Below are 72,089 nucleotides of genomic sequence, written 5' to 3' on the forward strand. Positions count from 1 at the left end.
AAGAGCTAAGTGAGCGAGCAGAGTGGGAAACCGGGTGAGTGAACGAGAGCTTCATGGCCGACTTATCTGAGCCTTATAGTAACAATTTCATGGTTTCATCATGGAACAAGAGCTTTCATGGGGTTCACACAACCACCACTACTTAAACTGAGGCTGGAAGGACCACCGGTGAAGCCCGAGAGCAAGCAAAAGAAACTCCCCTCCCGTGACGATGCTGCAAGCAACCGAAAGGCAAACCCGCAGAGCCCCCCACAGCTGGTGCCGGCGGGGCCTGTTCGTCTCCATGCGCGGGGGATGTCGCACGGGCAGGGTCACTCCGGCCTGGATGCGGGCCTTGGTGTCGGGTGCTGCAACGCAGGGGCGCACAGGAGATGACTGATGACTATGACATGGCGGCGTTAGACGGACGACACGGAGGTGGTGCTGGCTTGAAACTGGTGACGAAGACAGCTGCATGTCTCAGCGTCGAGTCCAGATCCACCTCAAGTGCTGCGGGTCACTGGCGGCCCCCCTATCGTGGCTATGCTAGTGGGGGCATAGCGCGGCAGCGCTAGCATGTGTGCTCTCACTATCCGGTTTGGCCCTTGCGGCTGGACGGCGGCGCGCGGCGCGGGAGGGCCTCCCTTGCGGCCATCCCTGGCTGCGGAGGCCGCTGTTCTGCTCCCCTCCTCTTCCGCGACGGGCGGCTGCCGATGGTCCCCAGGTAGTCCTAGCCAGCGGCTTTGGTGGGGCGAAACATGGGTGGTTTCGGTGGGAAGGCTGGTAACGTAGGAGCGACGGGTGCTCTGATGTGGTCGATACACACACATGAAAGAAAAGCCAAAACATAATAAAAAGCCAAGCCAACATAGATAAAAGTAAAACAAAACAACATACCAAAATAGGCCGTTAGAGAAAAAAGAAGTTAATTCCATGAATGAAGAATGACGCGGCAAAGGGCGAACTGACGAAAAAGGGTTTCCCTGCCTTATATTATATAAAGCAAAGCGTGATTTAGCCTCTAGTTATAACTTGTACTCTAAAGCGAAAGCGAAGTAATGTGCGAGAGGTGGAGTCTATCCACATGGGACTGTGCGGCCGTTATGTGAGCTAGGGGCGCAATGCGATCCAGAAAGGATTTTTATTCGATCCTGAAAAGTAGACGGACAAATCCACCCCCCACCCACAGAGAAAAGGGAGAAAATTGTACGAACAATGCCTTTCTGTTGTTGTTGACTCACTTGCTTAAGGGAGAGGAACTTCTTTGCATTATTGCTAGTGAACATGCTCCCTTTGTGCTACTTCCTCAACGCAGAGGAACTTGCTTAGGTCCTTTTTACTTTCTCTTTTTTGCAACTGGAACTTGTTTAGTTCTCTGCATTGCTAATATAACGTGAAAATAATAATAGAAAATAAAAAGCAGAAGAGGAAAGGATGCCATAAGGTCAGTTTGGCCGATATTTTCTCAATCGTCTACTGCAACAGTCTTTTCCCCATTTATAATATTTTTTTTTCTCTCCATCGAGTTTGATGCACCAATGAACCAGTTTAAAGAAAATCTAAACTGATGAGCAAATGTGGCCGATATATTTTAACACTCGTAAGATGTTTAGGAAAAACGCACAACATATAAAGTCACCAGGGTTTACCAAGAGATAGGCAATAGTAACTTTTTTCGCAAAGGAAGGAGAAACCTTCCGGCCTCTGCATACTTAGATGCACACATCTATATTTTATGGAAAAAGCTTCAATCAACCGGTCAATCTTTCTCGCTGCATCCGTCGCTAGCACGGCCGTCAGATCGCGACCCATTGGTCCACTGGATCGTGAGGGCGCGTGACTCGCGTGAAGACTTGGTGCACGTGCCTGGTCCCTACTACCTAGGACAACCCTATTCATTGCAAATAAATTTCGCAACATCAGTAATGTTGCAAACTTGCTCCCGCAACATCACCTACGTTGCATGAAATGTGAAGGCAAAATAAATTCTGCAGCATTACCTTTGTTGCATAAAAGTGAAGACAATTTTTTTCTGCAACATCACCACCATTGCAAAATTTTCTGCAACAATACCATTGTTGCAAAAGTTACATCATGTCTCCGCACAAAGTCTTTGTTTCAGCAACAACCAACTTGTTGCAATTCGTGAAGTCACACGATAACTCTTCAGAGTGGTTTGCAACAAAGTCGTTGTTGCAGAACAACTAGCTTGTTGCAATTTGTGACGCTCAAGTGGGGAGATCTAACGGCGTGGGAGGTGGTCGAACCTTCCCGAACTTCAACCGACGGACGCGTAGCACGGCCCTTGTTTCTGCAACACCGCACTTGTTGCAGAAGGGAGATGGGGAACATGGGTGGTACATTAGACGGCCAGCAGCGCGTCCATCCAACGGCCAGGCAGGCGGCGGATGTTTTTAACTAATCCACCGGCCGACGTGTAGAGCAGCCCATATTTTATTAAAGTTGAGGCAAGAGCTGCAAGGAGTCTTGGTATAGGGGGCATATCGATTTCCTGTAGACAGACACGGACTACTTCAGCCATCGTCGGCCTTGGCATATAGAGAATGGAAGAGTGAGGTTGAATTCACTGATAGTGAAGGCATTGATATCCATTTGGATCAATTAAATTCAGATTTGGCTGCCACTTGAACTGGTTATCTCCATATACGATGCAAGTTTCAAGGCAGCACTACCATGAGAACTACTCCCTCCGATCCAAAATAAGTGTCGCGATTTTGAACTAATCTTAGTGCAAAACTGCGACATTTATTTTAGATTGGAGGGAGTATGTGCTAGCAGGATCATGCAATGGTATATGAGATCCAAAGCACATGAGGGGGACTTTGAAGAATTGAAGGGGTGGACCATGGGCAAGTCAATCACGAGTCTTCCACCCAGGCTGCCTGCAGGGAAATTGTATTAGATCTTTCAGTACTTCAGTGAGCTTTGGGAAGTGCTCACCGTACCACTCACCGACCCTCCTCACGGAAATCACCTGAATGATCCATGTCTTTCTTCGAAAAGGAGGATGTTTTCACAAGCCCGAGTCGACCACGTCGCACTTTGAAATGCATTTACAGAAAGCTGTTGGTTCTGAAGAAGAAGAAGAGGGGTAAGCATTTCTGTGGTCTCATCCAGGACCAAAGGAGGCCCTGGAGAATCTGACGAAGGTTAGCCTCATATTGCTCTCCTTTTCATTGTCTTCCTCTGATTTCGTGCGACGAACAGACACTCGAGAGCTGTAGCATTTATACCAACACAAATATACTGTCTTATGATGCGATATGAGAGGCAAACCTGTTTTCAGTTGGACATTTTGTCAAACACATGCAGACTGCTTGATTGCAAATATATATATATATATATATATATATATATATATATATATATATATATATATATATATATATATATATATATATATCCCAATAATTGGACAGAAGAGGGTTGAGAGGGAGGGGGAGGGAGACAAACCTGTGTGGGTGCCTGGGTCACAGAGGAGGGAATCGAAGAGGCGAGAATAACATCGCTGGATGCGGTAGTGAGGGATGACGCCTTGGCCGGGGTCATCATGGTGGGGCGGCGGAAGAGATCCGTCTCCTGCAGTATGCCATGGGCAGGCCGCCTTCTCCCACTCGTGGGCTGGATGTGGTTGTGTTTGCATCGTCGACATCACCGTTGCCATTGTCATCCCACCCATCACCGTCGCCATGGTCATCACATCTTAATCGCTGCTATGTGCGAGACTTGCGCACACACCCATGGTGGTATTGATCACCGCATGATCAGAGTGGAATATGGAAGGGGCGACAGCGAAGAGGGGGGGCCATGTTGAGGGATTGGTGTGTTCCATGATTGAGTTGAAAACACGAGTGTAAGATATCTCTTAGAGAAGGAGAGAAATAGTGGTTGTTGCGTTCCATAAAGTGAAGATGAAGGGGAAGGGTCAGAGGTGTATCACGCATTGAAAGCCTCAAGCTAATCGGTTGATTCCCCATCCCTATAAATTGAACGATTTTAAGAAAAAATGCTGATATGGTGTAGTGAAGTGGAAGCCAACATGTCAAGATAATTGGTGGTAGTGGGCTGATGATGTGGATAGGCTGCATGTCAAGAGAAATAAGATAGTGGGGATGAACTATTTAGGTATTATAGATGCGTGAATTTATAGAAATTAGAATTAGATGAAGAGTGAGGAAGCTATGCAGAGCAAAATATACATGATCAGCAGAAAAGTGCCAATTTAAATGGGAATGAGAAAATACACCTTAATGTGGAGAGTGAGGAAGCCTATGGAGAGCAAAAGAGAAATGGTCATCATAAAGATGGCAATTTGAATGAGAATGAGAAAAGACACTTCAATGTTGTTTCCGTATAATAAAAATTCGCCTGGTCGCACATAAAGCACAAACTGTGATCAGAGAGTGAGAAAAACGTAAAGATTGAAACAACAATGCTCTAACCTTGGCTCGAAACCATAGGGGGTTGACTCTGTGCGTGCTGATCCTCTAAATGCAGAGGCGTCGAACCTTCATGGACGTAATCCTAGTGTCATATAAATACAGCGCTGCAGCCCTTTGACTTTGTTCTAAAATCAGCAAACTGAGTAAACTAAGTTCCGCATCTCGCCATTTGCTTTCAACATTCAGATCAATGTTCTATGAAAGATAATCTAAATTTTACTGCCAGCTAACATTCTGAAACTTGTGCTCTAGAAAGAAGTTACAAAGTTCTGAAATATGTTATTGTTGTTCCATAGGTGGAAGCTTGGCAATGATGCCTCCGGCAACAAATTTGTCCGGCAACACACATTTGAAGTACTCAAGTTCTTTTGCGAGCGACTGTATCTCATGAGCCTGCTGTACAACAGGGCGCTCATCAGTCATCTTGTAGTCATAGAATTGCTCCATGACGTACAACTCGCTGCCGGCGTCCGAGGCACCAAACTTGACCTCGAGCGCAGCCCACATGTCCTTGCCATCGTCAAACGACATATACGAATCCACAATGGAGTCAACAAAAACACTCAGAAGAGCGCCTTTAAAGAGAGTATCGATCTTCTCAAAAGCTTCCAGCTGTGCTGGATTAAGATCGCCCTCAGACTTGCTCTTGGTGGCATCATAGCAGCCCATGGTCTGAAACCAGTAGACTGCTCTCATGCGCCACCTCTTATATTGCGCCCCTTAAAGGCAGGCGGCTTCAGATGCGCAGCAAAACCACTCGGAGTAAATTGCCTATAATCAGGTTTTTGGATTGTTGGAAATATGAGCAAATTACTACGAGATTTAATCTAAATAAACAGAAGATAAATCATGACTACAGCAGCAGAAATTAAACTAATCATGTGAACTAGCATAGCAGATGAACAGATCATATCTAGGGAACATACTAGAAACATGAATTCTACCACGATCTCGAACAGGAAGGATAGAATCACATACGGTGCAGCGGGAGCAGCACCGCCGGCGTTGACGTTGTCGCCCATGTCGTCGAGGATGAGGTTGCGAGGTCGGGGAAGAAGTCGTCGTTCGCGAAGTCGTCGTTGCCAGCAGTCGCGCGAGTGCGCTCCCCAAAAACCTGATCGCCCCTCTCCCGTACAGGATCACGAGAGGCGGGGTTCCGGAGGCCTGCTGTCCCTTCTGCCGGTGCACGCCGAAAGGAGGGATGGAGAAGACTTGCTTGGCGGCGCAATGATCTGGAACGGTGGTGAGAAACCATACGAAGCGGCGGCGGCTAGGGTAGACGTCTACCTGACTATATAGTGCGGGCCGGGCAGGTCGTGGGAGTAAACCCCACGTCCGAGTCGTCACGATCCAAAAGAATTGGAAACGGTTCAGTAATTAACGCGTCCGTTAATTATTAATTAATGACTTATTATTTTTTCCCAAGCAGCAAAAATATAGACAACGTGCATAGCTCTGTCCTCGGCTCGGCTCAATCCCGCAACCCGCGGCGCGGCGCGGCGCGGCGCGTCGTGACGAGGCGAGCGAGGAGGAGGAGCGCGCGTGTAGGTCTCCTCTTGTCATGCTCATACAAGTGGTAGAAGAGCTCACCTTATAAAGAGGTGCAACTCTCTCTCAACTTATGAGGTGGGACTAAACTTTAGCCTCACTCACTCCACTCACATGTGTGCATGAATGGGCCAAGAGAATTTCAGAATTTTAGTTAGGCTTTGGGCCAAAGGCCTACTAGCAAAATTCCAACAATCCCCCACAAAGTCTCATTGGCACATCTCATCATTTAGTTCCAAAACATTGCTTATATACCGGTGCTTAGTGAAGACTGTGAAGTTGAACTTCCACTTAGAGATTTATGCTACACTAGATCACAACTTGAATAGTGGACTATGCCTTGAACTATAAGTTTTCTGTGAGACTAGTTTCACACAAATTCTTGACCGATACTGGGCTGCCGCAAGGCTTCCCCGCGGGTGGAGCATATACGACGTACTCCAGGGCCTTTTCATGAATTTATTAGACAACACTCAATTCTCACAGACTGCGACGTTAACAGTCAAATTCATATAGGTGTGTTCCTCAGAAGATGTTCTGCAGGACAACATCTCTGCTTACCCGAATAAGCCACTTGGAACACATTAAGATAAGTATCAACCTGCCATGCAGATCAGGAGAGTATTGCATCTTCACGGAGTGGGATAGTTAATATAGGGATACTCTCCTCCCAGCCGACCAACAGCTTGTCTCCCACTTCTACTTCACGGGATCTCCGATCACATAGAGTGGGTTACCACTATGGACAACTCATGCGGTGGGTCTCAAACCCATCTCCATCGATGCATTATCTATCACATTACGTGATAGACCCTTTGTGAAGGGATCTGCCAAGTTTTTCGACGTTTGGATATAATCCAACGTAATAACTCCGGAGTTCCTCAATTTTCTGACAGATTTTAGTCTCCTCTTCACATGTCTTGAGGACTTCATATTGTCCTTCGAACTGTTTATCTTGACGATCACAGTTTGATTATCACAGTTCATCAGGATAGGGGGTATTGGTTTTTCAACCATAGGTAAGTCCATCAAGAGTTCACGAAGCCACTCTGCTTCAACAGTGGCAGTGTCCAATGCTATGAGTTCTGCTTCCATAGTTGACCTCGTTAAGATGGTCTGCTTGCAAGACTTCCAGGAAACAGCGCCACCACAAAGTGTAAAAACATAACCACTTGTGGCCTTTATCTCATCAGCATCAGAAATCCAGTTTGAGTCACTGTAACCCTCCAGTACCCTTGGATACCCGGTGTAGTGAATCCCATAGCTCGCGGTGCCTTTCAAATAGCGCATAACTCTCTGAAGCGCATGCCAATGATCATCTCCCGGTTTTGACACAAAGCGACTCAGCTTGCTCACATCAAAAGAGATGTCAGGCCTCGTGGCACTCGCCAAATACATAAGCGAGCCAATAATCTAAGAATACCTCGGTTGATCTCTAGCAATCCGTTGATTCTTTCGAAGCAACACACTAGCATCATATGGAGTTGGAGAAGGTGTGCAGTCGCTATACCCAAAACGACTCAAGACCTTTTCCACATACTGAGACTGAAGCAGTGTGATCCCACCATTCTCATCTCTCAACAGCTTGATGTTTAAGATAACATCAGCTACTCTTAGATCCTTCATCTCAAAATAGCGAGATAAGAAATCCTTAACCTTCTTGATTAAATCAAGTTTGGTTCCAAAGATCAATATGTCGTCGACATACAGACAAAGAATAACTCCTTCGCCCCCACCATAGCGATAGTACACACACTTGTCACCATCGTTTACTACAAAGCCGGCAGCAGTTAATGTTCTTTCGAACTTCTCATGCCACTCCTTAGGAGCTTGTTTAAGGCCATATAAAGACTTTAATAACTTGCACACCTTTCCTTCCTGACCAGGTACTACAAAACCATCTGGCTGATTCATGTAAATTTTCTCCTTCAATTCTCCATTGAGGAAAGCCGTGTTAACGTCCATTTGATGAACGAGAAGACCATGTGAGGCAGCCAGTGATAGTAGCACCCGAATTATGGTCAGCCACGGGTGAGTAAGTATCAAAGAAGTCTTCACCTTCTTTCTGGGTATAACCCTTGGCCACAAGCCGTGCCTTGTACTTTTCAATCGTACCATCAGGTCTAAGCTTCTTCTTGAACACCCACTTACATCCTACAGGTTTGCACCCATAAGAACGGTCAGTGATCTCCCAGGAACCGTTAGCTAAGATGGAATCCATCTCGCTACGAATGGCTTCCTTCCAGTAGTCAGCATCAGGAGATGCATAGGCTTCTGAAATAGTCCTGGGTGTGTCATCCACAAGGTACACAATGAAATCATCACCAAAAGACTTTGCAGTCCTCTGTTTCTTACTCCTCACAGGAGTTCCATTGTCACCCTCAACAGGATTCTCAACGTGTTCCATCGCAATGGTGGGTTCAGGAATTACAGCGAATTCCTAACTAGATGGAGTAGGTATCTCCTGATTTGATGAACTCGACATATCCTTCATAGGAAATATGTCCTCAAAGAAAATTGCATCATTCGACTCCATAATCGTACCAACATGCATGTCGGATACCTCATATTTTATTATCAAAAATCTATAGCCGATGCTATGAAAAGCATAGCCCAGAAGAACACAATCCACGGTTTTTGGTCCAAGCTTGCGCTTCTTGGAAATTGGTATATTGACCTTCGCCAAACAACCCCAAGTACGTAGGTAAGAGAGTTTCAATCTTTTCCTTTCCCATTCCTCAAATGGAGTCATGGTCTTATGCTTTGTGGGAACTCGGTTTAGGACATGACACGCAGTCATTAGTGCCTCCCCCCACCATTCCTTGGAAAGACCCGATGTGTCTAACATGGTGTTAACCATATCAGTTAGAGTTCCGTTCTTTCTTTCGGCTACCCCATTTGACTGAGGTGAGTAGGGAGGCGTCCTCTCATGGATTATACCATGTTCCGCACAAAATAGATCAAATTCATTGGAAAAATACTCTCCACCACGATCGGACCTAAGCCGTTTAATTTTTCGATCAAGTTGGTTCTCTGCCTCGGCTTTATAGTTTTTGAAGAAAGTTAAAGCCTCATCTTTTGATTTCAGAAGATACACATAACAATATCTAGTGGAGTCATCAATCAACGTCATGAAGTATCTCTTTCCACCTTTTTTCAACACGCCATTCCTGTCACAAAGATCAGAATGTATAAGCTCTCTAGTAGCGCCAAGTCTCTTGCCTCTGCAGTCTTATGGGACTTGCGAGGTTGCTTAGCTTGCACACATACTTGGCACTTAGAGCCTTTGACAGTAGAGATTTTCGGAATTAAATTCATATTGGCCAGCCGCGTCATGCAACCAAAATTAATGTGACAAAGTCGTGAATGCCAAATATCAGACTCATTATTGTGGCAAACATTATTAATAACTTTAGTGCAAATATCTGACAAAGACAGGTGGAACAAGCCTCCGCTCTCATAGCCTTTTCCAACAAATTGTCCATACTTAGAAATTACAACTTTATTGGATTCGAAAACCAACTTAAAACCATCTCGACATAAACGGGAACCGCTAACGAGATTTTTATTGATGGGTGGCACATGATGAACGTTCTTCAGACGCACAGTCATATACTGAAAGGATGGTAGGAAAAATACCGTACCCTGATTCCTTCATATCAGTATCACCGATGACAACATTAGCGGACTTGCCACTCTTCTCATGTTCGCGCTCCTCAAAGCGGTTAGGACACTTCGGAGCCCGGTGATTAGGATCACCGCAGACATGGCAAAGTCCCTTCCCCTTCTTATGAGAATTCTTCTTGAAGTTGGTAGAATGTGATGGCTTGTTCTTTGTATCAAACTTGCCTTTGCCCTGAGTTTTGTTCTTGTTGTTTTTGAACTTGTTGGGCTGGAAGTTCTTCTTCTGTACCATGTGGGCACTAGAACCTCCCTCAGCAACTCGAGCACGTGTGTCCTTTGCTCTCGCCTTCTCTTCAACATCAAGAGTACCAATGAGATCCGCAACGGAAAACTCCTGTCTCTTGTATTTCAGAGAAGTAGCAAAATTGTTCCACGAAGGTGGAAGCTTGGCAATGATGCCCCCAGCAACAAATTTGTCCGGCAACACACACTTGAAGTACTCAAGTTCTTTTGCGAGCGACTATATCTCATGAGCCTGCTGTACAACAGGGCGCTCATCAGTCATCTTGTAGTCATAGAATTGCTTCATGACGTACAACTCACTGCCGGCGTCCGAGGCACCAAACTTGACCTCGAGCGCAGCCCATATGTCCTTGCCGTCGTCAAACGACATATACGAATCCACAATGGAGTCATCAAGAACACTCAGAAGAGCGCCTTTAAAGAGAGTATCGATCTTCTCAAAAACTTCCAGCTGTGCTGGATTAAGATCGCCCTCAGGCTTGCCCTTGGTGGCGTCATAGCAGCCCATGGTCTGAAACCAGTAGACTGCTCTCGTGCGCCACCTCTTATATTGCGCCCCCTTAAAGGCAGGCGGCTTCAGATGCGCAGCAAAACCACTCGGAGTAAATTGCCTATAATCAGGTTTTTGGATTGTTGGAAATATGAGCAACCGCCAGTCGCGCCAGTGCGCTCCCCAAAAACCTGATTGCCCCTCTCCCGTGCATAGCTCTGTCCTCGGCTCGGCTCAATCCCGCAACCCGCGGCGTGTCGTGGCGCGTCGCGACGAGGCGAGCGAGGAGGAGCACGCGTGTAGGTCTCCTCTTGTCGTGCTCATACAAGTGGTAGAAGAGCTCACCTTATAAAGAGGTGCAAATCTCTCTCAACTTATGAGGTGGGACTAAACTTTAGCCTCACTTACTCCACTCACATGTGTGCATGAATGGGCCAAGAGAATTTCAGAATTTTAGTTGGGCTTTGGGCCAAAGGCCTACTAGCAAAATTCCAACAGAGAGTATCATTTGCGGGTGCAGATGAGGAGCAGCAAGATGTGGGCAAGAGGAGAAGCCCAAGTAACAATATGTAGAGGGGACGCATGGAGAAGATTGTGGATGTGCTCTGCTCTGCTATTCGAAATAGGAAGAAGAGGATGTATATATATATATATATATATAGACTGGAATCTTGTTGAGCTGAACTTTCACTACGATCCATTTGGGACCAATCAAATTCAGATTAGGACAGTAGTGGCCCAATTCTGAGCAGGATTCTGATTGATAGCACTATCTCTCCGTATAATACAAGGCTGGCACTATTTTCATGAAAACTATGTGCTGGTCGGCAGGGATTACAAGCTCTCCAGCACACCAAGGAGGACTTTCAATGATGCTTTCCAAGTCAGTCATGAGGCTTCCACTAACTGGCCATGGACTTTGTTCAAGTCAACCATGAGCTTTCCACAAAAGCTGCCGTGGGCGCCCATGCTCAAGTCAATCATGGGGCTTCCACCAAACTTACCACGAAAGCTGTATTTTTGGAGTCTTCCACTATGTTAGTGAGCTCTGGAAAGTGCTAACCATACCCCTCACGGCATGCTAATAGTCAAAAGGTCAGCCAACAAGTCAATGGCCTGAATGATCATAGTATTGAGGTCTGGAAAGTGCTAACCATACCCCTCACGGCATGCAATCCGGAACCGGCCATGGCGCATAAAGACCAAGCCACGACTAACAATATGAAAACTGTTGACATCTAAGATGCTCGGGTGCTCAAGGTGCCTAAAAATTTTCATGGTGTTTGGACATTGTGGGAGCTCGCGGCAAAAAATAATAAAAAATTTGGCTTGGAAAGAAACTTTGAAAAAGTGCACTATTTTTTGTTATTTTGGCTAGAGCTCCTCTTATGTCATTTGAGCACGAAAATTTGCACGCACCTTGCACACCTAAGCATCTTTGATGCCAAAAAAATTCATAATTTTTTGAATTTGTTTTCTATTTTTTTCGATTTTTACTGTTCACCGATGTGCATATTTAAAGTTTTTTCTTTGTCATGAGCTCCTGGAATGTCCAAACAGTATGAAAATTTGCACGCACCTTACGCCCCCGAGGAACTTTGATCCCACAAATTTTCATATTTTTTTGCTACTTTTTTCGAATTTACTGTTCACATCGGACGAAAACCGCCCGAAGCGGCACGAGGGACGAAAACTATCCGGTTTTGATAGTTGAGGGACGAAAACCCTCCAGATTAGAGTTAAGGGACGATTTTTAAACTATCGGAAGAGTTCGAGGACGAAAAGTATAATTACCGCTTTACAGAAAGCTGTTGGTTCCGAAGATGAAGAGGGGTACGCATTTCTTTGGTCTCATCCAGGACCAAAAGGAGGCCCTGGAGAATCTGCCGAAGGTTAGCCTCATACACCTGAACTGCCATCTCGCACTTGCTCTCCTTTTCGTTGTCTTCCTCTGATTTCGTGCGACGAACAGACACTCGAGAGCTGTAGCTGGAATGTGTTGGCACAGGCCCGGCTCGTACGTCGGCTCGACGAGTACTTTCCGTCAAGGCTATCACGTACGTAGTAGCCGCTAGCTGACACAAGCTAGTCAATTGATTCCAGCAAGACACAAGTGCCCAAAGCTAGCTAGCAGGCTGCTTGATCGATCGGCTGGATACGCAAACGCACGTACACGACAAAAACACAACGCACGATTTGATGGCTAAAACCCTGTTGTTTTGTACTCCCTCCGTTTCTAAATATCTGTCTTTCTAGAGATTTCAACAAATGATTATATACGGAGCAAGATGAGTGAATCTACTCTAAAATATGTCTACATACATCCGTGTGCGCTAGTCCATTTGAAATCTCTAAAAATACAAACGTTTAGGAACGGAGGGAGTATTACTTTTTCAATCTAATGATTACAGGGGGAACCACGCACACGTATATATAGCACTACCAATCTACCTATACACAGCCGACTCGGCCTGGGCTACGAGTCCGTGCCGGACTCAGGTTATCTCTAACAGAATGTTGCCGAGAGCCACGGTGGTATTTAGATGCTGACAAAACTGATGGCATACATCGCCAAATCGTTCAGGGTGGACGGTTTCAAAGGCGAGCTCCATGGCTGTAACATCAGGGAAGCCCTTCTTAGATCCACTGGACTCTGCCGGTTCAGCTTCACGGTCGAGAGCCGCAAATCCAACCAGGGCAATGGACTGCTTAACTCGGTTCAGGGATTGGTTCTGGGAGAAGCAATTCTAGGGGTTTATTTTTGGGTCGTCATCATGGTAAGTACAACCTGAAAAAATGTAGTCACATTTTATCTTGTGTCTGCCTTGTAATTGATTATAGAAAGGAAATGGGTTCCTTTCACAGGCATGGCATTCTGGTGTGGTTTATGGGAATCAAAGATTTTGTGCCCTCGGACTTTGTCCAGTCGAAGGTAGCAGATTCCTCATTCAACTGAATAGATAGGACCTAAATAAACCTGATTATTGAGAGCAAAAAAGTTGACATCATGGTCAGAGTGCACCATATGTGCCTGAAAAAAAATGATACGAGTTAATGAATATGTAAAGCCCCTAATTATACGTACAAAACAAATAACCTTGCAAGTTCATGAAGTAGAGGAGATCTATTGATACTTCCATATTTCAAGTCATCAGTTCCTGGGCGTAAAAAAAGGGATATCCTCTCCCATGTTCTATCTGAATAATGTGGCACACACTATATTCACATATCCTACCGGTGTCATTTCAGTCATGATTCCCACTCGCCACCTGTTATGAAAAAACCCAAGAAACATGCTGCATGAAGATTGTTAACTTGTTCATGATCATGATTATACTAAGGTCACAGGAAAGCATTTGCGTTCTTTCAGAGTCTCCGAAGGTTCTCTCGCTTCAGGCAACATTGAAATCCAAGATGCCATGATTGGCTTACCCAAGATCATATAAACCACACAGAAATTTGTAAATATCCACCTACAACTTTCAGATCTGACATCTTCCTCACTACCGGAATCGCACCCTATGCCGACGGCTAGGGCCGTCGGCATAGCCATGACTAGCCGTCAGGTCAGGCCTATGCCGACGGCCCCCGTCGGCATAGGGCCGTCGGCAAAATATCCATCGGCGTAGCCAGGATGACCGTCGGCATAGAAAAGCCGTCGGCATAGACCCTATCCCGACGATGGCCGTACATCTATGCCGACGGCCCTGGCCGTCGGCAACGTCATCGCCTAACGGCGGCCGCCGTCAAATGCTGCCCAATGGCTTCTCGCCACGTGGCGAGACGCCGTTCAGCATGGGGCATGTCTATGCCGACGGCCTAGCCGTCGGCTTAGTTTGAAACTATGCCGACGGCTAGGCCGTCGGCATAGACATGCCACGTGTCAGAAACTGGGCGCTCCTGGGGCAGGTCTATGCCGACGGCCTAGCCGTCGGCATAGTTTCAAACTAAGCCGACGGCTAGGCCGTCGGCATAGACGTGCCACGTGTCGGCCACTGGGAGCTCACGCCAGGCCTATGCCGACGGCCAGCCGTCGGCATAGTTTCTGTCCAGTTTTTTTTCTTTTTCTGTTTCTTTTCAGCTCAATTCATTTGAATATACACAGCATATATAACAAACAACATATATAAGAAGCAGCATCACGTAACAATAAGGAGCAGCATCACACAACAAATTCATCATCACACATCATAAGAAGCATCGCAAAGCATAAACATATAAGTATCATCACCACCAAGCATATAAGAATCTCACAAACAACAATAAGATAAGAAACATCACAAGCATATAAGTATCATAGCATCGAGAACCGGCACAATGTGCCCGAAAGGCTTAAGCGTCAGGACGTCGAGCACCGCGGAGGTCGTCACCGCCAAGACCGCCGAAGCCCAGGTCGTTACTGCTAGCGGCAGCGCTACCGCCAAGACCGCCTCCACGTCCGCCTCCGCCTCTCCGTGGATCGGAGTGGTCGGGCTCCGTGTCTCGGGAGTGTTGCGAAGACCACCGCCAACGGTAGATGCACCTGTTCCCTGGATGTTGAAAAGATATATTAACGGGATATAAGACTGTGTTGAAAGGCATGACATGCTTTGGGTGAATTGATTGGGGATGAACTAACCGGCGAGGGGCCAGCGTTCTGTGCCACAAACTCCTCAAAGGTCAGCAGCACTGGTTGTGCTGGAGGACCCTCTGCTGATGGCCATTGAGGACACCTGCCGGCCGCCATTTCCTGAAAAGCGTGCTGCATCTCGCGATCCCTCTGCTGATGGTATGCATGAAGGCGGTCGTGCCACGCCATGGTCTCCTGGCGTGTGTACTCCATGTAGGCCTACAGTATGACATGATGAGACTCATAAAACTACTAAATGCGGAAAATAAAGGGAACAATGAAGATAAAAGGGAAAATACTTACAGTTTGCTGCTCCTGAAAGAGGGACAGTGACGGTGCACTGCTCATGCGCGTGCTCGTGCGCTGGCTCAGGGTCGGGTCGATCCGACGGAGCTGTGTGTAGGAGATAGTACGGAGTGATCACAGCATCGAGAACCGCCTCCCGACCGTGCTCCTTCGGCCCCATGCCCACCACCACCCTTTCGTCCAGATCCGCCGCAATGGGGTCAGGTGTGTCAGGATGTAACGCCAGATACCCATCGGAGTAGGCCTTCTTCCTATGCGCGGTCTTCTTGCCGTAGTACTTGGGCTCGCCAGGCTTGGGGTCCTTCCGCGTATGGGCGATCTCCCACGCCTGCATGTGTGAGAGCGGCCGCTTCAGTTTCTCCTCCTGCACCACCAAACAGAGGTTAGTCATACATAAGAAAGTAATGGTAAATAGAAGAAGAAGAATGTTTAATGGGGTTAGTCATACATTAACTGCCTTGTGGAGATAGTGGTTTCGGTTTCCCTGAGCATGTACTCCCTCCTTCCCTCGGTTAGCCTTGTTTTTGACTCTCATAGCCGCCCAGGCTCCAGCCTCATCACACCAAAGATCCACCAATGCCGCCCAGGACTCGTCTTTTCCATAACACCAATTTGGACACACCTACATAATAAAAGCATAATGGCATGTCAACACGAAACGGTGAAATGTACCACAAGGTAATGAAAGCATAATGAAAGCATAATGAAAATCTTTTATACTTACCGCCAAGAACTCGTCCCTCTCCAAGGTAATGCCCATCCTCCGCGCTTCTTCCTTGGTCATCTTCACACCAAGATAGTCGTGGTAGTATGTCGAGATGGCCACATAGCGCACCTCGTACTGCATCTGGCGGGCCTTCTTCTTGCATTGGCGTAGCACGATCTGGTCCGCTCTGGCCCTGTGCTCCGGGAGAACTCGATAGAATTTCTACAATCATGCACGAAACAAGAATGGAAGAAGCCATGAGTTAAATCATTCATGAAACTAGAATGGACTTGTGCTTCTGAAGAGAACTCACCCAGAAAGTGGTGATCACGGCCTTGGCATGGGTCCCATGGTCCGCGTGGAGGGCCGCTTCCCAGTGCTCCCAGCTCGTGGCCAAGACCCGATGGTCCGGGTGCCTGACTGGATCCGGACAGTACAACCCCGGCCAGTGTAACTTCAGCAAGACGGTGATGAGGCCGTTGGGAATACGGACCCCTTTAGAATATATCCAGTTGCTGCAAAAGAATGAACTATTAGCATGTGACAAGCAAAATAAATAACAACCGGAATGAGCATGTGACAAGCAAAATAATGAAATTATTATAAAGTGGCACTTACTCTTTCCCCGTGGGCTCAATGAGCCACTTCTGCTCCTCAGTAGCAGGAACCTGCTTTGGTAGCTTTGCGTTACCACGCAGCCACCCCTTGTTGTCAACCCCCTCCCCGCCAGCACCATCATCCCCGCCACCACCCTCCTCCTCGCCTGCCTCCCCTCCCCAACCTCCTCCTCATCCTCCTCCTCCTCGTCCTCCTCCTCCACCTCCTCCTCGGCCCCATCCCGAACCTCCTCCTCCTCGCCTGCCTCGTCCTCCTCCTCCTCCTCACCAGAGGAGGGTACCTCACTAGAGGAGGGTACCTCACTAGAGGATGGCCTCGAAGACAACACCCCTAAGTCGGTGAGGGTGCGCTCTTTCTGGCCGCGACCCCCTGTAGTGGCTCTCCCCCCACCACCTCGCCCTCTAGGGGCTCTCCCCCCGCCCCCTCCTCCTCTAGGGGCACCTCTCCCTCGACCTCCCTGTGAGGAGTCATCGTCAAGTAGCCGGGGGGAGGATTACGTGCTCGACCACTCCGACTAGGCAGGCCAACGACCTTGCGTAGGAAACCCACGCCGTCGGCCTTCCCCTTGCCCATGTTCCACGAACCTGCATTGAAAAGAGAATAAGCAATTAGTAAATTAATGAAATGAAGGAAAAGGCATGATAATAAACACATTAATAAAAATGCATAAAAGGCATATTCCTAAACTATAGAAAAAAAGACTTGACACGTACATCTGCTAGAAACCATATGAATCATCACTGTTGTAACCTCTTTCTCGGTCCGTCTCATCATCACTATCAATCATATCATCTTCGTTGTCTGACGGAGGTGGAGGCTCTTCCTCGTCGTCAGCGTCTTCGTTTAACTTTTCTAGCATAAGTATGTCATTTTCATTGACAATGGTCTCACCATCATTCCGTGCTTCGTCGTCGTTTGGATCCACATCATCATCACCCAATGGTCTAGCGTCATCGTTTCTAACCACATCATCATCATCAGGTTGCTCTTGATAGAACACTCCCTCGTATGTCATGGGGTTAATGTTGTAGTAATCGTCTTCATTCGGGTTCGGTAGCTTACCATGTGGCGACACCTTGAACACAACTTCCCAACCCTTTAGGTACTCTTTCTGGCATGGGTAAGGCAGATAATATACTTGTGTAGCTTGGGTAGCCGCAATGAAGAGATCGGCTCCGGCATAGACGGTTGATGGTTTAACTTCGACCAAACCAATGGAAGGCGTATGTTTTACCCCCTCCCGCGGATCGAACCATCGACATTTGAACACAGGCAGACTTAGGGTCTCGCGCCCCTGGTGGAATTTAATCTCGTATATATTTTGTACCCTTCCGTAGTAGTCTACTGAATTTTGACCGGGGGTGTACACTCCGGTATTTATAGTTTTGGGATCAGGCCGGCTGTTCTGGTGATCCTCTGTATGGAAGCGATACCCATTCACATCATACTTTTTACATGTCATGACGGCAGGGTCAAAACCCATGGAAACCCATCTCAATTCATCATCCATAGATATGTTCGGATCTTTTCCCTACAAGTATAATTGAAATTGTTGCGTGCATTAGTTAACTAATAAATGTTGAACTAGGTATTTAATAGGGGAGTGTGGACAATTACTTTCTCCATGAACCAAGCAACAAAATTTTACGTCCAGGGTTTCCATGACGGAGAAGAGTAAGTGCCTCCGCCTCAGTAGGAGGATTCATTCCCGTCCATTCCTCTTGAACGAAATCACTAAAAAAAGAAAACCGGTGTTAAACCGGGACTAAGTGAACATAAAACATGATGATGTGGAAGACATAAAGGAATGGTGTAGTGGTATTACCTCATCCACACTTCCTCAACTTCCCTGATGTTGTGCAAGATATAGAACATGAGGTCCTCCCACTCTTGTCGTGGCATGTTATAAGGTTTCGAGGCCCCAGCCCTCCCACCTTGCGCGTTGAATAGATGGAGCTTGGGTTGATAATTCGGCTCTTCTATATTGTATCGAGGCACCTTGTTATGCAGATGGGGAACGTGGTCTGGATAGTATGATGTCCTGAGGTCTGACACCTCCTCTAGGATAACTGCCTCAGCTATGGAAGCTTCAATCTTAGCTTTGTTTCCACATTTCTGTCGGAGATGCTTGTTCTGTCTCTCAGGGCTGTACTGCCAGCAATTCTGCACAGGCCCCCCCCCCACAATACCTCGTTCGCGAGGTGCAGAATGAGATGTGTCATCGGTGTAAAGAAGCCTGGCGGAAAGATCTTCTCTAGCTTGACTATCAACTCTGGTGCCTTCTTATGCAATTTTTCAATCACGTCTTTACTTACTTCTTTAGCACAGAGCGTGCGGAAGAAATGGCTTAGCTCGGCAAGCACTCGCCAGACATGCTCGGGGACATAGCCTCGAACCATCACCGGCATTATCCGCTCAATCCATACATGGTAGTCATGACTCTTCAGGCCGGTCACTTTTCCCGTTGAAAGATTGACTCCCTTACTTATATTCGATGCATAACCATCGGTGAACTTCAAAATGTGTTTCAGCCAGATAAGTACTTCCTTTTTTTTCTGGCGGTTTAAGGACAAAGTCAGCATCTGGCTTGAACCGGTTTTTTCGACCGCCTGTGGGAGGCTTCATGTTCAGACGTGGTCTATCACAAATTCTCTGTTGATCGGCTCTAGCTTTAACGTTATCCTTCGTCTTATCAGGAATATTGAGGATCGTGTGGAAAAGGGACTCTGCCACATTCTTTTCGGTGTGCATCACATCGATATTGTAAGGAAGTTTGAGGTCCTTGAAATAGGGAAGCTGTGAGAAGGGGGTAATGTGAGTCCAGTTGTGCGTCTCACCATATCCCTCGAAGCCTTTGGCTTTGGCTTTGCCTTTGCCTTTGACTTTAGGCTGGAGAGCTTTTAGCTGAGCAAGAACATCTGCCCCCGAAAATGTTGGAATCTCGGTTACTTCATGAACAACCCGGCCTTTCGTGAAGTTCTTCTTGTCTTCCCTGTCTGGATGGTCTGGAGGGAGGAACTGTCGATGCAGGTCAAAGGCTACATACTTGCCACCCTTACTCAGCCAAATCATTCGCAGAGCCTGCATGCACACTGGGCATGGCATCTTCCCACTTGTACACCATCCGCAGAATAGAGCATAGCCGGGAAAGTCATGCATGCAATAGTGCAACCAAACTTTCATCAAGAAATTTCTCTGCAGATCCCGGTCGTATGTCAACGTCGGAAAGTACCAAGAATGGTGCAAAGCATCCACCAGCGGCTGCATAAACACACCCAATTGCTTCCCCGGATAATCAGGCCCCGGAATGATGAGCGACAAGAACATGGTCTTGCGTTGCATTAGGGCACCGGGAGGAAGATTGAGCGGAATTACAAACACGGGCCAGCAGCTGTATGGATTGGACGACATACCATATGGATTCAACCCATCACCTGATATGGCTATTCTGACATTCCCAGCCTCGGCTGCTTCCTCGGGGTATTCTTCATCGAACGACTTCCATGCTTCCCCTTCCGATGGATGTACGATTTTTTTGGATTGTACCTTATACCTTCCTTGTGCCACTTCATCATTTTGGCAGACTCCTTCGTGATGAAAAGGCGCTGCAATCTTTTTATAAAATCAAGATACCGAAGAACCTTAACGGGGATGGTTAGCTGCTTTTTCTCACCATCCTCACCGACCACCTCAATGTACCGAGACGAACCGCACTGCCTACAGTACTTGTCATCCGCATACTCGTGCCTAAACAAAAGGCAATTCTTCGGGCAAACATCTATTTTCTCATAATCCATAGAGAGTGCCTTCATGATTTTCTTTGTATCGTACATGCTTTTCGGCAGTTCATGACCCTCAGGGAGGCTGTTAGCCCATACTCCCAAGAATGCTTCGAAGCATTTCTGGCTACAGCCGTACTCAGCCTTGACTGCAATCAGTTGCGAGATGGCATCCAGCTGAGATATTTTCGCCCCCGCATAAAGAGGTTTCTTCGACGAGGCCAAGACCTCCAAGAAGGCCTTTGCGGTTGCCTCCGGCTCCTCCGGTTCATTCTCTGAAGGTGTCGCATTTCCCGTTTCTGCAACAATGACATCATCTAGCATGTCCCTGACCCCGTCGTCCTCATATCCATCGATGCGTTGTCGCATCACCTCCTCTCTACCACGGTCCTGCTCGGCTATGTTTATCGGCGGCATGTCAAAGTTTGGCATATATCCGTGCGTGCGAAGGTGCTCACTCATGTCCGTCTGATTTCTACGGTGACGTCTGGCACATCTCGCACAGGGGCATGGTGGGATAATTCTCATTGGACGACGGAATATCTCCTTCAAATAGACATCGGTTTTCGCGATCCACTCTGATGTTACTCGATTCCGACGGATAAAACCACTGTACATCCACTGATTATCTGCCATCCTCTGCTTTTTTGCAAGCCACACAACATAATTAAGGATTCATTTAAATTAATCACATCAAATTTTCAGTTTCTACCGCGTTTAATCCACCTACATCTCTAATAGGTAAAGATGGGTCCTAATCCCACCCGAGGATGTGTAGATTGAGTACGTTCTCCATTCTACCCCGTTCCGAGACAAAATTTCGGCAGCACCTCCCCGCTGTTCTCCAGATACACGTCTCGGCAAATAGCCGAGAGAATGTGCTCCGGAGAACAATGGGGAGGCGCCGCCGAAATCCTGTCTCGGAACGGGGTAGAACATGGAGAACATACCCAATCTACACATCCTCGGGCTGTCCGTGGAAAACGCTGGACAATCCGAAAGAGCTGCGGTGATAAATATGCAATTGAATGCATATTTATCGATGCAACCCTTTCGGACGGGAGACGCCTAGGTTACGCCAGTTGACTTGAGAATGAAATCTAGTGATATGAAAAAATGGAGGAGATGGACTTGTAGCTCACCCTCGGCTGTAGAGGAAGTAGTCGAAGAGCAGAGGGATGCTCAGGGGGACCAACGCGTCGTACAACGGTCACTCCGATGAAATGCGACACCACAAAGCCTGCAAAATCCATCGCGAAAAAAAATTTAGAACATCACAATCATCATCATCATCATCATCTCAAAAATCATCAAAGCATAAAAAAATATCATCATCTATCATCCACATCATCATCTAACAATCATCTATCATCGGTCATCATCATCATCTCAAAATCATCGAAGCATAAAAAATCATCATTATCTCTCCTCATCTAACAATCATCATCATCTAAAAGAAATCCATATGAACAAGTTATGAACATCACCATTTTTCTCAAATAAGTATTCTTCAGCAAGACCATTAAGTGTCAATAAATATTTCATCATTGATTTGTAGCAACACCATCATGATCAAAATACCACCGTGCAAAAAGTATATAATCACACATCACATAACAACATTCACACTTCAACTTCAAAAACTCATATTGCTAATAACATCCATTGATCAATATTTTGCAAAGTAACTACACTAACAAATATGACATACATTCCATCATCTATGCATTCATCCACCTAAAAACAGTACCAAAACACTAAAAAAGAAGAAAAAAACTCACGTAGGAGAGGGGCGGCGGCGGTTGGGGGGCGGTGATGAGCTGCAGTTGGAGGGCCAGTTGGGGGGGCGGCGGCGGTTGGAGGGCCAGTTGCTCCAACCGGCCGGGAAGGGGGCGCCTGACCCGCGGCCGGAGTCGAGCCCTTGCGGGCCGGTGCGGGCGCGGACGGCGGCGACACAGGTCGGGTGCGGACGGGGCGGCGTGGGGCGGGGAGGCACGGGGCGGGGAGGACGTCGGGGCGGGCGCGGACGGGGCGGGGAGGACGACGGGGAGGCGCGGGGCGGGCAGGACGGCGGCGCGGGTCGGGAGGACGGCGGCACGGCGCGGGTCAGGGCGGGGACGGCGGCGGCGCGGCACGGGGAGAGGGTGGTGGCGGCGGTTGGAGGAGAGGAGATGTGCAGCGAGTGGAGGAGAGGAGGGCGTCGACGGCGCAGAGAGGGTGGCGGCGGCAGTTGGGTCGGGGTGCGAGGAGAGAAACGAGTGGAGGAGGAGGGCCGGGGTGTCGAGGATAAGGTGGCCCTATGCCGACGGCCAGGCCGTCGGCATAGGAGTGGTCCCACATGGCAGCGAGAGGGCCATCGAGTGGATAAGGGTGGCTCTATGCCGACGGCCAGGCCGTCGGCATAGATAGGAGGCCTATGCCGACGGCTATGCCGTCGGCATAGATGGCAACTACTTTTTTTTTGAAAAAATAGTCCCACCTCGCCGAGGGAAAAGCAATTTGACCTGTTTAAATAGTTCACTAATCCATACGTTATAAGCTCCGGTATTAATTAGACTTATATGAAGAAAATGGACAATTGCTGTGAACTTTTCAGTGCTCGGGCACCGGGCGTGCCCGGGCAGCCGGCCCGGTGCCCGAGCACTAAAAGGTTCACAGCAATTGTACATTTTCAATGATGAATACCGGAGTTTTCAATCAATTCAATTATTACATTTTTAGATTCTTAGTTTACCGTCTGTATGGGACCCGGTACCCGGCACCTGGAGGGGGGAAACGGACGCGTCGGGTCTACACGGAGGGGATCTTGCCGTGGGTCTGGCCCGGATGTTGCTCCAAAGTGTTCCTATGGGCTGACCTACCACAACCGGGTGGATAGGTCCACTGCTCAAAGCCCGTCCGTGCAAAGTCAAAGGGCTAGATCTCGTGGTCAAACGCTAAAGGGTTAGGCGGGACGGGGGCCCTGGGGGGTAGCAATGCCACCCGAGCGTCGCACCGGGCCCTCATACATGCGGGGTGGTGTGGTGGCATGTCCCAAGAGGCGCCACGCGTCTCCGGGGTGTGCCCCCCCTCATGGACGGCGCCGCCGCCGGCACCTGGAGGGGGAAACGGATGCGTCGGGTCTACACGGAGGGGATCTTGCCGTGGGTCTGGCCCGGATGTTGCTCCAAAGTGTTCCTATGGGCTGACCTACCACAACCGGGTGGATAGGTCCACTGCTCAAAGCCCGTCCGTGCAAAGTCAAAGGGCTAGATCCCGTGGTCAAACGCTACAGGGCTAGGCGGGACGGGGGCCCTGGGGTAGCAAAGCCACCCGAGCGTCGCACCGGGCCCTCATACATGCCGGGTGGTGTGGTGGCATGTCCCAAGAGGCGCCACGCGTCTCCGGGGTGTGCCCCCCCTCATGGACGGCGCCGCCGCCGGCACCTGGAGGGGGAAACGGATGCGTCGGGTCTACACGGAGGGGATCTTGCCGTGGGTCTGGCCCGGATGTTGCTCCAAAGTGTTCCTATGGGCTGACCTACCACAACCGGGTGGATAGGTCCACTGCTCAAAGCCCGTCCGTGCAAAGTCAAAGGGCTAGATCCCGTGGTCAAACGCTACAGGGCTAGGCGGGACGGGGGCCCTGGGGGTAGCAATGCCACCCGAGCGTCGCACCGGGCCCTCATACATGCGGGGTGGTGTGGTGGCATGTCCCAAGAGGCGGCACGCGTCTCCGGGGTGTGCCCCCCCTCACGGACGGCGCCGCCCCGGCACGTGGAGGGGGAAACGGACGCGTCGGGTCTACACGGAGGAGATCTTGCTGTGGGTCTGGCCCGGATGTTGCTCCAAAGTGTTCTTATGGACTGACCTAACACAACCGGGTGGATAGGTCCACTACTCAAAGCCCGTCCGTGCAAAGTCAAAGGGCTAGATCCCGTGGTCGAACGCTATAGGGTTAGGCGGGACGGGGGCCCTGGGGGGTAGCAATGCCACCCGAGCGTCGCACCGGGCCCTCATACATGCGGGGTGGTGTGGTGGCATGTCCCAAGAGGCGGCACGTGTCTCCGGGCTGTGCCCCCCCTCACGGACGGCGCCGCCGCCGGCACCTGGAGGGGGAAACGGACGCGTCGGGTCTACACGGAGGGGATCTTGCCGTGGGTCTGTCCCGGATGTTGCTCCAAAGTGTTCCTATGGGCTGACCTACCACAACCGGGTGGATAGGTCCACTGCTCAAAGCCCGTCCGTGCAAAGTCAAAGGGCTAGATCCCGTGGTCAAACGCTACAGGGTTAGGCGGGACGGGGGCCCTGGGGTAGCAATGCCACCCGAGCGTCGCACCGGGCCCTCATACATGCGGGGTGGTGTGGTGGCATGTGCCAAGAGGTGGCATGCGTCTCCGGGGTGTGCCCCCCCTCACGGACGGCGCCGCCGCCGACACCTGGTGGGGGAAACGGACGCGTCGGGTCTACACGGAGGGGATCTTGCCGTGGGTCTGGCCCGGATGTTGCTCCAAAGTGTTCCTATGGGCTGACCTACCACAACCGGGTGGATAGGTCCACTGCTCAAAGCCCGTCCGTGCAAAGTCAAAGGGCTAGATCCCGTGGTCAAATGCTACAGGGCTAGGCGGGACGGGGGCCCTGGGGGGTAGCAATGCCACCCGAGCGTCGCACTGGGCCCTCATACATGCGGGGTGGTGTGGTGGCATGTCCCAAGAGGCGGCACGCGTCTCCGGGGTGTGCCCCCCCTCACGGACGGCGCCGCCCCCGGCACTTGGAGGGGGGAAACGGACGCGTCGGGTCTACACGGAGGAGATCTTGCTGTGGGTCTGGCCCGGATGTTGCTCCAAAGTGTTCTTATGGACTGACCTAACACAACCGGGTGGATAGGTCCACTGCTCAAAGCCCGTCCGTGCAAAGTCAAAGGGCTAGATCCCGTGGTCAAACGCTACAGGGTTAGGCGGGACGGGGGCCCTGGGGGGTAGCAATGCCACCCGAGCGTCGCACCGGGCCCTCATACATGCGGGGTGGTGTGGTGGCATGTCCCAAGAGGCGGCACGCGTCTCCGGGGTGTGCCCCCCCCTCACGGACGGCGCCGCCGCCGGCACCAGGAGGCGGAAACGGACGCGTCGGGTCTACACGGAGGGGATCTTGCCGTGGGTCTGGCCCGGATGTGCCTCCAAAGTGTTCTTATGGACTGACCTAACACAACCAGGTGGATAGGTCCGCTGCTCAAAGCCCGTCCGTGCAAAGTCAAATAGCTAGATCCCGTGGTCAAACGCTACAGGGTTAGGCAGGACGGGGGCCCTGGGGGGTAGCAATGCCACCCGAGCGTCGCACCGGGCCCTCATACATGCGGGGTGGTGTGGTGGCATGTCCCAAGAGGCGGCACGCGTCTCCGGGGTGTGCCCCCCTCACGGACGGCGCCGCCGCCGGCACCTGGAGGGGGGAAACGGGCGCGTCGGGTCTACACGGAGGGGATCTTGCCGTGGGTCTGGCCCGGATGTTGCTCCAAAGTGTTCTTATGGACTGACCTAACACAACCGGGTGGATAGGTCCACTGCTCAAATCCCGTCCGTGCAAAGTCAAAGGGCTAGATCCCGTGGTCAAACGCTACAGGGTTAGGTGGGACGGGGGCCCTGGGGGTAGCAATGCCACCCGAGCGTCGCACCGGGCCCTCATACATGCGGAGTGGTGTGGTGGCATGTCCCAAGAGGGGGCACGCGTCTCCGGGGTGTGCCCCCCCTCACGGACGGCGCCGCCGCCGGCACCTGGAGGGGGGAAACGGACGCGTCGGGTCTACACGGAGGGGATCTTGCCGTGGGTCTGGCCCGGATGTTGCTCCTAAGTGTTCCTATGGGCTTACCTAACACAACCGGGTGGATAGGTCCACTGCTCAAAGCCCGTCCGTGCAAAGTCAAAGGGCTAGATCCCGTGGTCAAACGCTACAGGGTTAGGCGGGACGGGGGCCCTGGGGGGTAGCAATGCCACCCGAGCGTCGCACCGGGCCCTCATACATGCGGGGTGGTGTGGTGGCATGTCCCAAGAGGCGGCACGTGTCTCCGGGGTGTGCCCCCCTCACGAACGGCGATGACACATTAGTAGACGTTCTGCGGTAACGATGCGGCATGAATATTATAAAATACTCGGAGCGCGATTAAATCATGAGTTTTTTACACGACGCGGGCACATGTGCTTTAGGACTGATGGTAATTTTTCATAATTGTTCGTGATGGAGTAGTATCTGAACAATTCCCTCTATGCGGATTGCTCTTCGCGTGTCTACGACTGTGGCCGGCGGCCTCCGGGGGCTAGCATGCCGCCAAATCTTGCGTAGGCGGCCTCTCACAAGTCTGGAAGTGTTGTGGCGGGTGCAAACACCTGGCACGCGTCTCCGGGGTGTGCCCCCCCCCCCCCCACGGACGGCGGCGCCGCCGGCACCTGGAGGGGGGAAACGGACGCGTCGGGTCTACACGGAGGGGATCTTGCTGTGGGTCTGGCCCGGATGTTGCTCCTAAGTGTTCCTATGGGCTTACCTAACACAACCGGGTGGATAGGTCCACTGCTCAAAGCCTGTCCGTGCAAAGTCAAAGGGCTAAATCCCGTGGTCAAACGCTACAGGGTTAGGCGGGACGGGGGCCCTGGGGTAGCAATGCCACCCGAGCGTCGCACCGGGCCCTCATACATGCGGGGTGGTGTGGTGGCATGTCCCAAGAGGTGGCACGCGTCTCCGGGGTGTGCCCCCCCTCACGGACGGCGCCGCCGCCGGCACCTGGTGGGGGAAACGGACGCGTCGGGTCTACACGGAGGGGATCTTGCCGTGGGTCTGGCCCGGATGTTGCTCCAAAGTGTTCCTATGGGCTGACCTACCACAACCGGGTGGATAGGTCCACTGCTCAAAGCCCGTCCGTGCAAAGTCAAAGGGCTAGATCCCGTGGTCAAATGCTACAGGGCTAGGCGGGACGGGGGCCCTGGGGGGTAGCAATGCCACCCGAGCGTCGCACCGGGCCCTCATACATGCGGGGTGGTGTGGTGGCATGTCCCAAGAGGCGGCACGCGTCTCCGGGGTGTGCCCCCCCTCACGGACGGCGCCGCCCCCGGCACTTGGAGGGGGGAAACGGACGCGTCGGGTCTACACGGAGGAGATCTTGCTGTGGGTCTGGCCCGGATGTTGCTCCAAAGTGTTCTTATGGACTGACCTAACACAACCGGGTGGATAGGTCCACTGCTCAAAGCCCGTCCGTGCAAAGTCAAAGGGCTAGATCCCGTGGTCAAACGCTACAGGGTTAGGCGGGACGGGGGCCCTGGGGGGTAGCAATGCCACCCGAGCGTCGCACCGGGCCTCATACATGCGGGGTGGTGTGGTGGCGTGTCCCAAGAGGCGGCACGCGTCTCCGGGGTGTGCCCCCCCCCTCACGGACGGCGCCGCCGCCGGCACCAGGAGGCGGAAACGGACGCGTCGGGTCTACACGGAGGGGATCTTGCCGTGGGTCTGGCCCGGATGTGCCTCCAAAGTGTTCTTATGGACTGACCTAACACAACCAGGTGGATAGGTCCGCTGCTCAAAGCCCGTCCGTGCAAAGTCAAATAGCTAGATCCCGTGGTCAAACGCTACAGGGTTAGGCAGGACGGGGGCCCTGGGGGGTAGCAATGCCACCCGAGCGTCGCACCGGGCCCTCATACATGCGGGGTGGTGTGGTGGCATGTCCCAAGAGGCGGCACGCGTCTCCGGGGTGTGCCTCCCCTCACGGACGGCGCCGCCGCCGGCACCTGGAGGGGGGAAACGGGCGCGTCGGGTCTACACGGAGGGGATCTTGCCGTGGGTCTGGCCCGGATGTTGCTCCAAAGTGTTCTTATGGACTGACCTAACACAACCGGGTGGATAGGTCCACTGCTCAAAGCCCGTCCGTGCAAAGTCAAAGGGCTAGATCCCGTGGTCAAACGCTACAGGGTTAGGCGGGACGGGGGCCCTGGGGGTAGCAATGCCACCCGAGCGTCGCACCGGGCCCTCATACATGCGGGGTGGTGTGGTGGCATGTCCCAAGAGGGGGCACGCGTCTCCGGGGTGTGCCCCCCTCACGGACGGCGCCGCCGCCGGCACCTGGAGGGGGAAACGGACGCGTCGGGTCTACACGGAGGGGATCTTGCCGTGGGTCTGGCCCGGATGTTGCTCCTAAGTGTTCCTATGGGCTTACCTAACACAACCGGGTGGATAGGTCCACTGCTCAAAGCCCGTCCGTGCAAAGTCAAAGGGCTAGATCTTGTGGTCAAACGCTACAGGGTTAGGCGGGACTGGGGCCCTGGGGGGTAGCAATGCCACCCGAGCGTCGCACCGGGCCCTCATACATGCGGGGTGGTGTGGTGGCATGTCCCAAGAGGCGGCACGTGTCTCCGGGGTGTGCCCCCCCTCACGAACGGCGATGACACATTAGTAGACGTTCTGCGGTAACGATGCGGCGTGAATATTATAAAATACTCGGAGCGCGATTGAATCATGAGTTTTTTACACGACGCGGGCACATGTGCTTTAGGACTGATGGTAATTTTTCATAATTGTTCGTGATGGAGTAGTATCTGAACAATTCCCTCTATGCGGATTGCTCTTCGCGTGTCTACGACTGTGGCCGGCGGCCTCCGGGGGCTAGCATGCCGCCAAATCTTGCGTAGGCGGCCTCTCACAAGTCTGGAAGTGTTGTGGCGGGTGCAAACGCCTGGCACGCGTCTCCGGGGTGTGCCCCCCCCCCCCACGGACGGCGGCGCCGCCGGCACCTGGAGGGGGGAAACGGACGCGTCGGGTCTACACGGAGGGGATCTTGCTGTGGGTCTGGCCCGGATGTTGCTCCTAAGTGTTCCTATGGGCTTACCTAACACAACCGGGTGGATAGGTCCACTGCTCAAAGCCTGTCCGTGCAAAGTCAAAGGGCTAGATCCCGTGGTCAAACGCTACAGGGTTAGGCGGGACGGGGGCCCTGGGGGGTAGCAATGCCACCCGAGCGTCGCACCGGGCCCTCATACATGCGGGGTGCTGTGGTGGCATGTCCCAAGAGGCGGCACGCGTCTCCGGGGTGTGCCCCCCCTCACGGACGGCGACGCCGCCGGCACTTGGAGGGGGGAAACGGGCGCGTCGGGTCTACACGGAGGGGATCTTGCCGTGGGGCTGGCCCGGATGTTGCTCCAAAGTGTTCCTATGGACTGACCTAAGACAACCGGGTGGATAGGTCCAGTGCTCAAAGCCCATCCGTGCAAAGTCAAAGGGCTAGATCCCATGGTCAAACGCTACAGGGTTAGGCGGGACGGGGGCCCTGGGGGGTAGCAATGCCACCCGAGCGTCGCACCGGGCCCTCATACATGCGGGGTGGTGTGGTGGCATGTCCCAAGAGGCGGCACCGGGCCCTCATACATCGGGGTGGTGTGGTGGCATGTCCCAAGAGGCGGCACCGGGCCCTGGGGGGTAGCAATGCCACCCGGGCGTCGCACCGGGCCCTCATACATCGGACAACACGGAGAGGATCGATGACGTCGCAGAGGGGCCTATGCCGACGGCTATACCGTAGGCATATATTTGCCATAGGTAGTATAAAGAGAAATTTAAAATAAAACTAAATAAATGTATGCCGACGGCTAGGCCGTCGGCATATCTGTGCACACACGGAGGTGCAGTCCCACGGATCGATGACGTGGCATAGAACACGGATCGATGACGTGGCAGAGGGGTATGGGCCAGGTCTATGCCGACGGCGGCATAGGGCTGGCACGGGTATGCCGACGGCCGCCGTTACCACCCGTCGGCGTAGGCTCAACGTCGTCAAACGGTCAGCGCTGACCTTGTATCTGGGCAAGGGCTATGCCGACGGGCCCCGTAGGCGTACCTCGAGCGGTCCCGACGGCCTCATATATGCCGACGGCCCCGTCGGCATATATGGATTTATGCCGACGGCTTTTCTACGCCTACGGCCTGCCCTTGGCCGTCGGCATAGCTCCATTTATGCCGACGGGTGCCGTCGGCATAGATTTGGCCGTCGGCAAACCAAGTTTTTCTGGTAGTGCCTACTTGCAGAACTACAGAAACTGCTGCATTTTGATTAGGTACAACTTGAAAACAATTATTTAAACTATAGCTGGTATCTTGCCTAAGCATGCTAATAGTAACCTATTCCTACACTGCAATTAGATATTCTCAAGTTCCCAGCCTGGCTCTCAACAAACCATACACATATTTGTATCTCTTGCTGCAATGACTGCTTACCATACATAATTGACATTAAAACACCTAAATACAAAGAGACAGCTAATTAGCTGCTGCAAGCTTGCCATCCTTTTATTCCTTCCACTCCACATTTCAACTTTTAAGAAAATTGCTGAAATTAAGAAAGATTATATTGGGCTGGAAATTATTATTACATTGAAGTTGCAGCACCAGATTGTTCCGTTATAGCTGCAAGCAATCTTGGCATTGGAGGAACATCAATGTCCTGTTGACCCTCGAGAACCCGGACAACTTCACCCATTGTTGGCCGATCGAACTCATTATCTTGGATGCACCAACATGCAACTTTGCAAACCCTTTCAGCCTCTTCCAAACTGAACACACCATGTAACTGTGGATCAACCAAACTCTTCAAATCTCCACCGTGAAGCTTGCTGATGGCTTGGACAGGAAAGTATTCAATATTCTGGTCACTATTTTTGCTGCTAGTGTTGTCCGATGTTTCAGGTGAGGAATTCCTCCTTCCTGATATGATTTCAAATAGCACCATGCCGAAGCCGTAAACGTCGACTTTCGGTGTGATCGCCACTCCAGTAAGCCACTCTGGGGCAAGATAACCCACAGTTCCTCTGAATGAAGTTAGAATTCGGCTGAAATCCCTTCCCACAAACGCTGCCAACCCAAAGTCTGCAACTTTAGGAACAAATGATGCATCCAGAAGTATGTTCTCTGGCTTAATATCGCAGTGTATGATGCACTTGCGACAGCCCTGATGCAAGTAGGACAATCCTCTAGCAACTCCTAGGGCTATCTGATATCTGATGTTCCAACTTAGGATGACAACATTTGCATTGCTCTTCTTAAATAGATGACCATCAAGAGACCCATTTAACATGTGTTCGTACACAAGTAATCTGTGATCACCTTCGCAGCAGAAACCAATCAATTTCACTAGGTTTATGTGTTGGATCAGTCCAATTGAGCTCACCTCGGCCCTGAATTGCTTCTCTCCTTGACGTGCACCATCTAGCCTTTTCACTGCTATACTAGTCGAGTCATTTAAGACACCTTTGTATACAGAACCAAAACCACCTCCTCCAAGCTTTTTTGAGAAGCTTTTAGTAGCACGAACCAAGTCGGTGTATCTGAAGGCTACAATTCCACCAGCACTACCCGGATTGTCATACATAGGCAAACCACACCACTTGAATTTGTTCCTCCAAATCAGTAACAGCAGCATGACCATTATTAACCCAAAACCAATAATACTTACAATAGTAACAACTCCGACCTTTGGTTTTCTTTTCTTTTTTCTGGAACCTGGTAGCAAATCTTTGGCAGCAAGGCGAAGGTAAAGAACATCTTCAGAATTATTTTCAATGCCATCATTCAGATTTACACTAAGCAATTCCCCATGCCAGGCAGAGCATCTGCTATTGTTATAGGAATAAGCAGTGCAGGAGCAAGAACCGAGACATGCTTCTTCGCATTTGCTCTGAGTGGTAGCAAAGCCTATAATTTGTGGGTTGTAGGGCAATGCAACTCGAGCAATGGGGTGGAACATGTCTGTTGAACTTGTCATGTTTTTGTTGTTACCACTAGTGCTGCAATGTAACGGTGTGTTTCTAATGCACCCTCCTGTTCGATCCTCAAACAGCCAATCATGCCATGACTTATGGGAGAAGCTCTCCATACAGACACAGGATGGACGCGCATTGCCGTTGCAGACCGTGAAAGGTCCGCACGTGGCAGGCGGGCTGCAGGGATCGGCAGGCTCGGAATATATGGTTTGCCAAGACTGGTTGGCTTGTGACCAAATATTCAGCTTAACCTGACCAGAGATGTCTAGTGAGACAAATATGGAAGACGATGATTCATGCAGTAAAGTGTATGTGTAGTACTCCTCCTGGTTGTTATTGACATATGTTAGGTTAAACAAACCTTTGGTCCGAGGATGTAAATCTAGAAGTGACTTGAGCATTGGTATCAAAGATGATGATCCCGAGGTTGCATAAATCAGATACTTTACCACGGGGTTGTTGCGGCGCTTGAGGACGATCCCGCTGATGTCTTCTACTTCCATGCTGTATGAGCCAAGACCCAGATCAATGAGGCTCTTTTTTGATATGAACCGGCGACTGAAACCAGTGACCTTGTTCCGGCCCAACTTGGCGCCAGGAAGCCCGACATCTGTTGGGTAGTCGAAGCTCTGCCACAGCCGTAAGTCAGATGATGGGCTATCTGTGACTTTGAGGGCAAGGTTTCCACTGTTCAAGAGAACAACGACACTAGAGGTGGTGGTGTTTACGCTACTGGATTGTGTCCTATTCACAATGTGAGTGGACCAAACAAGGGATTCAGTGACGGCATCAGCATGGTTTGTGACAATGACAAGATTGCCATCACTTGAGAACTTGAGCTTTGTTGAGTTCATGTTGAGGTGGGTGATGGGCTTCTCCCGATTAGCAACCCACACAACAGTAAAAACCGGGATCTTATTGAACCATATGCCAAGGTACCAGCTGGAGCTGGTGGAGTTCTGGGACTTACCAACGGTGCTCGCTGCTGGCTGGAAGAAGCCGAGCACAAACTTGCCGTTCGTCGAGACGAGCTTGTCGCCGACGGCAAGCACTTGGCCTTCAGTGAGGGTATCTCTCGCAGTTGCTGAAGAGCAGCAGCGTGGAGTGTGTGAGAGGAGAAGCCCAAGAACTAATATGTAGAGGAGAGGCATGGGGAAGAGTATGAATGTGCTCTGCTCTGCTATTCGAAGAAGGAAGAAAAGGATGTATATATAGACTGGCACAGGAAGCCATGATATGCTCAGCTGACTGTCTCACGCGGAATGTCACTAGGATCTATTGGGACCAATGAAATTCAGACTAGGACAGCACTGGCCCAATTCGAGGGGTGTGAATGTGAATGTGCTCCACTCCTATTCACTGGAAGAAGAGGATGCATAAATAGGCCGGGACAAATCAAATTTAGATTAGGAAGGCATGTGCAGCTGACTGTCTCATGCGGAGTACGATCCATTTGGGACCAACTAAATTCAGACTAGGACAGCAGCGGCCCAATTCAGATGAGGCTGTGTGCTAGTCGGCAGGGCACACCAAAGTGGACTTCAGATGATGCTTTCCACCACTACTAATAAGTGGCCATGGACCGTAGAGGTCAAGTCAGCCATGAATTAGGCTTCCACAATGGCTGCCGTGGGCCATGGGCAAGTCAATCATGGGTCTTCCACCGAGCGTCACAGGAAAGCTGCTGTGCTCTTGGAATCTTGCACTAGGACAGTGAGCTCTGGGGAGTGCTAACCCACAAATATTTCCTCATGGCATGCTGACTGTCAACAAGGCAGTGGCCTAAATGATCATGGCATTTTGACCTAAACCAACCCACAAAGATTTGCTTCAGTGGTCGAATGCTACAAATGCGAACAATATGCTAATGGAAAAGAGAGCTGCATTTTCGAAATTTCTGCCGTCGCTTCTAACAGCACAAGTCAACTTCAACTAGAGAAAGAAATACTCGTACGTAGCATTCTTGAAAATGCAACTAGTTGACCAAGGTTCAGACTTGTGCGGTAGCATGACCACCGTATGAATCGAGCCTGAAGTAACTAGTCTGATGTGGTTCAACTAATTACGTACAGTAGAGTAGGAAGAAATGCAGATGCGCGAAACTGCAGAGGCGAAAGCGGTCGGCGAGGCCCTCGAGCTTGCCGGCGCCGAAGCGGAAGCTGAGGAGGGCCGGGTCGGGTCAGGGCCGGCCAGTCGGTGGCGCGTCGCTCCCCATCCTCCCACCACGCACGACGCCCGCCTGCAGACCCAATATCGCTCGCTGTTACACTCTTCTCCGACTGCCGCGGCGGCGAGGCTATGAGGCGACGCCGGAGGGGTCGGAGAAGGAGGCCTCCTATCCCTCGCGTAGGGCGCGCCCCACTATAGGAAATTTTTTGACTTTTTTTTTTAGGGGAGGCGATGTTTTTACTTCTTTTTTTAGGGTATCACCAAGTTTTTATTGCTCAAAATCCACATATTGTGGGATACAAAATGGATCATGGGGTTGGACCAACCACACGTGTCACCTCTGATCGAGTGAATGCGAGAACTTGGCTAACTTAACGGTGTCCCTATTAGCAGCTCGGCCTCCAAAGAAAAAAGTACAATTAAACATTTGAGACCTCCTATTAATCTCCCTAATGATGTTCTCATAAGCTCCCAAACTTCCTTTGTCTATATATTCTTAACAATCTGTTTTGAATCATGAGATCCTCTGCTAGAGATAATGCCTCTCGACACGCAATAGCTTCTAGTGTTGCTGCGTCATTTATGCCATAAATTACCAGTGAGGAGCTACCCATATAGTTTCCTTCATCTCGGCATACAGCCGCTGCCGAACCCCTCACCTGATTTCTTCTCGTGGCCGCGTCCACATGTATTTTCATAAAGCCTGGTCAGGGTGCCTCTGGTCTTCCCATGATTTTACTCTATTTTGCAGTTTATCCGGGCTGCCCTTACCGGCTTTCATTGCTTCATGAGTATCAATTCATGCCCAAAGTGTCGGCTTATCCCGCACCACCTCGTTAATTTTTTTCTCCATTAATTTTTATTTATCAGATTTGAAGAAAAGTGTGAAATGTGGAATATATAATACAAAAATAGTATAACTAACTAAGAAAAATATATTTTCTAAATGGTTAGAAATGATACCTAAAAGAATTATTCCAAAATGAAAAACATATTGTAGCAAAATGAAAAGTGTTCACATGTTCATTCTGTATTTTAGATAATGTGCATCTCGTATTCTACCTTGTACACAATATTCGACACAACTCCAACATGCTCTATCATCACGTACTGGAAGTGTTAATCACATGTTTTTAAATCATATTCATCACATATTAAAAAATTATCAAGTATTTAAAAAATCAGTATTTGAACATATTCATTGTGTATTTCAAAATGTTTGACATGTATTTAGAAGAAAAAAAAGATCATGTGTACAAAGAAAGAAACATAGTAAAAAGATTGCAAAGGGAAATAAGGGGAAAAGAAACAAAAGGACTGGCAAAATTCAAAAGAACCGGTAAAAATGAGAAGAAGAAAGAAAAAAATAAAAAAATAATGAAGAAAAGGAAAGCCAAACAATTATGGAAAACTATGCTAAACCGAAAATGAACCGAACAGGGCCAAAAAACGAGCGAAACTTGGGAAACCAAATGAAAAAAAAACAGGAAGTAGGGGACAAGCGAGTAACTAGGCCGGCCACATACGCGGCCATAATGAGATGGTTTGCTGGGTTGGGCTTACTAGGGCCTACCTAACAGCTGTGTATGTATGTATGTATGTATGTATGTATGTATGTATAGGACATCGCCGATGTACATGCTCTTACCTTCCCTAGCGACGGGGCTCCATCTCCTCTACAAAAGCCTATGTCGGCGATTTCTACCTCTGCCGCACTCTCATTGTGGCCACATTCTTCTCCCTCCTCTCACCCTCGCCATCATTTGAGTTAATGTAGCCAGGCATGATGGCATTTGCCTAAAAAATAACATGTCCCTGAACAGTTGCGTTTATTTCTGTAATAGAATCAAGTGCAATAATAGGGAGAAAGATGATGCTTTTCTCTTGAAGACTACGAGATCCATGCCTTTAGTTGATTGACTTTGCTAACTCATGACGATAATCCTTTTGTTTTATTGTATTGGCCGCCTTTGGAAAGTATTTATTTTCCTTCAAGGTATTTAAAACTTACTATTTTAATATATTTATCCTAATTTAATTTGACTTGAAGTGCTCTTGTCCATAGGTGCATATAATGTTTTAATTTATGTTGATTGGACGCAAGTTTCGTTAACCTTTAGATTTTTTATTAGGTTAGCAACGCATGTGTGTTTTAGTCACTACAAACTATACTTTTTTAAACCTTCTTTGGTAGGATCAGTTGTAAACTGTGGATTGAAGCACAAAGCACAACTGACCAGGCAAAGAAGGAACCGATGTCACTCAAAAATAATCCATGACTAGAAAATATGGGAGAAGGAGAACATCTGAAGCTGTCGCTCAATCGAATTGTAAGTTTTCTCATATATTGTCTCCTTTATGTTGAAGCTGCTCCCCATCTGACGTCTGGAATTGGCCAATTAGATTTTTTTATTATATTAGCGTTAAAGTTGCTCCAGGATCTCAAGCTAATGTGGAATCAGGTTTGTAAGATGATCGATAAGCGCCAATGTCAGTGGGTCTCCCCACTATATTGTATCGCTCAGCAATGTGCTCTGTTTGTTGGTGCTTTATATATAAAGCAGGGTGAAAGCTTATTTCGAGATTGTTTTCCTCTTCAGCCATAGTCCGTGCTATCACAGAAACGTTATAGCTGCAACTAGGCAGACATACTTTTGCGCAGCTTCAAGGGCATTTAAGTTTGAGCATTCTGGCATTTCCCAGACATGTTTGACATGCTCCCTTTTTCTTTCTTTCCCTGCAACAAACAGACACTCGAGAACTGTTGCTGGGATATCGCAAGCAGTCATGGTTGTATCTCGAAGATGGCGAAACGGACCGTGTCCGTTGGCAAATCGTTCAAGATGGACGGCTTCGAACGAGAGTTCAGGGAAACCATCCTTAGACTATGTATAAGCAGCAGCAGATGGAGCAAGATCCCAGACTACTGTCTGTTCAGCTCTCCAATCGCAAGTGACGAATTCGGTTGGGCAATAGACTGCAGGTTCAGGGCCGGCTTGGTTCTGGGAGGCAATGTTCAGATGAATGGCAGCAGTAACAAGACCTGAAGCTTGAAGAAATGTAAAGCAAGACCTGAAGAAATGTAATACGTAACATTTTATCTTATTGATACAAAAAGGAAATGGAATTTACCTCAGAATGTAGTGCATCATTTCCTATAAGTTGTCTGAGAAGATGATCTTTTTGTTCCTGGTGGTTGTGAAAACTTATTTACTTGGATGATTTGGGAATATAAGCAGCTTACAAGTGACACATCAACAGAAAATTTCTAGCACGACCATATTTTGCTACAATGCTTGCTTACCAACAAAAATGCAAATAGCGGATGGTTTGCAACTGCAAGGTTGCCTCCTTCCTTTATTCCTTCTACTCCACATTACAACTTTACATAAAATGCTGAAACAAAGCGAGCTACTCTACGAATTATTATTATTACACTGAAGTTGCAGCATCAGTGCTCTGTTAGAGCTGCAAGTAGCCTTAGCATGGGGGGCATATCAATCTTCTGCAGACCCTCGAGAACCCGGACCACTTCACCCATAGTCGGCCTATCAAACTCATTATCTTGGATGCACCAGCACGCAACTTTGCAAACTCTTTCAGCCTCTTCCAAATTGAAGTCGCCATGTAATTGTGGATCCACCAAACTCTTTACATCTCCACCGTGAAGCTTGCTGATGGCTTGCACAGGGAAATATTCGGCATTGTGGTAACTGCTGCTACTGCTAGTGTAGTATGATGTTTCAAGTGAGGAATTCCTCCTTCCTGATATGATTTCCAACAGTACCATGCCGAAGCTGTAAACGTCGATCTTTGGTGTGATTGCAACTCCGCAAAGCCACTCTGGGGCAAGATAACCTGCAGTTCCCCTGATCGTGGTCAAAACTCGGCTAAAATCCCTTCCCACAAATGCCGCCAACCCAAAGTCCGCAACTTTGGGAGCAAATGATGCGTCCAATAGTATGTTTCCCGGTTTAATGTCACAGTGTATGATGCATTTGTGACAACTCTGATGCAAGTAGGACAATCCTTTGGCAACTCCTAGGGCTATTTGATATCTAGTGTTCCAGTTTAGGACATGAGCGACATCATTTATCTTCTTAAATAGATGACCATCAAGAGACCCATTTAATATGTGTTCATACACAAGTAACCTGTGATCACCTTCGCAGCAGAAACCAATCAATTTGACTAGGTTGATATGTTGGATCAGTCCAACTGAGCTCACCTCAGCCCTGAACTGCTTCTCTCCTTGATGGGCACCATCAAGCCTTTTGACTGCTATAGTAGTCTTTGGGTCACTTAACACTCCCTTATATACTGAACCAAAACCCCCTCCTCCCAGCTTTTCCGAGAAGTTTTTAGTAGCACGAACTAGATCAGTGTATCTAAAGGCTATAATTCCACCAGCACTATCTTGATTGCCGTAGTATATCGGCAGGAAACCACATGACTTGAATTTGATCCTCCAAATCAGTAACAACAACATGAAAACGAGTAACCCAATACCAGTAATGCTTGCGGCAGCAACAATTCCAACATTTGGTTTTCTTTTGGTTTTTCTCAAACTTGGCAAGAAATCTTTGGCAGCAAGACGTAGATAAAGAATATCTTTAGAAGTGTAAACAACGCCATCATCCAGACTCACACTAAGCAAGTCCCCATTCCATACAGAGCATCTGCTAGCGTTATAGGAATAAGCTGTGCAGGAGCAGGTTCTGAGACAAACTTCTTCACATTGGCTCTGAGTGGCAGCAACTATGCTTTGTGGGTTGTAGGGCAATGTAACTTGAGAAATGGGCTGGAACATGTCCGTTGAACTTGTGATGTTTTTGTCACTAGTACATTGTAACGGTGTATTTCTGATGCATCCTCCTGTTCGATCCTCAAACTCCCAATCCTGCGGTGACTTCCGAGAGAAGTTCTGCATGCAGTCACAGGATGGATGTGGATTGCCACTGCAGACTGTGAAAGGTCCGCAAGTAGCAGGCGGAAGGCAGGGGTGAGTAGGCTCGGTAAATACAGTTTGCCAAGACTGGTTGGACTGTGACCACACATTCACCTTTATCAGACCAGAGATATCTAGTGAGACAAACGTGGAAGATGGTGATTCATCCGGCGAAGTGTACATGTAGTACTCCTCTTGGTCATTGTCAACATATATTGGGTTAATCAAGCCTCTAGTCCGTGGATCCATATCTAGAATCGTCTTGAGCACTGGTATAATACTCATTGACAACGTTTTGGAGGATGCCCAATGCCAAAACACTACAGCAGGGTTTTTGCGACGCTCGAGGATGGCGAGGCCGGTTGTGTCTAGTCCAAGGCTGTATGAGCCAAGACCCAGATCAATAAGGCTCTTCTTTGAGATGATATGGCGATTCAAACCTGTAACCTTGTTCCAGCCAAGCTTGGCGCCAGGAAGCACAACATCTGCTGGGTAGTCGAAGCTCTGCCACAACGGTAGGTCAGATGATGGGGTATCTGTGACTTTGACAGCAAGGTTTCCAGTGTTCAAGAGAACGGCGGCACTAGTGGTGGTGGTGTTTATGTTGCTAGTTTGTGTCCTATTGATCATGTGAGTGGACCAAACAAGGGATTCAGTGCCAGCATTAGCATGTTTTACGACAATGACAAGATTGCCGTCTCTTGTGATCTTGAGCTGTGTTGAGTTAATGTTGGGGTGGGTGATGGGCTCCTCCCTATTAGCAACCCACACAGTAGTGAAAACTGGGATCTTATTGAACCATATGCCAAGGTACCAACTGTTATTGGACGACTTACTGATGGTGCTTGCTGCTGGCTGGAAGAAGCCGAGCGCGAACTTGCCGTTTCTTGAGACGAGCTTATCGCCGACGGTGAACACTCGGCCCGCCACGAGAGTATCATTTGCGGGTGCAGATGAGGAGCAGCAAGATGTGGGCAAGAGGAGAAGCCCAAGTACTAATAGTATGTAGAAGGGATGCATGGAGAAGAGTGCGGATGTGCTCTGCTCTGCTATTCGAAATAGCAAGAAGAGGATGTATATATAGGCTGCAACATGTTGTTGAACTGATTACTGAACTGTCACCACGATCCATTTGGGACCAATCAAATACAGATTAGGACAGCAGTGGCCTAATTTAGATTGGGAGCACTATCTCTCCGTATAATACAAGTCTGGCACTATATTTTCATGAAAACTATGTGCTTGTCGGCAGGGATTACAAGCTCTCCAGCACACCAAGGAGGACTTTCAATAATGCTTTCCAAGTCAGTCATGAGGCTTCCACTAATTGGCCATGGACTTTGGTCAAGTCAGCCATGAGCTTTCCACAAAAGCTGCCGTGGGCCATGCTCAAGTCAATCATGGGGCTTCCACCAAACATACCATGAAAGCTGAGTCTTCCACTATGTTAGTGAGCTCTGGAAAGTGCTAACCATACCCCTCACGGCATGCTAATTGTCAAAAGGTAAGCCAACAAGACAATGGACTGAATGATCATCGTATTGATCTAAACCAGAAAAGGTACCACACATATTCTAGGGTTATCTTCCATATGCAATTTAAAATAATCATTTTACTAACCAACCTAGAAATATCTGCTTTGATGGTCGAATACTACAAAAGCAAAAGCAAGACCTAAGACCAGCAGTAAAAAAATGCGACCACAAACAGAAATACAACAAATGTCGTAAGGTAATAAAGCTGGCAAAATTAAAACACATAAGAGTGAGCTAGAAAAAAGAGATAAAATAACTAAAAGGGGTGGTACTAGTGCCCATATTAGACTCACATGTTCAGTACTGTAATTCAACTTAGGCCTGCAATGGGACCATCCCAGGTTGGCGGAATTGGATAAATGGCAACACACAGAGCAGCAAGGAAGCTGTCCTGAACCCACCGCCGGCTGCGTCGGCTGGAACTCCGGTGCCCCTTCATGAGGGACAAACCAACTTAAATGCAACAGCGCGCGGTAGCTCCCATTACACCAGGGTGTGTTGCCAGTCACTGTTTGCGATAACATTTACAAGGTTACAGATGCAAATATATGTCAAGAATCAATACAAAGTGAGAAGCATTGTGCTTTCCTCTGGAAGCAAGTGCCCACATTTCCTAACACATGGCGACGAATCCTTCCCCGGCACATTCCTTTACAGCCACTCATACAAGTGGGGCGACACGTGCAACCAGACACTGGCCATAGCGCGCAAGGACCAAGCCACGACTAATGGGTTTACACCTGATAAAATCCTTGTGGAATGTGTTAGTGGAAAAGCGAGCTTTGTTTTGGCGCCCGCGGCAGTAGCGAGGAAATTTCTACTGTCACTTCCAACAGCACATGTCAACTACAGATACAGAAATAAATTACATTCTTCAAAATTCAACTGGTTGACCAATATTCAGACTTATGCAGTAACATGACCATATGAATCAGATTGAAGCAGCAGAAATTCTAGTGGTATTCTACTTACTTATTCTGATGTGGTTCGACTAATCGCATGCAGGCAGGAAGAAATGCAAGTATAGGTTGAGGAGCTAGAGGTGGACGAGGTTCTCTGTCTCGGGCGACTGCGTCACCATCGACCTGCGCTAAACGCCCGAACTCTGACACGAGCTACGAGACGAGATGATGGGGAAACCGAACGTACGGAGGAGAAAGTTCCATCCAGTGCTCAAACTCATCACATGCTTGCCTAAAAAAAACTCATCACATGCTCCCTTCACTCAAAAAATAAACTCATCACATGCCCCCATCTTTCGAAAAGCAGATTTAAATGATTTTAAAATGTCTCTTTTTTAATGTTCGCAAGACAGATGTCTGTAATGTCTAAAAAATAGAATCCAAATTCAAACACGGAGAAATAAAAAAGAAAAATCTTCATATGTATTTTGAGTTTGGATTTGAAAATTTTAGGTTGGTGCATAAAGCAGAACGAAACTAAACGAGAAGCAGCTCCGTTTATATACGAAATTGCTTTGCAAACCACCTTTTTCTGCACGATGAATGCATGATCTGATGTGTCTCCACTGGACTGCATGCTGCATGTACGTATTACACAGTATGTTTGAAAACTATATTGGAGTATGAAAGAAATGCACTACCAGATGTTTATCCTTGCATTTATATAAAAGTGCATTTTTTAATATTGTGTGCAAGTTGTTGTCATCATTTGTTTTTAAGTTATTTTTACTTTCTTTCTTCTTTAAGGGTAGTTCAATGCCGCCGGTTCCACTAACTAATTCAATGTCTCCTTCATGGAGATGTTCGAGCAGGGCGTGGACCAGACAAGGGTGTACATCGTCGCCGGGCACTCCGTCCTCGAGGAGCATCAGTTGCGGCTGCCGCCTGTGTATTGGCACAAGGTCCATCTCCTCGGCGTGAGCGGCAAGTGCATGGTGGAGCTCTACTATAGGTTGGACAACCTGTATCTCACCGCCTTCGAGAACGTCCACGGACTCTTCAGCTTCGCAGGCCAGGAGGCGACTCTCCCACGCCAGCTGACGCCGCTCACCTACACAGGGGACTACGACCAGCTCCTGAGTGGCCTCGGATACCTTGGCCACATACCCATCAACTCCACCCTCACCTACGACCACGCCCGCAACCTAGCGAACTAACAGGACCAGTAGATCAACGGCAAGAAGCTCAAACCGAGTCTAGCATTCTACGTATTGGCGGCGGTGGCCGAGGCACAGCGCTTCCCCGGGATTCCGGATGCCGTCTCCGACCAGATCGCCATTCGGTAGGCAAATACTTAATGATTTCAATACTAATAATTAATATCTTGATGTGTTCCGAAAATGAATAGCCCATGCAGATGCACGGATTGGCGACTAGTACTTTTAATCAGAACAGAGGAGGGAGGGCACCGCCCCCCTACCCCTTGTGTTGAAATGGGCTCCTCGGATCCACAAAGTCTCAGCTTACTACGAATATGATGGGTGAAAGACGTGGAGAATGTACCTATGTAGTTGTAGCATGTAGTGATGTAGTAGTTGCCCTAATAGAATTGGAATGATCGAATTGTATGTGCGGGTCGTTCAGCTCCTCCCGGTCCTCCGCATTGGGACCTCCATCATGGTCGGTACTGGAACATCCACGATGTTTTGGTTCGACCGCTGGGCTGGGGATCTTCCCTTCGCTGCCAGGTTCCCTGACCTCTTCTCCATTGCGGTAGAACCTAGGATCTCCGTCGAGTCGGCCCTTATTGACTTAGGGCGTCTCGCGTTCCGAAGGCCATTTGGGACACCGGAGGTTGCTGCTTGGCACAAGCTCCTTGATGTTGTGGCTCTCCATGAGCCGGACCTGGCACATCCCCTCGACGACCATCTGTCCTGGCGTCTCGAGCCCTCTGGCCGCTTCTCCACGAAGTCCCTACACCGAGCCATTGCTCCCTCTCCTGGACCGGCTGTCCTCGAGTCTATATGGTCCATCCGCGTGCCCCTCAAAATTAGAATCTTCATGTGGCAATGGATCCGTGGCCGGCTCCCCACTGGCGTGGAGGTGGTGAAGCGCCAGGGTCCGGGTGATGGTATTTGCCCCCTATGTGGGACGGAAGAAACCTCGAATCACATCTTCTTCTCGTGCGTGTCCGCCCAGTTCCTATGGGGCTGCCTCCGAGAGGCCATCGGTGGTCACTGGTGTCACACTAACTTCCCCGATCTCCTCTCCGAGGTTCAGGCCTCCCCCTTGACAGGCCGCCACATTAGGTGGCTGCTCATTCGGGTGCTCGCGTGGACGCTCTGGGCCGTGCGAAATAAGCTTGTCATTCAACGGGTCCATCTTCGACGTGCTACTGATGCTGTGTTCAAAATGTGTGGTTACTTGCAGTTCTGGCGGCCGCTTAGCCGTCACCAGGACCGAGACGCCATCACCTCTATCATTGCCGACCTTCGCTCGATAGCTATTCGCTTGGGCCGCCGCTTCCTCCTCCACCACCCGAGCCGGATTAGTCTCTTTGTTGCTACTGCCGCTGCGGTTGACCCACCTTCTTTTTCTCTTTTCAGGGCTTGTTGAGTTGTGCCCTCAGCCGAACCTTATGTACTCTATGTTGTGCGACTTGGTGTGTGTGTGGGTGAACCTTGTTGTACCGTTTGGCTGTTGTGGTTTGCTTTATCTGTAAAGCGGGGCGAAAACCTTTTTCGGTAATTGTAAGTGCGGAGGCAACCGCTTCCATCCCCTAAATCAAATGTGCGTGCGTGAGAGAGTGGGAGAGATCGACTCATGTACGTGACAAGTTTAGATCTAGGAGCGTAAGTTTAGATCAACTCATGTACGTGACAACGTGGGACGCTCATCAAATCCGTCAACGACAGCCGGACGGCCACGGACGCGCGTTTGGACGCGATCCAAACCTCCCTCGAGCTTTGGAGGCCGGCGGTGACTCACCTCCAGCAGCAAGTGGATGAGTTGCGCTCGCAAGTTGGGCGTATCGCGCTCCACCCCGTTCTGGTGGCGCCCGCAGAGCCAGATCCAGGCTCTGCCAGTGACGCGGTGGTGCTCAAGGCACCTCCAACTCCATCCGGCGGCCCGGGGCACCACGGGCCAGCGGGCTGGCTCACAGGGTGGTCACCACCCTGGAACTGCCTTCGGTCAACGGTGTGTTTACATCCCACCGCCCCTCTCGTATGTAGTCCGGTCTGGATCTAGTAGAGCACAGCAAGGATGTAGAGAGTAGGGTGTACCAGCAGGGTGGGCACGCCAGTTGGGCGCTGGCTAAGATGGATTTTCCTCCGTTCGACAGAGACAATCCTCAGTTTTGGAGGTCTCGATGTGAGAAATACTTCGAAGTGTACGGAGTACAGCCCGAGCTCTGGGTTCATTTGGCCACACTCCATTTCACGGGCAATGCGGCCCGTTGGCTGCAATTGCAGGAGGCGAAGAACGCCCAGCTCACTTGGGAGACATTGTGTGTGGGGCTCTGTGAGAAATTTGGTCGTGAGCAGTATCAGGCACACATCCGGCAATTTAACACACTGCTGCAGCAGAGAGGGAGTGTGAGCGAGTACATGAATAAATTCAAAGAGTTGATGCACCAAATTCTAGCTCATAATTGTGGATTCGACTATGTTTATTTTACTACGCAGTTCCTTGAAGGACTCCGGCACGAATGTCGTGCCGGTGTCATGTTACATCAACCAGAAGACCTCGATGCTGCCTTCTCTTTGTCTTGTCTGCAGGAGGAGCTGTTGTAGGCCTTGCCGTGTCGGGAATACAGGCGCCAGGAGCCAGCACCGCCGCCCCCAACAAGTGGCTCAACCTCTTCTAGCCTTGGGTGCTCCACTGGCATGTCATTGGCTGCAGCCGCCACCGGCAGCCGCCGAGGACCGTCGTGCTCTGGACGCAGCCAATGCACCTGATAGAGGGGTGCTCCGTGCGTGGCGAGGACAGAGTGGCCGCATTGCGCAATTACAGGTGTGTGTGTGGTTTGTGCTTCAAGTGCGGGGAGAGATGGGGGCAAGGGCACCAATGTGCTCCCACAGTTCAGTTGCATGTGGTCGAGGAACTGCTGCAGGAAGACCAATCAGCGTTTGGGGATCAAGCTGAGGAGACAGCGTAGGTAGAGGAGAAGGAGGGGATAATATTCGAGAGAGAGCAGCTCGTCTCGCCGTCCAGCTTCGGTTACATTGGATAGTTCCTTATGCACACACACACACCATACATATATATTCACACAGGCCAACCCCAACACGCCACGCAACTCACTCCTCGCTCATGTCGTCACAGCCAATCTGTGTTGCACTCAAGGTTGTCCCCTCTGTGTCGCTGTTGGTTGGACCCGTCGTTGCCTTGGCCCCGTTGCACGCCAGGCAACGACGGGCCCAGGCAACAACGACACAGAGGGGACAACCTTGGGTGCAACACGGATTGGCTATGACGAGACGAGCGAGGAGTGAGTTGCGTGGCATGTTGGGGTTGGTCTGTGGGGCTATATGTGTATGGTGTGTGTGTGTGTAAGGATCTATCGAATGTAACCGAACCTGGACGGCAGGACGAGCTGCTCTCTCTCTCTAATATTATCACCTCCTTCTCCACTACCTACCCTACCTCCTCCCTCCTCCTTCCTCAGATCTGATCCAGCTACTAGAGGTACGTTACAGACTGCTTGTTCGCATTCAACGGCCAGGATGCCACCCTGCCACACTCAACGCCCCTGGAGACGACGGCAGTTTCGCAATACAGAAATACCAACAGGATACATCAATCTGTTTTTAATTGGTTTGACAAACGCAATGTTTTTTGGTCATAACATGGGAGGGGGGGAGCCAGCCAGCCACCCCCTGTGTTGAAGTGGGCTTCTCAGATGCATAAGTAAGGTGTTGGCCTAGGGCCTGAATCATATTGACGCCAAGATGGTCCAAATCTGGGTGGAACCTCGGTCCGAAAATCTGTTGATAGTCGCCGGTGAACGACAGCCCCTGGAGCGCGGCAACTTGGATTGTTGGCCCTGGAAAGAAGACCGATCGTCGCGCTGGTTCTTGGAGGCTGAGAGGTAGAGATTATTATTCTTGGAGGGTGAGGAGCAGCACTAGAGCTACCAATGTTAGCACTAATCTTGACTCATGTATCTGCATATTTAGTTTTGTTATGCATGTAATTTAGATGGCCGTGAGGGCTTACCAGAAAACTTGTAGCCACTATGGGTAATCAAGGGAGTGTCTCTGGCAAATCTATTTTGTTCCTCTTCCTTGGTACATGTGTGCGTTTGTGTGTGTTTCTGAGTTTCTCCATAGTGTGTCTTCTTGAGAGAAGAAGAGAGTTGTGTGAGGCAGCAGGGAACGAAGAAGATGGGTTGTGAGAGGCAGCTCCAACATCGAGAAACACAAAGGTGGTTCGATTAGAATTCAAATTGAAGCATTGATTCCCTGAAACTCAAATTGATCCATGATCTACTTACAACGTGACTCCACGCATATACGTAAACAGAAGAAAAAACACCATACCATTGTGACTGTGTCTAGTTCTTAGTCCTAATAGGACCATTTTATTGGAGAGAAACAAAGTTGATGCATATTAGAGTCGTGTTTGGAGGGGAATAAGGGATTATGCACACAAAGTTACTGCTCCCTCAATTTTTTTTCTCAGAAAGAATTAAGCTAGAGATCCTTTTTCTTAGTAATTCAAGGATTGCTCACTACTCCTGCCGTGTGGTTGTGATGAACTAGGTGATACCCCACGCGTTGCTGCGGGAACTTGTTGTGATTTTTCTTACCGGTATACAGCAAAAAGATTGAACAATGTCGTGGTATATTCTCATGCCAAACTACCTAAAGAGACAATGTATTAAAGTTTGACGACGCAAGGAGAAGAAAGCATAAAACAGTGGGTACATTGCGAAAGCTTCTGAACTTGTCCATACCATTCACTTTTCTATTGAGCATACAAACAAATACCCTATGAAATTCATCATTTGATTTAGGGTCCCTTCTACTTACAATGAATGGCGATACAGTCAAGAAGGTCTTCGACTTGTCACTCCCCAGAACAACAACAAATGTGAAATGACTAAAAATATATGAACTTAGTTACGGAGCAAAGTCACGCTCAAACACCATGAGGAAACCATATGTATGCCATCTTGAGAAAACCCCAAAATAGCATGTTTTGACTACAATCTCCAACAAAATAGTTGATACACTGTTATTGAATGTCATAAATTCCGATGAGAGAAACATGTGTACTTTTATACATGAGAAGATGGCAACAGGGTCAGTCAGAAGTTATTAGTTGCTTCAGTGTAATTTTTATTAAAGGTATATGCTACTGCGATACTTTTTGTCAGATATAGAAATTAAACTTAATGCAATAGTTTTTGGATGCAGATTCTGCAATCATGATAGAAAAAAAACATGTTGTTTGCATACTTCTCCCAAATATCTCTAAAGTGAATAATTTTATTAACATCAACTGAAACATTGATGTTAATAAAAAATAACATCATAACCTGGGATTACTTGGTCCGGTGACTTGAGAATCAATAATGTAAAAATCTTATAATAACCAATCTTACATCAAATAAATTGACGACCCTAGACTGTTGAATGCCAATGCCTTTTTTTCTTTTCTTGTTGAATCCAGAAGAGATCAAGATGTACACGCCCTTAAACAAATGCAAAATCTGATACTCATGTGAGCCATGTGCTGGATCCCCTATTGTAATGCCATGGCTTTTGGATGACCTGCAATATGTCAATATGGTTTAAAACCTACAATACTTTGGATAACCTGCTATGAAGATAAACATGGTTTAAACCATGCACTTTTTTCCGTGTCCAAAATCCCACGGCGAAAATTCTTAACACATGTTCTTCAGAAAAAACAATTATGGATATCACACCTTCTCAAATTGCATCTTTTTGCGGGTACTCTCAAATTGCATATGATCACGATTTTACTACACTACACAAAATTTGAAGAAGATTGGCAGGGGATCATTGCAGCTCCTTGCCCGTCCATTCTGGTGAGGTTAGATGCGGAGTCATAGCCGTTGGGTAGCGAAGATCTGAAGGCATCCGCCGATTCATAGAAGAGAGGGAAAGATGAAGTGCAGACCAAGAACATCAATCAGACAAAGATAAAAGCGGAAATATTTTCAGTCATGGCAAACGATGGCGTTTACCTTGTGATGATGTGGCCCCGATCCACTTGATCTCAATTATAGCGGAACGCGTAGCTGGTGCCCGCCGTGGAAGAGATATATAGGAGGGGGGGGGGGGGGAAGCACCCCTATGTGTACCTTCCTCGCCTCCTTTTGCATAATCTGGACGTCACATGTTTGACGGCGTGGCCACCAATGTCGCTCATGCCCTCCTCCAGCCCCTGAACATGCCCTATCCCAACGCGGCCACACACCGCCGCTACGTACCTCCATCGGAGTCCTCTGAATCAAGGAGTTGCCAAACACGGCCAGGTAGGAGATGAGGGCGACGTCGCTGGCGATGGCTGCACGGCGGAGGCAGCGTCTCCCACAGACCGCTAACTAGTCCTAGAATACTTATTGTTGGAAGAACAACCCTATCTATTACTACTCCATTTATTTGAAGGAGAAGAAGAAATGACAACAGTATATAGATGGAGAGATTGATGGGAAATCAATCGACCGGGGTGTTAATTAGCGCTCGCGCTGGTTCAATTCGAGTGACCGAACGCCAAGGAGTTATTAAATGCTAATTAGGGAGATGATAAATGTGTGGGGTCGTGGCAGTCGCCAATGAAAGGAAAGGGTGGAACGATGGACCTACCTATGGGCTTGCGATGGCCTTTTAGTGTCCAGTTAAGCGTACGTGTAAAGCCCAAGCAAAAACATCAAGGCCGAGGCTTACCAGCGAGCGCTAAGGTGTCTGATAAAAAAAGCTAAACAGCGAGCGGTAAGGCTGACAACGAAACGGTATCTTCACTTAGCGGTGGCAGCTCTGAGTAATTTGCTCAACCATTGATCAGACGGCTGCACACTTCTCAGCTTTACTGAATCAACGACTATAATAATTGGGAGTGACGTAGCTTCATAAGAAGGCAGGAAAATCACCCAGTTGGGTGCCCTATTTAGATATAGAAGATAAATTAACTAATCTGCATCCCACGCTAACCACCGACCGAATCAGTCGAGCTGAGTGTGACAAGAATTCAATCAACTATTTCGTACAATGAACGTGCACTTTCATGTAGTAATATTCTCCGAACGAATGATTGGAACCACTCCTTAGGTGCATAATGGGTGGGGTCACCCCAATTGCACTATTTATTTGAAGCTAGCAGCAGCAATAATACATGGTTTGTTCTTGGATGAAACACAACACTTACACGATACATTTAATTAATTATGTGTGGTACAATTAGTTGCATCACTGAACAAAGTACCTCCATCAACTTTTACTCGAGGAAGGGGTAGTCGGCGTAGCCGACGACGGGGTCGGAGATGTAGAAAGTCATTCTATCGTACTTGTTCAGCTCTGCACCGATCTCGAACCTCTTTGGCAGGTCCGGGTTCGCCAAGAACGACCGCCCGAAGGAGACCAAATCAGTGTACCCCTCGGCAACCACCTTGCCCCCTTCCTCGCGGTCGTACCCACCATTGGCCATAAATGTACCTTTGAACGCCTCCCTGTATGGCAGCAAGCGCTTCGGGACCACCCGCCGTCCATCGACGATGGCCATCCTCGGCTCGACCATGTGGAGATAGAGGATGTTGTAGTCATTGAGCTTGGTGGACATGTGGAGCGCGAGGGCATGCGGGTCGGAGTCGTGGCAATCCATGTAGTCGGTGAAGGGGGAGAGGCGGATGCCCACACGGTGGCCACCGACCTCCTTCACGACGGCATCCACCACCTCGAGAGCAAAGCGGCTCCGGTTCTCGATGCTGCCACCATACTTGTCGGTGCGGTCATTCGCACTGTCCTTGAGGAACTGCTCGATGAGGTACCCATTGGCCCCGTGGATCTCCACACCGTCAAAACCTGCCACGCCATTGACATCAGATCGAGCAATACATGTATACACCGGAAATTATTTTTGAGAAGGAGAAGTTTGACTAATCATTTTTAAGAAAATCATGCATATCAACAGCGTACCGGCGTTGATGGCGTTTCTAGCTGCCTTCCTGAAGTCGTCGACGATGGCCGGTATCTCCTCCACCTTGAGCCTCCTCGGCGGCGCGAACTCCTCCAGCCTCCCGTCATAGCTCATCTGCGGGCCCACCCCCTTGTCCGTGCACGACAGCGGCGCGGCACCACCGGGCTGGTACTCATAGGTGGACACGCGGCCGACGTGCCAGATCTGGCAGAAGATGAGAGCGCCCTTGGCATGCACTGCATCGACGATGGGCTTCCATGCCTCGACATGCTCCGCCGTCCACACGCCCGGTGTATCGCGGTACCCCTGCGCCGTGTCGGAGACGCCGGTGGCCTCGGTGATGAGAAGCCCGCCGACGGTGGCGCGCTGGGAGTAGTACACGGCGGCGTGCGGCTGCGGCACATTGCCGTAGGAGCGCTGGCGGGTGAGCGGGGCCAGGACGATCCGGTGGGCAAGGTCGAGCTGGCCCATCTTGTACGGCGTCAGGAGAGGGGTAGGCTCCATTGTTGAAGAGCAAAAAAAATGGCAGCAGGAGGCAGCTAGCTTATGCGATCTGAAGAACGAGGAAGAAGAAGATACTCAGTGAGTGTAGTGGAGCCGATGGGCCTGGACATCCATTTTATAGACATTTTTTTCTCGCATGCAATGACGTGATATGATATGTACTACTCCATATGATATGGTTATACTGACATTATTGCTAATATTAAAGTACGTGAGGAACATGGCAGGCAACCGGCTGCCGCTTTAGCCGCCTGGATCGATCAGTCACATACATCATAGGTGAGCTAAGCAGCATGGAACAGAGAGGCATCCATCCTAGTAGTATATTCTACTAATTCTCTGCCACCGACGATGCAACAATTTCAGTGATCACATGTCACAGGCTCACAGCGACGCATCAAGGTCTGTGCTTTTTGACTCTTGCTAAAGAGACAGCGGCAATGAATCATAAGTGCTCCTCTATCGCCCCATGGCTTTCTCTGCTTTGGGACGATGATGTCTACGGTTGCCAATGAAAACTAAATTATTTTTGCGATCCTGTTTCTAATAAGGAACCTCAGTCAGCGCTTCGGCCACTACAGAAAAATTATAAATTGCCTAGATTTCTTTGGCATAAGTCGAATGTAATTTATCGAATACTCGGCTTACATTAAGCCTACTACAATTCAGAATGTACACAGCAAACGTATGACTCTTGGCTTAGACAACTAGACAACGAGTACACGAAAAAAAACTCTCTGGCGTTCGCTTTGCGAACTAGAGGATCTCAATTCTGGCAATCCATAATCCAGATGCTTCCGGTGCTCCGAATTGGATCGTCCATCACAGTGGGCGCGGGGACAAATACCCTTTTTTGGTTGGACAGCTGGTTGGGCCAACGGCCACTATATGCACACTCCCACACATAACTGTAGAAGCTGCCCTCATGAATCTCGATTACCTACTCTTTCGTCTGATGCCCTGTAGAAAGGGGCCAATCGGAAGAACTTAGATTGTGTGGCCCTACACACGCCTACCTTAGACCAGGATGACATGGGTTGTCACCTGGAACCAAATGGTCTCTTCTCCTCTCAGTTCATCTATAGATCCCTGGTGGCTACTCCGGGACCAGAGGAACTGAATCTCCTCGGGAATTAGTCCGTGGCCGCCTCCCCTCGGGGATTGAGGTACGCAAGCGTAATGGCCTTAACGATGGTCAGTGCCCTTTGTGTGAGGTTCCAGAAGATTCGAATCACATCTTCTTCACTTTCCCCTCGGCTCGGTTTCTTTGAAGTTGCCTTCGCGAGGTGGTGGGTGGCAGGTGGTGCCATGACAACCCCCCAGACTTGTTTTGGGAGGTTCAAACCCACCAACCTTCCATTCGTCCAACCCTTTTGGTGGTAGTTGGGGTGCTATCATGGACATTATGGACTGTGTGTAATAAGCTTGTGATTGAACATGTGATCGCACTTCACGCACGACTAATGCTATTTATAAATTGTGTGGATTTCTGCAGCTATGGCGGGCGCTTAGCAAGAGGCACGCTCGGCAGGCCATCGGCGAGATCTCCTTGGACCTTCACGCCATCGTCTCGCGTCTTGTGCCGCCACACCCTTCACCGCCCCTCCACCGCCTCGCGAGCCGGATTAGCTACCTAGATTTATTGTATGCTCGCTCTCACTACTTGAACTCCTCTCTGTATGAACTTTGCTGTTGGTTCTTGACATGTAATGAACCTTAAAGAAATGATCGGACGGTGGATGCATGCACTGGATACCCCGTGCATGGTAGAAAAAGCACAAGTAAGAGAATTTCTTGTTAGAAGAAAGCAATTGAACATTCGGTAGGATGAGTTCAAATAGTGCCAACTTGGAGATTTCATCAACCTGGCAGCTTGGCGTCGGCCAGGCCAGTCTGCCACATGTGTACGGCGACTGAAATAACGAACGACTTACGCTAATTTTCATGCTAGAAACTAACACGCCTAAGATATTGGGAAGGAGGGAGTACTATATGAGGCCAGAGGGGAGACTGCCAGGGGTGGTGCGAGAGGGCGTGTGTGGAGCCCTGGGTAGGAGAGTAGGGGAGGTGGATGAGTCGGTCCGGTGGATGGAGCAGTGGCGGATGGCGCCGAGCAGATACGGTGGACGTCGGAGCTGAGGCGTCCGGAAGCCGAGCCACACGACCATGGGTAGCCGAGAATAGCCGGGAGCCGGGGGAAGAAGGCGATGACACATGCTTCTTCGTCGGGAACATCTCTTGGAGAGAAGATAGAGACAGGTTTACAGGGGTAATTTTGAGATAGCCAAAAAACTGACAAGGTACTGACAGTTTGACTCACAGAATTTCTTTTACACGTGTCGGCAATACTATTTTGGCAAATTGGCTACTACTAATATTTTGGCATGTTTGGTTTTCACCAGTGATATTTTGGCTATTCAGTACTATTTCCGTACGAATGCAATTATGCAAATGATAACAGAAATGTTATAATTACTATTCAAAATCATAAGGCAAATAAGTACTTTAAAATACAAATATAATAAGACACCATGTATACTGTGATTAAAGAATAATTGCTGGGGTAAACTTCGCTGATTAATAAATTTGCAAAATGTGCATTTTGAAATAGAAGGCGCAAATTGGTTACAATATATGTGTTGGTCCCATCAATAAACCCTCTAAAACTCAAAAGGTTACGGAGTTTAAACTGGTCTTAATTCATTTGTAGTAGTACGTCAATATTTTTTTCAAAATGGCAGTTAGAGATGCTTAGTTAATGAGGGAAAACCGAACGAATTGCCAAGTTAGTTAGGGATAACCAGGCGAAAACCATGACAACCGCTGAGCGGCACACATAAGAAACCCCACGCAAACCACTTTAAAGAGGGCCTCGACGAGACAGCACGCATGCGTCATCGTCATCATTCCTCTCCTAGAGGCGTCATCGCCGTCCCTACACTCTGAGCAAACGACTCCAACTTCGACGTAGGCGATCATCAACTCAATGCACACTATATAGCGGGCGCGTGAAGCTGCATGAAGATCTGTGACAAAAGTCAGCCACCTGCAGCCAAATAGCGCAGCTCCGACTCGGAAGGAGAATTCCAACGGACAAAACCAGGCACGGTTGACACCACGGAAGATCGCCGAATGGCCACCCGCAACCAGTCATCGTATACCACAGGGGCCCGCAGCCGCAGCTTCGACTCCACAACAACATACAAACCGAGGCATTACCACGGACACGCCGGAGAACAGCCGACTACGGCAACCATTGCCGCGTCGCCAACATCTCTCATACAATCATTGTCACCACAGATGTATGAACGCCACACCCGCCGCAAACTACCAGTCCCGCTTGTCGATGCCGAGCACCATGACGAAGCCCCCAAGAGGGAAAACGACACATCAAAGTGTCGCCATCGTTCGATCACAAGATCAAGGGTTTCGCCTCGAGAGGCCACGATGGGCGGATCTGTGTAGGAGGGGCGTGGTAACAAAGCAACAATGCCTCCAAGAAGGTCATGACGACCACAACCGCCGCCAACGCTGGTCAAGGCACAAGGCCGAGACAGGGTCTTCACCCAAGCTCCGATAGTACCTCGGCCACACATCATCCCGCAACGACGCCGACAAGCCCACCAACCGCCACCACCATCGAAACCGTCCGTCGATGAAGAGGCACCAAGACCGCCGCAGCCAACCGCACCTTGCAAAGACTGCCGACGGTCATCCTCCCACACCAGGGCCCGCCATCCACCGCTGCCACCACCGCCGAACATGCCATTTTTTATGTCTACAGAAAGCGCTGGCCTATTACAAAAGTTTCACATTACATAAAAGACTATGGTTGTTATTAAATTAACAGCATATATGCTTATACATAAAAATGGTTAACAACACTTACGTAAACCACAACAAATTATACAATCAAAATATATTAGCTTTGTGCTGTCAAGAAATGTTAAGGTCAACATTTTTATAACAAGGAAAATGATTTACTACTCTTCATTAGCCTCCCTGTCAAACTCTCTTATGTCTCATCCTTTATGATTCATATGTAAAAGTACCTACATCTAAGGTATCACTTTTATTTTCAATATTGAACGTACCATAAAGCTATGTTGGATTGGTACTGACCTAATAACTACCTAAGCAGAGTACACATTTCTAATTTTCATCCCTCATTTGTCCATTGGCTCATGCTTTCACTACTAGGGAAAAGCCTAGCAGCAGCGCGGGTTTTAGGCCTATCAGTAGCGCGGGCAGGAGCGCTACTAGTACGGCGCTACAATTAAAGGTTAGCAGTAGCGTTGGTTAACCCACGCTACTGCTACACCGACTTAGTAGCAGTGCTTTCTCCACACAGCGCTACTGGTAATTACTAGTAGCGCTTCTCCCAGCCCGCTCTACTACTATTATTCCGTATTTTATTTCTTTTTTATTTCATGTTTTATTCATACACCTCTATACAAGTTTCCATACCGCAGCAATTTAGAGATTGTTTTTACATCATAATGAGTTATTACATCACTGGGTGAAAGAACCGTGGACTAGTTTCAAGTGGATGGACATCCACTAATCCGCGGTTCTTTCACGCAATGATATAATAAATATCATCATCATCATCATCATATCATTAACAACTTATCATCATAATACATCATTGTCATATAACACCTCCTCATGATCATCGTTTTCATCGATGAGACATCACATAGCAAATTGGTCACTAGTCATAATCATAACTACTCCTCATCATCAACTCTAACACATTGTACCACATAAACATATTGTACCTCATAGGACCTACTACATTCTCTTAGGACCTACTATATTCTCTAAAGTAAAATAGTAAAAAACAAGATAGCCCCTGGCTCTCCATTCTCTTATGACAACATATGTAATTCCCTTTGTCCATCGGTATGTTACTTGCTCGAGATTCGATCGTCGGTATCTTCATACCTAGTTCAATCTCGTTACCGGCAAGTCTCTTTACTCGTTCCGTAATACATCATCCTGCAACGAACTCATTATTCACTTTGCTTGCAAGGCTTCTTATGATGTGTATTACCGAGAGGGCTCAGAGATACCTCTCCGATACTCAGCGTGACAAATCATAATCTCGGTCTATGCCAACTCAACAAACACCTTCGGAGATACCTGTAGAGCATCTTTATAATCATCCATTTTCGTTGTGACGTTTGATAGCACACAAGGCATTCCTCTGGTATCCGGGAGTTGCATAATCTCATAGTCGAAGGAATATGTATTTGACATGAAGAAAGCAATAGCAATAAAACTGAACGATCAATATGCTAAGCTAACGGATGGGTCTTGTCCATCACATCAGTCTCCTAATGATATGATCCCGTTATCAAATTACAACTCATGTTCATGGTTAGGAAACCTTAACCATCTTTGATCAACGAGCTAGTCAAGTAGAGGCTTAGTAGGGACACAGTGTTTGTCTATGTACTCACACATGTATTTAGGTTTCCGATCAATACAATTCTAGCATGAATAATAAACATTTATAATGAATAAGGAAATATAAAATAACAACTTTATTATTGCCTCCAGGACATATTTCCTTCAAGATCACGAGATGCTGGACGGTGGCGAGCAGCAGTACAAGTTGTAGCCCCAAGCGCCGCGGCACTGCAGCGTGGCCAACTCCAACCTGAGCAGCACCATACCGAGCGCCGCAGCCCCGCCTCGTGCCGCTGTGCCGAGCGGTCGTGCGCAAGCTCTTGGCTGCGGGCGTGCGCGAGCCCTTTGGTACTAGTGCTGGTCCTGGTGGCGCTCGCATCGGGATAGAGAAGGAGCGGTGGCGGTGCACTGCAGCATGGCCAACTCCAACCTGAGCAGCACCAGAGCGGCGCCGGCGCCTGTAGCCATGGCTACCATCTCTGGATCCCCTGGAACTCCTCGTGCGCCACAAAACTCCTCCAGTGCGGCGGCCAGCATGGTGAAGGTGCTGCTCCAGAGCTTTCCTGTGATCAGCACGGCGGAGGCGCTGCGGGACGGGCTACGGCTGCGCGTGCGGGAACGATATGCGATAGCGGAGATCGAGGTAGGGCCCAGACTCGGGTCATGGGGTGGCTGTTTGGTGGGACCAGAGTGGACACAGCGGGCGACGAGATCGTTCGTTTCTGTCCGTTCGAGATGAGTATTATGTGCAGGTTTGCATCTTGACGTATCACGAACGCATACCAGGCGGACAACTTGTCCGTTTGGGTACTCCCGTTGGGATAAGTTTTGTATGCGGATGATCCAAACAGACAAAATGGGTCTAGCATTGGAGTTGGCCTAAGAGCAACTCCAATGCGCCGACCCAAACGGATGCGTGCTTTGTCCATTTTTTGTCCGTTTGGGTCGGTCGCCTACTTGCCGTCCACCCCCTTTTGCATTTGGGTTAGCCATGCGCCCAACATGCCAACCCATTTTCGCCTTGGCGGCCGGCCTATCGTAGGTTTTCAAACATAATTCAAACAAAATACAACATTTTACATAGTTTCACAACCTAACGAATATATCATAGTTCACACTCCAAATAAATATATTATAGTGTACAAGCCAAAAAAATTTGTCTCAAATACATTTTAAGAAAGATACATCTATTGGTTGCCAACATGAGCCCACATATACTCAACCAAATAATTTTGCAGCTGAATGTGAGATTCCCAATCACACATTTGATGATGAAATTGGGTGAACTATGCAAACGTTGCCACTCCTCCATGCTCAGGCACAATATTGTCACTCTGAAATTGAAATCCTTGGTCATAGTCCAAGCGCTCATCCTCTATGATCATATTGTGCATGATCACACAAGCAGTCATCACCGCCCACAACTTCTTGGTGCTCCAAGTTCTAGCAGGATACCGAACGAGGCCTCATCGAGATTGCAGTACACCAAATGGTCGCTCTCTCGGTTGCGACTGAAAGCCGGAGTGTACCCCTGGATCGAGCCCCGGAACAACGCCACTACCTACTAAGGTGGTCATGGACGACGAGCACATCAGCCACCATCTCCTCATCGTCGAATGAGGAATCATCCGAGTCGCAAATGAAATTTGGGGAAAAAGAACTCATCGGCGGAGTCCATTTGTACCTTGCGGGCGAACTGTTGAACAGCTTGCGGGCGTCGTCGAAGAAGCAAGCCGGTGAAGAGCCGCGGGCCTCCCCTGGACCAGGTAGCTGGCCTGGGGATGTTCGGCGAGCATGGCGGAGTCGTCGAAGGAGCTGGCCGGGGGCGAAGTGGTGCTGGCGGCGATGTCGGGGGAAGCTGCGGTGTCCCGGCGGTGAGGCGGTGGTGGCGGCGATGTTGGAAGGTGGCGTGCTGCAGGGGGTGTATATGGGTGCGAACGGCTGGCGAGGCCACCGGAACTGGGCGACGGCGGCGATGGGGTGGGCGGCCGGGTGCTTGTTGTCGATGGAAGGAAGAGAATGGTATATGTGCCACCAACTGGCGGGCCAAGGCAAGGAGTAGGCGGGCCTCGCGCGCATCAGCCTCGTGTCTGTGCCGGCGCAAATGAGGCCCAAATTTGGGCGAGGAATGGATCGTGCGGCTGACGAAAAGCGGACACACGTCTGTTTGTGTAGGTGCATTGGGCCGACTTTTCTGTCCGTTTTGACCCAAACGGACACGCGCGGATGAAATGGATCGACGCGTTGGAGTTGCTTTAAGCGACGCCAAATGGACGTCTGTTTTGTCTTGATTCTGTCCGTTTGGATCGGCAAAACGGACGTCCATGTTTGGTTTTGGCTGTCCGCTGGTCGGTGCACCCAACTAGCGGTCGCATCCCAAAATTTATGTCTTTTTTAGACTTAAAAAACAAAAAAAAGCATTGCAAAATTGTCTAAAACGGTAATATATTACAATAACTTGATTAAAAAGTATACGTTAGTCACGGCCACACATAGAACTTAAGTTGAAATTAAAAAACATAAAAAAAGGTAGATCTGCCACTCGCCGTTGTCATGGCCGCCGATGTCATGGCCGTCTTCAGGCACCATCGTCCTCATCGTCCCTGGTCAGGTCGATGTAGGGAAGCGACATCCAGAGGTGGGGCGGCTGCCCCCAAAATGAGGCGGGCGCAGCTTGTGTAGGCTATGGAGGTGGTAGCCCCCAAAATGGGGCGGACGCGGCTTGTGTAGGTTGCGGTGGTGGTGGTGACCACGGCGCCTACGCCCCCTGCGGTGCTGGTGGCGGTAGCGACGGTGTGTTGCATGCCACCGTGATCATCCATGACCACGACTGCCATACGGCGCCGGGTTCCACACCGGGATGGGCAACCGGTCCTCCTATCACCTCCTCCTTCACCTCCTGCTTCACGTCCAGCTCTGGGGCCTAGACATCTCTGGCGGTCGAGAGCCATCATCTCCTCCAACCCCTCCCGTTGCTTCTCCTTGATGTGCTTGAAATCCCTCTCAGAGTCATTCATCACGGCCTGCACCAGCCGATCCTCCTTCTCGGCTATCATGGTGGATGGTGGCAGTGGTGGCGGAGACGGGGAGGGAGAGGGCGTCGATGTCAGGCAGCGCACCTGCATGCTGCCGCACGCACTCTAGGTGGGCTCTGTGCGCGCACGCGCGCAGTGGGCTACGAGCATGGCCGGCAAAGAACGTTTGCCGGTGCATGTCGTGCTCGTCCTGGAACCATGTGTCCCAGAGGAACGAGTCGACATCATAGCACCGGTCGGTGAGGAACTGGTGCGGGATCCGTGCGCGCCGGCGGGTAATCTCCTGGAGGCAGGCGCGGCCCCTCACCGAGACGGTGAGAATGGGCACCCAATCTGGGCTCAGATGCCACCCATTGGGGAGGTGGGCATCGGACCACGGCAACGCTAGTACCAGTGGCAGATGTCGGCCTTCACGTACGGCCGGTAGTGTAGCCCGGCCGTCGGAGATGAGATCGAGAACACGGCCGGCGAGGTGGAGTGGGTGGTCGTGCTTCTAGACGAGGCGGACGACGACCCCGCCTCATGGTCGTGCTTGGCCTTCTTGCTGGGCACCCACTTCCAGAAGCCCATGCAGACGGGTGGCAAGGAGCGAGGAGAGCGGCGGCGCTAGGCTAGGGTTTGCTATCAGGGAGGGGGGAGCAATGGCGTTGTGTGGACACGGTGGGGAAGTGGATAGGCCAGTTCACAACTTCACCATAAAAAGGACACAGCCGGGGGCGGCTGGATGGCTGACGTGCGGGCCCGCCCACGCGTGCGGATTAAATGGGAACGGTGAAATATAGGTTGACAGCCGACAGGTGGGCCCGAGACAGACGCCGAGAGGACGCGTGCGCGCCCGTTCGCTGTCCGTCTGGCCGCAAAGTCGTGCCAAATTTGCTCCCGGTCTGGTCGAGCCGGACATGGAACCGACAGATTTTACGGACGGGACCGCGCGTTGGGCTGCCGCAGCTGCCCGTTTCGACCCAAACGGTCACCGTTGGACCATTTCGTGTCGTGCGTTCAACTTGCCCAAGCGAAGGACATAAGAAATTCCCGCAGACGGACACCCTCCCGTAGTACCTGGCATGCAGATGGCCGAGGAGGTCAAACATGCATGCGGCCCCACCCTGCTGACTGAAATTGTAACGTCCGGCTACCGAGAGCCGATCGATCGAAGATCAGACGTAAACCCTGCTGCTGCTGCTGGCGCCCCCCAGCCCCCGCGTCTCTTGTCAGCTCCTTCCCCTCTCTCCAACACTCCGGATCTCGCCGCCGTAATCCTCCAATTCGCGGCGTGCTTGCTGCGCCGCCGGCCCTCCCCCTCCGTCTCCGGCTTGGAGCGCCACGTCCCTCATCCTTCCTGGCCCCTCCTCGAAGCCGCGTTCCCCTGGTAAGGAAAATCACGCAGCCGGGCTCTCTGTCTGATACGTGCAGCAGATCTGGTTATGTGCTAGGTTTCTGCACGGCTCTGTCTTATCTTTTTTCACACAGCCGGGGTAATAAAATTACGGTGTTGAAATCAATCCATCGAAAACATAAATATCTAAATGAGTATATAAATAATATGTTAATTCAAATCAAATGAAATTGGTGGCTGGCTGCACTTAAGAAATAGTCGTGCTAATATGTGCTAATATTACACATTTAGTAATGACTACACACAAGCGTAGAGGCCACAATTTATTCTAAAGGCATTAGTTTAATTTAGCGATTGAAACATCCATTATCCAATCTGTAAATACAAACTGTGACTTTGTTTTTGTTTTTGTTTGGAATTTTCTTTTTAGACATAACAATGCATGCAAGCACAACACTAAATTAGAAATTGTTCTTCTGAAATTAATATGGCATGTGACTATGCCGGCAGAATAGATGACCATTTAAACGAATACCAATATAAGTGAGTTGCCTAGACTGTATTCTATCATCTGCCTTGAACTGCGGTGCAAATAGCCTCTCCAAATATCCTGAAACAAATCATCACCAATAAACTTTAGAGCCATGATAAAATCATATTTTAAGTTATTACTGTTGAAACTACTACTCGTATCCAAATAATAAATTAATCAGCTTTAGCCCAAAAAGTGATATTCGAACCAATTACAGAGCAAAATCAAATATGGGTGCTTCTTGTCATGCAGATAATATTGCAAGAAACTACTGTGTATTACTGGTAAAATCCAGTAGCTTACTCAATCAAGTGTTTGCCACTACTTTTCATCAGTTTTGATTAATCAAACATTACAGCGTACAAACCTGACATCAAGAAATAATTCAAATCTCAAGCAAATCTGCTTCACTCTCTCAGTCTTGTACAGACTTCCGAGTAATAGAATAGAACAAACTTGGACAAAAAAGAAGGATGCACTTACATAATTTGATGTAGCAGCTTCTATAGAGCAGACGATATGGGAAAACAGGAAGAACTTGAAGGAAAAAAATTCAAGTAAGATGCAAGTAACAACAGAAAAGAATTCATAACCTCAAGAAAATTTATGTCACTCACTCAATACCAACTCCTCCGTAAAGACTTCCGATGAACATAATAGAACAAACACCTGTGTTTTGCCACGGAACAATGGCTAGTTGCTAGAATTACTATTTTTCCCTTTCCTTTCCTTCTCCACTAATAATAAAGTGAAACTTCTTATAAAGCCAAATTGCATAATGTGGCTTTTGGAAGGAAAAAATGCACTACAACATGAAGTGATGTTTGACACACAACCTGGCAAACAAATAAAGATTAATTTGGTCAGAACTAAGGTCAAATTCTGCCTGACTCGGTAATATTATTCTTCATACACAATTATTCTTTTACTCTAAAGTGTTACAACACAACACTTAAGAAATCACTTACACAACAGCAAAAACCATTCATAGTGATAGCAGAAGACCTTCCCTATTAAATATATGTGCACCATGATCATGCACAAACATGCAGAAGAATGGCTATCAGCTTGAGAAACTTCATGTTGTAGATATTCCCACCACTTTGTTGGATTTGCAAAGATGCATCTATATTTAAAAAGATTACAAATTCAAATTAACACTTGCTGAAATAAAAAGTCATTTTCATAAGATCTAGAAATCCAAGATTTACACAAAGAGAAGTAACATAATTTGATTTATAGGTGAAGAGTCTAGGCATTTTACTGAAGACATTTTGCTGGAACTATGACATTGCATCAGATGATTATACTGTGAGCAAAGTATGTTATGTATACTACTTACAACTGCTTGAACTTTGCGGCCATAGAGAAATGTAAGCAGAGTTAAGCGCAGTTACATGTAAACAGAAATCTTCTCTACACATCATACAGTATTTTCAGATTGCGGGATGGTTACATGAGATTCCCATGAAAGGTCAAGTAGAAGTAGATAATATTAAATAAAATAGCTTCAGTTCGATCTGTTCCACTCTTTTTGCTAACACTTCAAAATTTTGAAGAACCGTGGCTACCTCTTGTAAACCACACTACTGCAAACCCCAAAAGACTACTGCAAACCCCAAAAGAGCTCTTGGTTTTTAAGAAAATAATCTGAATCCAGCATATAATTTGAAGTTGAAAAATATTTTTTTACTGACACAATAGTATTATGTAAATCCATTAAATCTACGTAGTGCAATTATGTTTCTAGTAATGTGCAAGCATGAAATATAATGTTTTCAAAAGTCTATATTAAGGTCAGAAGCTTGCGCTCAGCTATGCAGACGAAGGGCCAGTAAATAGGCACCGGCAAAAACCTGTGATTTGGTGCTGGAACAACACCGCGTTGCAGCGGCAGCGGCGTGGAAGAGCGGCAAGTCCTCTTCGGATGAGGAGGCTCCGGCGTCAGCGCCCTGCGTCCTCACTTGATTAGGCCGCTCACACGTTGTCGGAAGCGGCAGCAGCGGCAAGCATCTGCGCTCAGAATACTTTCCTCATCCATATGCTGATTTACACAATGTCATCATACAAAAACAAATCTTGATGATGCATTATACCAGCAAAACATGGACATAAAGAAAGTTGAATCTTGACCAAACATATACTTAAAAACAAAAACTCAAATCAAATACTACTGAAGTTGCTTGTCTATTACCATGAGAACTAAAATACTTCGCATTATTCAGTTAGTATGTAAACAAAAAGGATTTAATGATATCTTTCTATGAACTAAACCAAACATAATTCCTTTCTAGGGCTGCATCCAGAAAAGTAAAATACATTGCTTGTGGTAGTGGTGGGTGAACAAGCAGGCCATGAACAGATGGATTTTCATTAAATCTTGACACTGAATCCATCACCCCATCTTCTGTGGAGTTCCAAGGGAACTCTGACAACCAAGATTTTATCCCGATTTCCTCACAACCCTGCACTTTAAATCACCTATCAATACAACAACTAGGCCAGGAAGCAAACAACCATGAATTCACCTCTATGCTTGTCATGGATAGGCAGAGAGAGGAACATGTAGAACCAGTAGGCGCCGCCGCACTGCAAGGTCCTCGCGCTGCCCATCGATTGGCCCCTGCTCCTAGCTTCGCATGCTCTTGTTCCCCAACCAAGTCTACATCCCATGTCAGCCCGTCCCCACTCTCGCACGAACGCGACATGTACGCGTTGTATCCCTCATATTTTGGCACGCCTCCCATATTTTGCTAGAGCAGTGTTTGAAAGTCTGCATTCTCAGTGTAAGGGATGGTTGTATTTCATGCTAAGTTTCAGCATGTCCAACTTGTCATGTATTCTTTCTATATCCGCACCCCATCCAACCCACAGTAGGGCCACGTTTGAGTAGTTAATAATACCGGTGATGTTGGGACAGTTATTTATAACAAATTTATGTATCTGCAGATGATCTTGTATGTTTCATATTTCCACGCGCCACCCATTGAATGCTAAGGTAGTGGCCGAGTACTGTGTAGATATAATTCAGTAATTTTAGGGTTGTATGTATGTATGTTAAGTTCTACTATCTTTAATATGCCTTTTATTACTCATATTTTGGAGTTTTCTGCATCTTTCCAGTAAAGAAATATTTTGAGCCATCCATGGTTACAATTCTGGTCATGATGGGGCATGATTATTTACGATAAGCTACCATAACTTTGATTTGGCGCCTAGCGCATTATTTGCTAGGATAGTTTTTAATTCTGTGCAGGGTTCTCTTTGTACCAAAACGTTTCTATATCTACAATTTTTTATTATTTTAAGTACCATTTATTTCCTTTTGGTTACGGCTTTTGAAGGTTATTGTATGGTGACGTGCTCAGCGCTGATTGGTGGATAACATTGGAGTGCTCTGAGGTCAAATATCTTTTTCCTAATCCATCGCTCGGTGTGTCTGTTTGTACTTGCTGAGGTGCTTTGAAATGGAGTGCAACAAGGATGCGGCCCTTGTTGCAAAGGAGGCTGCGGAGAGGAAGTTTGAAACTATGACTACCATCTTCAACCATGCTGCTTCCATGGCAAGCAAAAGGAAGCGGAATGTAGGATCAGAAACATCCGCAGTGCACCATAACCTCCATATGCCGTTCCAAGAAAACGAGGCATCAATGCCGCAAACTGAGAATGTTCATGCAGTACAAGCTGAGAATCAAGATGCAAGCAGTGCTAGAAAGTTTGAACATGTTAATGTTGGGCACAATGTGAAAGTGCAACCTCCTACCAAAATTAGCCTGGCCAAGTCCATTGATAAGGATGAAATGAGGAAACTTTTGATTAAAAGAGCGAAGAGCTGTTTGACCGAGAAGCTGAGGGAGATTAGAAGTAACAAGAATGGTTCTGGTAATAACACAGATGCTGAAAAAGAAGATGATCACCCATCCACCTATATTGTTCCTGATCCTCATTTTCATGATTTTGATAAGGATCGTACCGAGGAATCTTTCCAGAGTGGTCAAGTTTGGGCTTCATATGGTGATAAAGATGGCATGCCTCACTGTTATGTGCTCATTAAGAAACGTCTGTCCTTATCACCATTTAAGCTCGGAATAAATTTTCTCCACGGCGCAAGGACGAGCAATGAATTTGGATCTTTCAATTGGGTTTCTTCTGATTTAAGAAAGACATGTGGTGATTTCAGGATTGGCATGTATGAAACCAGCACTGCACTGGACACATTCTCTCACCAGATTACATGGGATAAAGGTCCTCGTGGGATAATCAGCATTTATCCGCAGAAAGGCGACATATGGGCCGTGTACCGAAACTGGTCACCTGATTGGAATGGAAATACTCCTGATAATGTGATGCAACTCTATGATCTGGTTGAGGTTCTGGATGATTATGATGCTGAGCACGGCATTTCTGTCGCCGCATTGATCAAGGTTGCTGGATTCAGAACGGTTTTTCGACGCTGCCCGGATGGGTATGCCATCAAGAGGATTATGAAAGAAGAGATGCTTCGGTTTTCACACCAGGTTCCTTTTTACAGGATGACAGGGGAAGAAGCTCCAGATGTGCCCTTGGGTTGCTATGAGGTAGATCCAGCTGCTCTTTCTAAAGAGCTCCTTAGGAGATGACAGAGGCAGTGGAGGAGGGTAACAAGATACCAGGGGAAGAAGCTCTTTAGTGCCCCCAAAGATGGTTGTGAGCTACTCCGAGCTGCTACCTCTGATCAACTTCAAAGGAAAACTGAAACAGTGGAGAAAGGCAATGCTGATGAAAACATTAATTGATGCTGATCATTAGATGCCTTCTATGTTTCTTGACCTGCCATCTGTACTGACTATTTGTTGGCATGTTGTACCTTGTATGTTTTCCTAGCTTTTATTTCTCTTGAACGGAATTTTGTTGTGATTGAACTAGTATATATGGGGCTAGCCATTCTGTGTTGTAATTGGGTAGCATGGACATGAATTTGTTGTGATGACTATGCCTTTTCAGTAGCTAGCTCTACTTATTACAGGTGGAGAACCAAAGTTAAGTTTGTGCGAGCTTCTCTGTGAATGATATTCTACTATGCACGGGATATCTTGTGCATGTATCTACCATCCGTTGTTACTTTGAGGTTCATGCCACGCTTTCTAGGTTGTGACAAAAATTGTTTTGTTTTTTAGTGTTACATATTTCATTGTGGTATTTTTTTTCTCATTCCAACGTGTATATCATAAGGTTTCATTATGTACAAACAAATAAGAGCACTTGTTTATGGTCGGATTTGCTGGTATATATAGAATGAAACATTACAATACACTTTGAAACATTGTAAAAAATGCAACATTATGTAAGTACCCAAAGATGAACCTCATAAGATGATGTCCGCGGTTGACTGTGGGCTTTTTCTGGCTAGACGCTCCCGCCAATTCATGAAGGGGTGGAGTGCTAACCTTGGCAGAGATCTCAAGGTCCGCAAGGCTGGCCTGCTCTTCGAGATTCAGCTCCTGGATCTTAAGGCCAACGGGGTAGGCTTATCTTTGGAAGAATGGGCGATCCGCTATAATCTCAAGGACGAGATCCTCAAAATCTGTTGTAAAGAAGAGACCTATTGGCGCCATGAACTGGGTACTTTTTTGGGTTGGCAAGACGGGGTACTTCCAAGCTATTGCCAACGGAAGGAGGCATAGATGTACTGTTACCCTTTTATGGGATGGTGACCGTTTAATCTAGGACCCGTGGATATTAGGGCGCATGTCGACGGGTTTTATGCTCAGTTATTCTCCGAGGTCGCTAGGGATGGAACCTCCCTCGCCGAACATATTTGAACAGGGAATAGTCTGGTTTCTCCAAAGGAGAACAACTTACTACTAGCACCTTTCAAGGAGGCCGAAGTCGCAGCGATCATCAAGTCCATGAACTCGGCATCGGTTCCGGGTCCGGACGGCTTGCCAGTGCTCTTCTTCCAAGCTTTCTAGGGAACGATATCTTGGATTTTTTTTGGGAATTCTTCCAGGGAGTGATGGACATTTCCCGCCTTAAGTATGGGATAATATCGCTCACCCCCAAAATCTTCGGAGCGACCAATATTTGTCATTTCCGTCCGATAACAATCATTACTATTATCTTTTTTATCCTTGCTAAAGGGTACACTAGTAGGGCGACCCTTATAGCAGATAGGATTACCCACCTGAATCAGACTGCCTTCATTAAAGGGAGATTCATTCTCGATGGGATCCTCGTTCTCCATGAGGTCATCCACGAAGTCAAGAGAAAACACCTCAAATCGGTATTTTTCTTAAATTGATTTTCCTAAAGCTTATGACAGCGTCCATTGGTCCTTCGTGAGGGATGTCCTCATTTGGAAAGGTTTTGACACCCATTGGATTGTGATGGTTCTGCAAATCGTCTCTAGTAGTAGAACAACAGTTAACATAAATGATGAAACCGGTCCATACTTCGCCACCTCTCGTGGGTTACGTCAGGGTGACCCCCTATCACCTGTTTAACTTGGTAGTTGATGCGCTCACAGCTATCCTTGATGCGGCAAAGCATGCAGGGCACATTAGGGGAATATGTCCCTATCTTATTAGGGTAGGTGGAATTACCAACCTCGGATATGCGGACGATACCATCCTTATGGTGGAGGGATCGGACACGGATATCCGAAACATCAAATTTCTGCTACTCTGTTTTCAGGAGATGTTGGGGCTACCCATCAACTTCACTAAGAGTGAGGTAATGGTGCTTGGATACTCTGACATGGATACACTAGTAGAAAACGGGGCAAAGGTCACAGGGCAGTTTTCACATTAGCCCCGGTTCAGTCACGAACCGGGACCCATGGGGGCATTCGTCCCGGTTCGTGAGCCCAGGGGGCCGGCCGGGGCCTCGTGGGCATTGGCCCCGGTTCGTATGGAACCATTTGTCCCGGTTCCAGCCACGAACCGGGACTAATGGTCCTCGCTCCTGGCCCACAACCATTTGTCCCGGTTCTTGGCATGAACCGGGACAGAAGGCCCGGATTTAGTACCGGTTCATGCCACGAACCGGGACCAATGAGGTGCCTATATATACCCCATCGCCACGGCAGAGCACTCCACAGTGCTCTGTTTTTCTCTGGCCGGCGAGGGGAGGGCTTTGTGGTGCTCTAGCTCACCTCCTATGCACATGAGGTGTTCGATGAAATGCCCGAGCCACACTAGTTAATCTTTCTCCTCTCGAAACTCGACCTCTGAGCTCCATTTTCCTCGAGATTTGTCTAGGTTTAGCGGCCCGTCACGTCCCATTCCCGTCTTCACCGCCGTCGACCGCCCGCGCCGATCTCGTCGCCGGCAACACCGTGGTGAGCCTCTTGTTCTTATCTTCTTTTTGAAAGAAAAAAATTCTTACTTTAGATAGATACTTGTCTAATTTCTTACTATTTTATTCCTTCTTATTACATAGTGCGATGGTTTTGGTATCCGCCCCCGTCGGCCCTCGTCCTGTCTATGATTCGGATGTGGTATATATTATCTTTTTATAACTATTTGATTCATTTATTGTTTATGACAAATATACCGACCAGCGTGACATAGATTTTATTTATCTAGGAGGTGGTTGAACCGGAAATTCTAACCGACCCTATTGTCGAGAGGTTAAATTTAGTTGAAGAAGAAAACAATTACTTGAAGGAAAAAATAAAAAAATTGAGGAGGAGAAGATGATATTGGAGTTGCATGTTGCGGATGTCGTCGATGATCACAAGATCAAGATGGATGCAATGCGCTTGAAGATTAGAAAGATTAGAAAATATGCCATTCATACCGAGGCTTGGTATCATTATGCCGTTGGATCAATTGTTACCTTGGTTGCGATTATGATCGCATTTGTTTTCGCATTGAAATGTTTTACATAGTTTCAATGTATGGTTTAATTAATTAGATGCTCTGGAGAGCTATATATATGTTGTTAGATGAGAACTATGTATGTACTTTGGTTCTAATGTGATGATGAACTTCTATTAATTTGGTCACTTAATTATCTATTCATGATGTTCTGTAATGGTTTTTGACACACTTAATTATATATAATGCACGCAGATGAACCGGCAATGGATGTACGGTGACAGACACACCTCCGAGTACATTAAGGGCGTGCATGATTTTCTCGAAGTGGCTGAGGCAAACAAGCAGAATGGTTTTATGTGTTGTCCATGCCCTACATGTGGGAATACGAAGTCTTACTCTGACCGGAAAATCCTTCATGCCCACCTGCTTTACAAGGGTTTCATGCCACACTATAATGTTTGGACGAGGCACGGAGAAATGGGGGTTATGATGGAAGACGGCGAAGAAGAAGAGGACGATGACAACTATGTGCCCCCTGAATACGGTGATGCTGCAACGGGGGAAGCTGCTGAAGATCAAGAGGAACCAGACGATGTGCCCAATGATGCTGCAAGGGGGGAAGCTGCTGAAGATGAAGAGGAACCAGTGCCCGATGATGATGATCTCCGCCGGGTCATTGTCGATGCAAGGACGCAATGCGAAAGTCAAAAGGAGAAGCTGAAGTTCGATCGCATGTTAGAGGATCACAAAAAAGGGTTGTACCCCAATTGCGAAGATGGCAACACAAAGCTCGGTACCGTACTGGAATTGCTGCAGTGGAAGGCAGAGAATGCTGTGCCTGACAAAGGATTTGAGAAGCTATTGAAAATATTGAAGAAGAAGCTTCCAAAGGATAACGAATTGCCCGACAGTACATACGCAGCAAAGAAGGTCGTATGCCCTCTAGGATTGGAGGTGCAGAAGATACATGCATGCCCTAATGACTGCATCCTCTACCGCGGTGCGTACAAGGATCTGAACGCATGCCCGGTATGCGGTGCATTGCGGTATAAGATCAGACGAGATGACCCTGGTGATGTTGACGGCGAGCCCCCCAGGAAGAGGGTTCCTGCGAAGGTGATGTGGTATGCTCCTATAATACCACGGTTGAAACGTCTGTTCAGAAACGAAGAGCATGCCAAGTTGATGCGATGGCACAGTGAGGACCGTAAGAAAGACGGGAAGTTGAGAGCACCCGCTGACGGGTCGCAGTGGAGAAAAATCGAGAGAAAGTACTGGGCTGAGTTTGCAGCTGACCCAAGGAACGTATGGTTTGGTTTAAGCGCGGATGGCATTAATCCTTTCGGGGAGCAGAGCAGCAATCACAGCACCTGGCCCGTGACTCTATGTATGTATAACCTTCCTCCTTGGATGTGCATGAAGCGGAAGTTCATTATGATGCCAGTTCTCATCCAAGGCCCTAAGCAACCCGGCAACGACATTGATGTGTACCTAAGGCCATTAGTTGAAGAACTTTTACAACTGTGGACTGGAAACGGTGTACGTACGTGGGATGAGCACAAACAGGAGGAATTTAACCTGCACGCGTTGCTGTTTGTAACCATCAACGATTGGCCCGCTCTCAGTAACCTTTCAGGACAGACAAACAAGGGATACCACGCATGCACGCACTGTTTAGATGACACTGAAAGTATATACCTGGACAAAAGCAGGAAGAATGTGTACCTGGGCCATCGTCGATTTCTTCCGACCAACCATCAATGTCGAAAGAAAGGCAAGCATTTCAAAGGCGAGGCAGATCACCGGAAGAAGCCCGCCATGCGTACCGGTGATCACGTACTTGCTATGGTCAATGATTTACACGTAATCTTTGGAAAGGGTCCCGGCGGACTAGCTGTTCCGAATGACGTTGAGGGACACGCACCCATGTGGAAGAAGAAATCTATATTTTGGGACCTACCCTACTGGAAAGAGCTAGAGGTCCGCTCTTCAATCGACGTGATGCACGTGACGAAGAACCTTTGCGTGAACCTGCTAGGCTTCTTGGGCGTGTATGGGAAGACAAAAGATACACCTGAGGCACGGGAGGACCTGCAACGTTTGCACGAAAAAGACGGCATGCCTCCGAAGCAGTATGAAGGTCCTGCCAGCTACGCTCTTACGAAAGAAGAGAAAGAAATCTTCTTTGAATGCCTGCTCAGTATGAAGGTCCCGACTGGCTTCTCGTCGAATATAAAGGGAATAATAAATATGCCAGAGAAAAAGTTCCAGAACCTAAAGTCTCATGACTGCCACGTGATTATGACGCAACTGCTTCCGGTTGCATTGAGGGGGCTTCTACCGGAAAACGTCCGATTAGCCATTGTGAAGCTATGTGCATTCCTCAATGCAATCTCTCAGAAGGTGATCGATCCAGAAATCATACCAAGGCTAAGGAGTGATGTGGCGCAATGTCTTGTCAGTTTTGAGCTGGTGTTCCCACCATCCTTCTTCAATATCATGACGCACGTCCTAGTTCATCTAGTCGACGAGATTGTCATTCTGGGGCCCGTATTT

The 72,089-nt window shown here is 48.6% G+C and overlaps 4 protein-coding genes across 4 annotated transcripts; 1 reads left to right on the forward strand and 3 right to left on the reverse strand.

The window, feature by feature from the left end:
- Positions 1-30,661: 30,661 nt before the first annotated feature.
- LOC123179830 (G-type lectin S-receptor-like serine/threonine-protein kinase At2g19130) lies at positions 30,662-33,352 on the reverse strand. The gene has a single exon (XM_044591722.1). The coding sequence runs from the start codon at positions 33,336-33,338 to the stop codon at positions 30,798-30,800; it is 2,541 nt and encodes an 846-aa protein (XP_044447657.1). The 5' UTR covers positions 33,339-33,352; the 3' UTR covers positions 30,662-30,797.
- Positions 33,353-37,558: 4,206 nt separating this feature from the next.
- LOC123162273 (G-type lectin S-receptor-like serine/threonine-protein kinase At2g19130) lies at positions 37,559-40,349 on the reverse strand. Its single transcript, XM_044580072.1, has one exon. It carries the CDS (start codon positions 40,322-40,324, stop codon positions 37,808-37,810), a length of 2,517 nt encoding a protein of 838 aa, XP_044436007.1. The 5' UTR covers positions 40,325-40,349; the 3' UTR covers positions 37,559-37,807.
- A 9,652-nt stretch (positions 40,350-50,001) lies between these two features.
- On the reverse strand, positions 50,002-51,485 carry LOC123162278 (putative 12-oxophytodienoate reductase 5). The gene is made up of 2 exons (XM_044580077.1): positions 50,909-51,485; positions 50,002-50,794 (listed from the first exon to the last, which is right to left on the reverse strand). The coding sequence occupies exons 1-2, from the start codon at positions 51,411-51,413 to the stop codon at positions 50,211-50,213; spliced, it is 1,089 nt and encodes a 362-aa protein (XP_044436012.1). The 5' UTR covers positions 51,414-51,485; the 3' UTR covers positions 50,002-50,210.
- Positions 51,486-65,198: 13,713 nt separating this feature from the next.
- Positions 65,199-66,350, forward strand: LOC123156707 (uncharacterized). The gene has a single exon (XM_044574870.1). The coding sequence runs from the start codon at positions 65,199-65,201 to the stop codon at positions 66,348-66,350; it is 1,152 nt and encodes a 383-aa protein (XP_044430805.1).
- The last annotated feature ends 5,739 nt before the right edge of the window (positions 66,351-72,089 follow it).

This window comes from Triticum aestivum, chromosome 1D (genome assembly GCF_018294505.1).
Source record: "Triticum aestivum cultivar Chinese Spring chromosome 1D, IWGSC CS RefSeq v2.1, whole genome shotgun sequence".
Lineage (NCBI taxonomy): Eukaryota > Viridiplantae > Streptophyta > Magnoliopsida > Poales > Poaceae > Triticum > Triticum aestivum.

Coding starts and splice junctions, on each gene's coding strand:
- LOC123179830 (XM_044591722.1), bottom strand. CDS start 33,338: ATGCCTCTCCTCTACATATTAGTTCTTGGGCTTCTCCTCTCACACACT.
- LOC123162273 (XM_044580072.1), bottom strand. CDS start 40,324: ATGCATCCCTTCTACATACTATTAGTACTTGGGCTTCTCCTCTTGCCC.
- LOC123162278 (XM_044580077.1), bottom strand. CDS start 51,413: ATGGAGCCTACCCCTCTCCTGACGCCGTACAAGATGGGCCAGCTCGAC. Junction 50,795..50,908: donor TAGAAACGCCATCAACGCCG/GTACGCTGTTGA, acceptor ATGGCGTGGCAG/GTTTTGACGGTGTGGAGATC.
- LOC123156707 (XM_044574870.1), top strand. CDS start 65,199: ATGGAGTGCAACAAGGATGCGGCCCTTGTTGCAAAGGAGGCTGCGGAG.